The sequence below is a fragment of the Papilio xuthus genome, unplaced genomic scaffold, assembly GCF_000836235.2.
Source record: "Papilio xuthus unplaced genomic scaffold, Pxut_1.1 DF826115.1, whole genome shotgun sequence".
Classification (NCBI taxonomy): Eukaryota; Metazoa; Arthropoda; class Insecta; order Lepidoptera; family Papilionidae; genus Papilio; species Papilio xuthus.
The window spans coordinates 3532350-3588496 of record NW_013532534.1 but is presented as its reverse complement, the minus strand read 5'-3'; the positions used below and the strand labels follow the sequence as shown (position 1 = coordinate 3588496).

General features: G+C 33.5%; 9 protein-coding genes across 15 annotated transcripts in view; 5 read left to right on the top strand and 4 right to left on the bottom strand.

Moving 5' to 3' along the window:
* Nucleotides 1-3188: 3188 nt before the first annotated feature.
* Nucleotides 3189-4555, bottom strand: LOC106123548 (uncharacterized). The gene is made up of 2 exons (XM_013319945.1): nucleotides 4463-4555; nucleotides 3189-4362 (listed from the first exon to the last, which is right to left on the bottom strand). Exon 2 carries the CDS (start codon nucleotides 4251-4253, stop codon nucleotides 3315-3317), a length of 939 nt encoding a protein of 312 aa, XP_013175399.1. The 5' UTR covers nucleotides 4254-4362; nucleotides 4463-4555; the 3' UTR covers nucleotides 3189-3314.
* An 885-nt stretch (nucleotides 4556-5440) lies between these two features.
* On the top strand, nucleotides 5441-18169 carry LOC106123550 (uncharacterized). Of its 2 annotated transcripts, none has more exons than XM_013319947.1 (5): nucleotides 5441-5681; nucleotides 16636-16828; nucleotides 17192-17308; nucleotides 17514-17650; nucleotides 17895-18007. In XM_013319947.1, exons 1-5 carry the CDS (start codon nucleotides 5679-5681, stop codon nucleotides 17919-17921), a joined length of 477 nt encoding a protein of 158 aa, XP_013175401.1. In that variant the 5' UTR covers nucleotides 5441-5678; the 3' UTR covers nucleotides 17922-18007. The 2 variants fall into 2 exon arrangements, with proteins under 2 accessions (XP_013175401.1, XP_013175400.1); XM_013319946.1 differs by having other exon boundaries at nucleotides 5442-5681; nucleotides 17514-17645; nucleotides 17895-18169.
* On the bottom strand, nucleotides 16768-23084 carry LOC106123547 (uncharacterized). 2 transcript variants are annotated; one of them, XM_013319944.1, is made up of 8 exons: nucleotides 22878-23084; nucleotides 22619-22782; nucleotides 22075-22256; nucleotides 21806-21914; nucleotides 21572-21728; nucleotides 21248-21423; nucleotides 21003-21178; nucleotides 16768-16800 (listed from the first exon to the last, which is right to left on the bottom strand). In XM_013319944.1, exons 1-7 carry the CDS (start codon nucleotides 23069-23071, stop codon nucleotides 21045-21047), a joined length of 1116 nt encoding a protein of 371 aa, XP_013175398.1. In that variant the 5' UTR covers nucleotides 23072-23084; the 3' UTR covers nucleotides 16768-16800; nucleotides 21003-21044. The 2 variants fall into 2 exon arrangements, with proteins under 2 accessions (XP_013175398.1, XP_013175397.1); XM_013319943.1 differs by lacking the exon at nucleotides 16768-16800 and adding an exon at nucleotides 19994-20080.
* A 583-nt stretch (nucleotides 23085-23667) lies between these two features.
* Nucleotides 23668-26085, top strand: Aly (aly protein). Its single transcript, XM_013319735.1, has 2 exons — nucleotides 23668-23738; nucleotides 24083-26085. The coding sequence occupies exons 1-2, from the start codon at nucleotides 23720-23722 to the stop codon at nucleotides 25789-25791; spliced, it is 1728 nt and encodes a 575-aa protein (XP_013175189.1). The 5' UTR covers nucleotides 23668-23719; the 3' UTR covers nucleotides 25792-26085.
* Nucleotides 26086-26624: 539 nt separating this feature from the next.
* Nup50 (nuclear pore complex protein Nup50) lies at nucleotides 26625-29564 on the bottom strand. Of its 2 annotated transcripts, XM_013319733.1 has the most exons (3): nucleotides 29470-29564; nucleotides 29138-29391; nucleotides 26625-28973 (listed from the first exon to the last, which is right to left on the bottom strand). In XM_013319733.1, the coding sequence occupies exons 2-3, from the start codon at nucleotides 29300-29302 to the stop codon at nucleotides 26829-26831; spliced, it is 2310 nt and encodes a 769-aa protein (XP_013175187.1). In that variant the 5' UTR covers nucleotides 29303-29391; nucleotides 29470-29564; the 3' UTR covers nucleotides 26625-26828. The 2 variants fall into 2 exon arrangements, with proteins under 2 accessions (XP_013175187.1, XP_013175186.1); XM_013319732.1 differs by having other exon boundaries at nucleotides 29138-29536.
* A 630-nt stretch (nucleotides 29565-30194) lies between these two features.
* On the top strand, nucleotides 30195-36704 carry LOC106123279 (PHD finger protein 21A). 3 transcript variants are annotated; one of them, XM_013319516.1, is made up of 12 exons: nucleotides 30195-30484; nucleotides 30601-30633; nucleotides 30705-30770; nucleotides 30936-31324; nucleotides 31538-31675; nucleotides 31938-32064; nucleotides 32341-32427; nucleotides 32649-32706; nucleotides 33099-33197; nucleotides 33601-33774; nucleotides 34235-34510; nucleotides 36669-36704. In XM_013319516.1, exons 1-11 carry the CDS (start codon nucleotides 30407-30409, stop codon nucleotides 34504-34506), a joined length of 1521 nt encoding a protein of 506 aa, XP_013174970.1. In that variant the 5' UTR covers nucleotides 30195-30406; the 3' UTR covers nucleotides 34507-34510; nucleotides 36669-36704. The 3 variants fall into 3 exon arrangements, with proteins under 3 accessions (XP_013174970.1, XP_013174971.1, XP_013174969.1); XM_013319517.1 differs by lacking the exon at nucleotides 36669-36704 and adding an exon at nucleotides 34773-34800; XM_013319515.1 differs by lacking the exon at nucleotides 36669-36704 and adding an exon at nucleotides 35046-35791 and having other exon boundaries at nucleotides 30196-30484.
* Nucleotides 36705-37849: 1145 nt separating this feature from the next.
* LOC106123351 (malate dehydrogenase) lies at nucleotides 37850-38919 on the bottom strand. Its single transcript, XM_013319611.1, has one exon. It carries the CDS (start codon nucleotides 38852-38854, stop codon nucleotides 37856-37858), a length of 999 nt encoding a protein of 332 aa, XP_013175065.1. The 5' UTR covers nucleotides 38855-38919; the 3' UTR covers nucleotides 37850-37855.
* A 414-nt stretch (nucleotides 38920-39333) lies between these two features.
* On the top strand, nucleotides 39334-40497 carry LOC106123353 (malate dehydrogenase). Its single transcript, XM_013319614.1, has one exon. The coding sequence runs from the start codon at nucleotides 39415-39417 to the stop codon at nucleotides 40462-40464; it is 1050 nt and encodes a 349-aa protein (XP_013175068.1). The 5' UTR covers nucleotides 39334-39414; the 3' UTR covers nucleotides 40465-40497.
* An 8618-nt stretch (nucleotides 40498-49115) lies between these two features.
* The window catches only part of Bx (LIM domain-containing protein Beadex), a 58968-nt gene continuing 51936 nt past the window's right edge, over nucleotides 49116-56147 (top strand). The window contains exon 1 of one of the 2 annotated variants that reach the window (XM_013320014.1): nucleotides 49116-49184. Coding sequence is in view for 1 of the 2 variants with exons in the window: in XM_013320012.1 (XP_013175466.1) it covers nucleotides 56120-56125 (6 nt within the window). In the remaining variant the exon portion in view is untranslated. Of the gene's footprint in view, nucleotides 49185-55893; nucleotides 56126-56147 lie in introns of those variants that run through there. The other variant, XM_013320012.1, reaches the window with a different exon arrangement.

Here is a 56147-nt window from a genome sequence, read left to right as displayed (position 1 = left end):
AGTTTGTTTATTTGATAGCTCATATTTTCTGATAGAACTGGAGTAGTAGTGCCACTCTCGTCGGGAGAAATAGAATAGCACTGGAAAGAGATTAGCTCCTATCTGTTGGTAAAATATTTGTAAAATTGTTAACAACCAAACTAAAAATAAAACTAAATAATATAAAAAATCGACCCCAAATCGCTGCGGTCGCACGGTAGGGTTCCCAAGAGGCTGGCGGCATTTCCCCGTTGGATGGCCAGGCTCAACCTTTGGCCGAAATGCGCGCCAGCCCTTGGATCCCCTGAGGCGTCGATGAGGCGTGCGGAAATCTCCTTAAACAGGCGACGGGCTTCCGCACCCCAAGGCCCCAAGGTCTCCACGGCAAAAAGCGCAAATATATACGGATCTGCCAACGCCGCATATTTACGCCTTTTATTGATTTCGGCTGTCGCCGCAGCTGCGCCGGCTTTACGAGCGGTCGCTCTCACGTGGGATGGAGCAACAGTGTCCACGCATGTGGCCTCTTGCCATCGTCTCGGGCAATGCCATTGGGTTCAAGCACTGCCGGCACGCCGGAAGAGGCAAGGGCTCGACGGATGACGTCATTTAAAGCAGCATGGCGCGGAATGCGTCCTGCACTGCGACGACATGCTAAACCGTGATGACCAAGAGGATCGACGTCTACCCCACAACGACAGCGATGGGGTTCGTTCGTCCGGGCCCCTAGACGTAAGCTCACCGCCAAACTAAAAGTAGTCCTCTCCAAAAGCGTACCTACGCTAAACAGGGCATTCAAGTTACGGTAAATAATTGATCAATAGGGTAGACACGACAAAATATTAAAATTGAGCCATTCTAAAATTTACACAAAAAGCTAACAAATACAACTTCTATTTGTTATTTTAAAGCGGAGAAGAAAACAATTGGAACGTACTCACCAAAGTTGACATTATAAAACTTGATCACACCGTCACATCGCGTCTTACTTACGTATATTATACGAAACACCGAAAACAAAGTGCTAATTTGTCCTTTTAAACAAGGGTAGTTACAATTTCCAAAAATATATTTCTGATCGTATGACTAGCCAATTAAAGAAATAACAATGGAAACACATCGTATCAGGATGTACAAACAAGGACGTGGGAGTTTCACTATCCCATTTCTGATCTTAAGGATCAGAAGCAGGGAAAATTAAAAAAACAATCTCTTATACACTACTACAGTACTTTTTGAATTAATAAGAAAACTAACAAAATTGATTGAATTAAATTAACACTTAAATGATTTCGTAACATAACATTAACTTGATCAACTATCAGAGTCAAAATGATTAATTATTTTGGCTAGTCAAACGGGCAGAGCATCCGCTGGCTTCAGTGTTCGGTGGCGAGTGTGTCCCGAAAATGAGGTGCGGTCTCTTATATTGGCATCACCCCACCATTATTTTTAAGTTCCACCCTCAGCTAACAATACATTTAAAGTAGGAAGTTATTAAGTAGCCATTGTCAACTGAATTACTGTTTAACGCATAGTGTGCAATTTTTAATGTTTATTGATATTGTAAAAGCTTCTTATAACTTTTAATTTGATCTTACTTTAAAAGTTACGTTTTTCCTAGACTAAATAACATTATTATCGTAATATAAGTAACGACCAATCAGAGCAGAGCACCTGGCTTAAGAGGGGTCGAGGCACCATCTTTATATAAGGCGTTTTGACAGTTGTTACAAATATAGTCGTGAAGTGGAGACGGATCGAGTTGGGTCATCGTGTTTTGTGCTTGCACTTTACCCTAAATGACGCCCACGAAGTCCTCAACCACTATAGATGGCGTTGAGAAAAGTGTTTCTCCGACCACGACGACGACGACAACGGGCTAACGGGCTACGGGCTAACGGGCTAACGGGCTAACGGGCTAACGGGCGAACGGGCTAACGGGCTAACGGGCTAACTGGCTAACGGTCGAACGGTCGAACGGGCGAACGGTCGAACGGGCGAACGGTCGAACGGGCGAACGGGCGAACGGGCTAACGGGCGAACGGGCGAACGGGCGAACGGGCTAACGGGCGAACGGTCGAACGGTCGAACGGGCGAACGCTCGAACGGTCGAACGGGCGAACGGGCGAACGGGCTAACGGTCGAACGGGCGAACGGTCGAACGGGCGAACGGTCGAACGGGCGAACGGGCTAACGGGCGAACGGGCGAACGGGCGAACGGTCGAACGGGCGAACGGTCGAACGGTCGAACGGGCGAACGGTCGAACGGGCGAACGGGAAGAAGAAGAAGAAGCTCCTCAGTGGAATATAGTGTGTCCGTATAGTGAGCTTGATGATGACGATTTGTTTTGCTTCAATGCATATTGTCTTGTTAGCAATTTTACAAATATTTTACCAACAGATAGGAGCTAATCTCTTTCCAGTGCTATTTCTCCCGACGAGAGTGGCACTACTACTCCAGTTCTATCAAAAAATATGAGCTATCAAATAAACAAACTGGAACAAATAAGCATTTATATTATAGTTGGGGTATTTTGTTGGTGAACTAAACAATAATGGTATTATTACGAAAGCAATGAGCATTATGTTGCGTTCTTAAAATATGTTCGCTTTAGTCAGAAGATTAAATTAAAGTTGCAATTAACGAAATTGTTTTATTTTTCCTAAATTGTTTTCCCTCGAATAATACTTTCAAACGTCAAAAAGGAAACTGTCAGATAGATTTTTTTAGGTTGGTAGCAACGTAGACTTGTTCATAATATTGCTAGCATTGAAAATGTCAATTTTTATTCTCCGTTTGTGTATCCAATTAGTCGAGAGTCCCGTCTCTTATTTTATATACTCTTTGGTCACCGGGACGCCACGACGCCACGTCGGAAGCTACTCCAGAACAGCTCAACAGATCTTCATGAAATTTAGCACACAGGAAAAACACATGGGCTACTACTTAAGTTTTTTTAATTCCACGTGGGAAGAAGTTGTCGCCCACAGCTAGTATTATTATATTTTACACTGCGTAAAAATTTACCAAAAGTCTCAAGTGTCGCTGTTATCGTTATAACTGAAATATATTTACAGTTTTGCGATAAGCGGTAAGAAATATGCCTGCTGCATCTGCATACAGTAGGCAATATTTACAAATCAAAACTGCATAAAGCTATTAAAGACATGTAATTAAGATCTTATAACGGCAAATGCAAACATTATTGAAAAAGATGGACTATTTATTATAACCACAACATAAAAGTAACAATCAAGCACGTAAAGAAAACTTGCAACTATTTTACAAACATTTTAAATGATATATATATACATTGGCAATTTATAAGTAATTAAAATTCTTCTTCCTCCTTAGGCGGATTTTCGTCGGGGAACACTGCTGCCCTCAACATTGCAATATCATCTTTATTCAAATCAATACCTAATGTCCCAACCACATCTTCAATGCCAATAGTACCATCATTGCTAAGATCGACCTCTTTTATAAGGTTTTCCAACATTTTCGGCGGTAATTTGTGACCTTGTTTCGAAAGTAACTCCTTGAAAAATTCTCTATCAATCAAACCTGTTTTATTCGGATCGAGAGATTGTAAAGCTAATCTTAATTCTTCCTCAATGGGAATAGCTCTTTGCCTTATTGTAACTATTTTGACAAATTGTTCGAACGTGATATGACCATCTGGATGTGGGGGTCTAACACAAAAATCTATTAATTCTTGCAACTGTTCAGGTGTATAAGTCATGAGAAGCAAAGCTTTTAGCATGTAAATCAATTCTTTTTCAGTAATATAATTGTCTATGTCGGTATAGGCTGGGTTATAATCTTGATAAACATCCCAAAGCTGTTCCACTTCAGCTAACTGATCATGTCGAAGTGCAAAGGGCGGTTTGAGAGCTTCTGTAGAATCTGTAAGATTGTACGGCGCCGCGGGATCCGGTGGTGGTTCTTCAACGAATTGCTCCTCTTCTTCTACAACATCCTCAATTACTTCAGGTTTTTCTTCCTTTTTCTCTTCTTTATTTTCTTCCCCTTCTATTGCTTGAGTCTCATCGGTTGGTTCATCCTGTACATTTTCAGGCTGGTCAACATTTTCTTGCTGGTCTAAATTTTCTGGCACATCAACGTTTTCTGGCTGCTCTGCGTTTTCTGTCTGTTCTACATTTTCCGTTTGTCCTACATTTTCTGGTTGTTCTACATTATCAGTTTCTGCAGGTGCTATTTCAGATTTCACTTTGTCAACAGTGTCATTCTCAATTGCATCGTTTTCCATTATGACATCACTTGTAATTTAAAATCATTAGTCAGGTATCATAAAATAACTTCAGTTCATACTAAAAATTTGTCTCCACATCTTGGTTTTCTTAAGTGTGACCTTAAAACTAAAGTTAAATTTTCAGTTATTAGATCATAAAGATGGTGACTTCTTAAAGAAATACTATCAAGAATATTGATAAATTCTTTTAAAAGCTCCTCACGTACATCGTCTATAAAATTAAACATTGATATTATTCAAAATAAATAAATATATCGTACACAAAGACCAGTTAAAATTTGACATGTTGTCACTTATTTCTTTTTTAAAGACAAAGGCTTAAAAGTAATGTGATTTTTTTTCAGTCAATATAATAAAATCAAAATAAAAACTATTAACAAAGAAATATAAAAAAAACGATACGCGTATGTATACGATCGATATTAACTATATATAATCTAAAGTATGGACGGAGTATATACATTCCCGACATTAAGGAAATTAAGGCAGGGGAAGAGAACAATTTTGGCATAAGTCGTGTACAAAAGGCGTACCAATGAGTTGTTAGCGATTCTATTGAAGTTTATAGTATATCAACAAAGTTGTTGAGAATAATTTATGTAAATTCTATTTTCACATTAGTACAGTGTATCTACATTTTTAGGAATTCGGGTATATTTAAAATGCAAATTTCATATTATTACATTCGATAAATAAACGCAAAATTTGTGTCAAGAAGAAATCTGCGTAATGTAAAATATGTAAAACAATGGGTAATAATAATAATGTCGAAGAATCTCCTTTTAAGTAATTGCGTTAGACGATAGTTTCGCAAAAACTAGTAATTTTTACATACTAAACCGTAAATTACGTCAAAACTAATAACACTAAAATATATAACTTTCTAAGATCGCTAGACTATACTCATTTGTTTACTCCAATCCTTTTACCTATTTATAAAACAATCCATGTATTTCCGAGCGGTACATAAAATGTTTCCGTATTTATTTGCAGTCAAGTGCACGGCACATAGCTGACTGCAATCCAACACTAATGTATACACAAACAAGCAATCTAACAAGCTTCCGTACGATGCATAATATTGTATCTACATTAGTGGACGAAGAATTAAATCAACTCTAGATAATGCAAAAGTTCTAGTATCCCACGGCCAATGCTTTCATAAGGCGCATCACGTGCTTTTCGTTTGTGAAGAAAGAACGCGTCTATGTTGTGGTGAGTGGTGAAGTAGTGAGTGAGGATAGGTTAGGCAAAGCGCGGCAAACGGGGCAGAAGACAAGCCGCGCGGTTCCGTCGCGCATGCGCACTGGCTACCTTCGATCGAAGTTGGCGCGAAATAATACGAATACGATTTTTTTTATGGAAATAGGAGTTATGACAACTTTTTCAGTTTAATACGGATAATATTAAGAAGAAATTAAAATGGTAAGTAATGTTAGTTACAAATTTACTATTAAAAATAATTATAAAAAACACACAACACGAGTAAACTAAAATAAAACTTAAAAAAGTACATTCGCATTACTGGTTTTAATTTATGTACTTTACAATAAATGTATATTACTTTACAATATTTTCATAGTAACAAACGTTTAAAATCGATGCAAGTTTAATTCATAAAATAAGTGTTTTTGTGTGATTTTTTTTTCAATCAAATTGTATTTAAATTTTCATCAAGGATTTTTAGTTTATATCGTATTCAACAATTTTTAAATAATAATAGCTATTTTCATGCAATCCAATTATTTATTCTTAGGAGATCTATACAGTATAACTACCTACGTTCATGCTTAAAACAACTTTCCTCGCTATCAGTTTAACACGACCCAATTGCCATTGTTACTAATATATTAAATATCCCTTTATTTACCAAAGCAAACTGTAGTAAGTGGTAAGTAATAATTAAATATGACGAAAGAGTATTTATGCAGATGTTCTCGTTGCAAAAGATGCGTGCGAATAGATTTGTACGTTATTAGCGATAATTCCTTGTAGCAGAAAACGCTCACTTAGTAAACGCGGCTAGACAACATAATATATGAGATAAAGCTAAAAAAGTAGTTAATTTAGTAATGCCTTTAAACCTTGATTAGCATTTGATCTTTATATGTAATTATGTCTTCCATGTAGTTATATGTTATTGAAAATTTTTATCAAATAAGCGGGGAAATACTCCAAGCTTTTCTTTCGTATAATCAAAAATATCATCATCATTAACCTGCCTTTATCCTTACAGAGGGTCGGCACACTATAGAAAAACAATCATAAACATAAATTCGTTATATTCATTTATTACGATTCCGATATTTATACAACTTTACACAACTCATTCATCACAATATTTGAACAAATATTATATTTGTTTTAATCAAATAAAATTTTGCTTTCTATGTAAAGAACACAGCTGTCCATTTTGTTGTCGGAAACGAATAAAACAAGACAAACAGATCAAAGAATAATGCAATTTTCTAAAATTATCACACAAACGTTGTCATAGTTGAGAATCGTCTGCACTTTAATGTCTGCAGCATAACATGGCATCTAAAGTCAATGTTTAAAAACAAAACATCGCGATTGCCAAATGTGCAACACCTACGATAAGTACTTCAACCAATATTCAAAATACCTGACGCAATAAAAGTACTCTAATTGAAAGACAAATAAAGTACTAGGAATCATCGAAGGTATCGTTAGCAAACTGGATACCAGCAAGAGACGTGACAAGGTTGTATGCATCTAGAGTCGCAGTCACGTCACGCGTGATAAAATATTTGAGTTTGAAACGTGCAAACAAAATTGAGATTAGTCCCGTGTTTGTTCTTTAATTTCCTTATTATAATTCAATTATCAATCCGCGCAATTAACCTTGAATACGCATGATATACCAGGAAGAGTTACAGCAAAAAATGAATAAATTTCAATCAATTTATTTATAAGGATACTAGCTGCCGCCCGCAACTACGTCCGCGTGTTTGACTAAAAAAATTAGGGGTGGACTACCCTTAACATTTAGGGGGATGAAAAATATATGTTGGCCGATTCTCAGACCTAATCAATATGCTCACAAAATTTCATAAGAATCGATGAAGCCGTTTCGGAGGAGTATAGAAACGAAAATTGTGACACGAGAATTTTATATATAAGATTGTTATTTGATAAAAAAAGTTGATATAAACTTAAACAAATGAATACTATTCTTTAATAAATAATGACCATTTAACCTCCCTTAATTTTTGGTTTGACATCTAGCGACTACATCTTACATAAATATTTTGATCATGAGTGTCCGCTCACTCGAAAGACTTAATAGGTATAATCTTCTACGCTAAGCTACCGCTTCTGTAACGTCTGAAAAAAAAATTGTGTCGAATTATAATATTTAGAGAGGATAAAATGGATAACATATAATTTAGTACTATAAGAGTTTCGGTTTTAAAAACCCACCAAAAATATTCACACTTAAGTACATAAAAATATATCAATAATATGTTTGCGTAGTAGAAAATTAATTGAATTTACTGAATAAGAAATAATTGACCCAATAATCGTAAATCAATTTAGTTAAACGTGATTTTCGTGATAAAGATCGATCGAATTCCGAAAGGTATTGTTAATCTACAAATCTTTGACCTCAAAGCTCCGCCCGTGAACTGCGGATCGTAATAAAGCATTTGTAATTAGTGTTTTGCCAAACAGACAATATCTGTAGCACGCACTACGTGATGATCCTTGAGAGCTTATTTTAATTGACTTCAACGATCACTATTAAACAACCTTGTCATTGCTTTTATATTTATTTTGACGTCTATAATCATGCCAGAATTGATGCCGATTGTCTAAATTACTACCTTAAAATTGATATCATTTGAATGTAATATCCGTAAAATATAGTTTATAGTAATTGATGCATTTTAATCGACTTAAAAAAATAGGATGTTCTCAAATCGTACGTACGTTTATAAACAAGCTTTTGCTCAGTGAACCTTTACAGTTCGTTTGATTTACGAAAAGACTGTGACATACGAATATGAAACTTATTAACAATATTTTGAAGAAAGTCGAAAACTTTACATAATAGGTAATTAATAACATGACTTTCATACTTTGTTAAACAACAGCATACAAAAAACAATATAATTAAGCTTATTCAACTGTAATAATGAAAATTATCTCGAGCTTTTCTTCAGCCAAGTCAATGTCACCAGCGATACTAGAACATTACTTACATGACTATAACAGTATCGATGGGTTTCCATGGTCAAAACACTAGTACAAAAGATACTGCTATCTCTGTTTTATTAAAGAAAATGAAAGGGATGTCAATATGTTTTATATGAATGTTCCGGCCATGGAAACCTACTGTTACAGTAATTTGCAATAAAACATGTCGAGAGAAGGTCACGATTGCACAATAAATCAAAGCGATGCGACTCAATGAAATATTTTTATAGCTTGTGATTTAATTCTGACATGATGCTGTCAGCTTGATCTTAAAATTTCTATAAGTAGGTAGTAAAAATACAGACCATAGTTTATTTAAATACAAGTGTTATATGTAGGTAGTAAAACTTTAAGTAAGATATGAATGAATATGAGGAAATATAATCAAAGAACTAGAGTAGTAGGTAGTGTTAGGAAGAAAATCTGAAAATGTGGCAGTGTATTGACTTAACACTAGCCTTACTAAAATATTGACGTTTATGTTCCTCACTATTCTTTCTGACACTTGACTTTGTAACGAAAGCACACAAATTATTCAAAGTAATACTATCTAAAAGTAGAGATTTTAATTAACATTTATATTGTCTTATTGTAAATAATACGTAATATGTAGTTCACTACTTTTTTAATTTGCGCCAGCGAAGCAATGCTTTGGTCACGAGTTTTTTTTTTTTAATTAGAATTGGCGCCAACTTAAGAGCCTCCAAGATATTAGAAAACTATTTTACTACAACAACTATAATATTATTCTGCAGTTGCGGAATTAACACTGCGCATAAACTTTTGTTGTCGAGCCAAACCGCTGACCCAATTTTTGTATGATTGAATTTTCCGATAAATACTTTATTGATCAACCAAAAAGAACACAAAACCTAGTAAAAAGTTTTTTAAAAAATGGATGAATCATATATGATGCATACTATAAATATAAATGTATCCATGAATTATTTATATCCGTCCTAAGGTGTGTTGCAAGGTCTATTACAAGGTCTGGTATGTAATAAAAATGCATTTCTGGCTTTTAAACGGAAACGCACCATTTATGATATCAATGTCCTACAATTATTTTTATTTAACAACTGCCTCGCCACGTCTCCTCCGTAAGGTTATACGTAATATATACATTGTTAGCCCTTTAAGATTCTAGACTGATTTTCAAGTAGACTAGCTTCATAACATTTAAAGTTAAGAATATCAGAAAGTGAAATATTATTAACTTTTGCCTTCTTCCTGACGATATAAAAAAAAACTTAATTAATACCCTATGTACCATGTGTTCTTCCAGACTTCGTTGTATAACTATACCTTTAGCAAGATCCGTTCAGGTATTGCTGAGTATTCCGGATATATTAGTAAGATATATCAAAATTTGTATTTTCGATCTCATGTTTCCAAAAGCTATATCTTACAGAAAACATAATGCCATCTCTTTCATTTTGTACACGTACTTCCCGTTCCGCCCGTTCAAATTTCTCCGTTTTATTAGCTGACTTCATAATATATAAGCTGAAGATGGTAAGGAGCTAAAATAATCGTTAGGAAGCTCGGAATCGACCTTTGTAATTTTTCCGGGTGAAAGTATGGGAGTGGCGAGTGGCGTCGTGGACCACGGATTATTGAGGCTCCATCGCATCACGTGAGATGTTACGTATCATATACATTGACAAACTGCGTATAACAGGTCAGTTCTGCTCGTTTTTATACGCCACTATAATATTAACAAAAGAATTTATGTACCTACAACTACGTAATCTTACCATATTAAGTTCGTCATATTCTATTGTTGAAAACACAACAGAACCTGATTTTCATTTTATATAACACAGTGGTAGACCCCAGCAACAACAGCATCTGTGCACAAATGGGCCAGCTTGACCGATGAAATATTATGTCCACAAAGAAAACAAGCGTTTCGTCTAATATGATTTGGGTACCGGAGGCTTAATTTTAGTCCCTTCTGAGCGTCCCCTTCTTCGACGATTAAAAGTTGGAGCAACACATCTGCAATTTGAAAGTCTGTGGGCAGCGGTCTTTACGAATTCAAGTGGAAGTTTGGTCCTTTGTCACCTTATGATAAAAACACACTTACGAAATACTAAAGGCAAAAAGAAACGACAAATCGATAACTGAAACGGAAAAACAATTTTTTTGCCTATTTAAAGTATGCATACATTAAAATTGTCAAATGAGCAATGAATGGAAACTCGTTTTCGATTCAGTCATGAGGCTACATTACAAGATAGCTTAAACTAAATTAAAATCGAGGTGAACCATCTTATCAAATTACAGACTCCGCTCCAATTGGCATGTGAAGGGCCGCATTCTGTTATTTATGTCCCATATTGTAATTCACTACGAATGTCCATAGTACCTTCAAATCAGTAAACACAGTAACTTAGGAAAGTTAACTTTAATACCAGTAGTTAAGAATCAAATTCGCTACTTCAAACATTAGATTACATGAGATCATCGCCAATTTCACAGGACTAGAAAATATTGAAATTGGCTCAGTTTTAAATAGTCTATTGTTATCATCGATACTACAAAAGAAGGTTCACACTTACTCTCTCTCTCTCTCACACACACACACACACACTTACTAATATTATAAATGCGTATGTTTACATTGATGTATATGTTCGAAGGTATTTTCAAAAGGACTCGGACGACAACGGATCTCGATGAAGTTTAGCACAGATGTAGAGCATATTCTGGAAGAACACATAAGCTACTAAGTTTTTTTAATTCCGCGCGGGTGGCAGCTTATATATAGCATCGTGGCTATCAAAACTGTTTTGTCACCGCTACATATTTGTCAAAGGTTATCTCGATTTAAACCAGTTGAGATACAAAAACTCCATACACAAAACCATAAAGGGTTCAATGCCTTGCAATTGTCATAAAACGGTCCATTTTTGACAGCATTATATTGTTATGACCAAAAAAGGAACTTTAAAACATAACATACAATGGCTAACCTGTTTTACTCGGTAATACACTTGTTATTGCATCTTCTCCTCTATTTAAAAATTATTGCAGAAAAACAATGTATTTTATTTTTTATAACATAAGGTGGTAAAGGAGCGAGCGGCCATCTGAAATCGACGAAACAGCGAAGAAACCGGTGCCCATAGACATACGCAATTGCGTATGCGTTGCCTATTGCATATTATTACTATTAGTGTGACTAATTATTTAATATTGATTTTTTTAATAAATTTCTTTCAGAACATTAATTTCTATTCAAATTTTTACACTGGTCATCTGACCAATCTTGAGCATTTGCCATGTATTTAAACCGTAATTAGTAACAATAGGACATTTGATATTACATTAATCTTGTCTTTTATTCGATATGCCTTTCCAAAAGTGAATTTTGAGAAACATCGTACAATAAAATAGCCTACATATACTTCGCAGAAGCCTTTCTCTCGCCATATTGATTGGGCGTAGGTTTAAAGAAGGGAGAACTGGTGAGCCTGTATCTCGTTATTTTGGTATTTACATAATTATATTATGAAATATATTATAACATCCTGCACTGATAAAATTGTGCCTTTTTTTCTTTTGTTCTTTTTATTTCATATCATAAGACCATCTTAGTTTATATAATGGTGCCCTAAAGCGACGCGAACAGGCTTTTAAATGTTTCAATTACAAGTAAATAAACTTTACAACATACTGATTTAGTTACATTTCCATCCCACACAGTGTGCAGAAATATACATGCACAAATTCTAACATTTAATCTTAATCTGCCACCTCAATGCGCCAATAAAGCGCAGCGACCGCTTCCCTTAGTTCTCCACATTCGCAATTGCATTGCCTACTTTTAATTGACGGAGGAGGAGAACACAGAACTTAATCCAGTCTATGTTCTTCTTACTCCTTCCAGACTATGTTCTCCATTTATGCCAGATTTCAGCGAGATCCGTGCGGCCGTTCTGAAGATACCTTCGAACAAACATCTACCTATTATCTTCATTTATAAAATTAGTAAGATCAATCTTAGTTCGAACATAACGAGTAGTTTCAAGATAGTACTCATTTGAATCTCGTAGGCTCTTGTCCTTGGTACGTCTCATTCGGCTTCGTGACCATTCATATGCCCACGCAATAAATACTCGTGATATACTTTTCGCCAAGTCGATCTCTTTGTAATTTACGAATCACTTGTTGCATAAGGAACTTTGGTCTAGACACCGAATATTTAAATGGTAGTATACCAAAAACTAGTCTGATCTAATCACCCAAGATAGAGGTGACTAGACTAGAAGCTTCAGTGGGGACGTAAAGTGAGCTGATGATAATACCAAAAACAGTCGGTACGTGTATTACCAATAACTTATTGCGACAAAATATTTCGATAAAATAATTTATTTGCATGTTTTATTTTTGAAAAACAAACTTATATTATTAAAATTAAATAACGAAAAAGGTTTGTTATAAGGTCCAAGTTATAAATTAATAATAGCAATCGTTACTTAAGTACAAACTGTTTTGCAACACAAAAACCAATCAAGCGGAATCGTGTCTCATCACTAAAATGCAGAGAAGGTGCACCACTTCAATTACTCTCAGAATCGAGAACATATATTTTGCAATACACATACAAATGATCGGCGTCGGTCTTGATAATTAGCTGCCGTGGTGTTTGTAGTCACGATGTGGTGAGCCGCTTGTTGTGGTGGGCCTCTTGTTGTGGTGGGATGTGGTCATGTGACTTACACGATATTGATTAATTTTACAGATAATGTAAATCCAATGTGAACATTACAATAACATAATAATAATAACATTTACACGGTTTACAATAAAGCAACAAGGTCAGAAGGTTGAGTAGGAATTTCTTCACGCATAAATTGCGAAAATGATTGATGAAATAATTTAAAGTTATTATTAATTAATCGTTAATAGTTGTTTATTAGTAAGAATGTAAGAATCTAATCGATTAAGTGAAAAGAATACATTCATTAGTAATCGACTATCAAATTCTTAAACAATTATCATGATCTGTACAGCAAATAATATTGGGGTGTCTATATGTTATATTTTTGAGAGAACTTTCACTGAAAGATAGCTAATGTATGCGGACATGTTAATGGTTGTTTTTTTTATTTTGCGCCGACGAAGACACGGGCGATCGTTAGTCTTACATAAATTATCTGTATAATGCAGAAACGAACAATCGATTCATTGCATATATAGTAACCATCATTTGGTGAATTTCCGAAAAATGTTTAAAAAACATTTTGCTATCTCTGCCTTATCTAAGAGAAAAAAAGAGATGACAACATTCAACCGTTGTTGTCCATCAAGTCAGTTTGATTCTACCGCGATTATAACATGTGAATTACGATGGTTAATTTTCCGCATAACGGATAAACATCAAGACCTGTCCAGTTAATGATAAATTAATCTTTGCTCTTACATAAATGACATTACCTCGATGTATGACGAATCAAATGTTTCTGAGGATCCATGATGATAGATAGGTCTCGATTTTAATAACATTTTTCATTAAAGATTGCTTTGTTTACAAATCAAGCAGTAACATAAATAAAATACTTTTAAACAATCAATATCTAAATGTTTAATTATTTAAGTAACAATCGTAAAGAGAGTAATCTGTGTGGTCTCTATAATTTTTTTTTATTAAACAATTACAAGTTTACGACAATAGTCGAATGGATTCGAACCCCCGACCTCGTGATCGGAAATCCGTACCCTTAACCATTAGGCTATTGACGCTTTTAAATTACTGTACTTACCGCGGGTTTCTGAAACCAAAATACCTTTCATCTTTGACAGGGATTTTGTCTCAGAAACCCACGGTTAATAAATAATAGTCTATTGCTGCTGATAAATAATAATCTGTTGGCCAGTTACAACTCACATAATTGCAATCTCAAACTTTGACTCTTCGCCTTTATGGAAAACATAAATCAAATAATAGATTGTTAACCAAATATTTAAATTGGAATGTTTTAATTTTGGTTAAAATGTAATATTTCAAGTCACTTTTTTAACTGATATAGAAATTCATGTGGGTCACTAATCATCACACCTATTGTATTCAAAAGAAGTATCAAGAACCTACTACCTTCAGACAGACAGTAGCATAATATAATCACGTTTTTTATTTTTATTTTTAAGTATTAACGAATACTACTTCAATGTGTTATAGCTACTCGCTTTTAAAAAAATTAAACTTCGTATATATCTTACTATTATTACTAATGTTGGGATGGATGGATGTTTATTATAAGGTTTAACCAGAAAGGCTGTATGGATCTTGCTGAAATTTGGCATAGAAGACATAGTCTGGAAGAACACATGGGCTACTAATTATTATTTATTTAATTTTGCGCGGTGCGGGTGACACTAGTATATATACATATGCGTAAATTCCTCATATCATTTACTTTAATTTATATTATGAACACAATTTAACACCTGTTGATACTCCGTGATCAAAATAATAACATAATATTATTTCTTATAATGTATCAAGATAGGGTTGCCTCTCGAAAGATTTTCAAGTAAGATTAATACAATAATTGTTTTACAGTTGAAAGAAAAGTTTAAAAGCTTTCAATACATTTTTAACATGGGAAAATATCTAACAGGTAAATACTCTTTCAGCTTTGGGTGAGATATAAGTTAATTTAGGGTTCTGCAATGTTTGCTGTTCAAAACCTACTCCATCTTATGTATACCGAATATCGAGTACCCACGCGAATCGTCTGTCTTTATCCTTTTATTGTCCACTTTAGGGCCACTCTAATGGCAATTCAAGCTTTTAAAGTACAAAAATATAAAAAGAAAAATTGTTAATTAAATATTGTCTACGAGGCAACCCTGAACGGAGCATCCGTATGTTAGTAACAAAGAATTACATGTGATAATGACAGTCTCACCTTGTAGCAATGCTGATCTCGTATTAGTTGGGTCCATTAAGCTTTCGAGCGTCAAGATCTATTTGTTAGGCGGAAGGTCATGGTTCAATGGGCTGTTTCGTCATATCACGAGCACTTGCTACCTTAAAACTTCATTTGATACATGTTTATTCCAGTCCTGTCATTAAAAACGAAGAAAAGACAACTCGTAACTTTTATTAGCAACATTTGAAAGAATCTTTATATGCGGCCAGTACTATTTTCGCAACATAATCATTGCTTATGATGGATATTGCAAACGGCCAGCTCTAAAGCTAAAACATCGTGTTGGGGGATATTTTACGGAGATTGTCGTATTAAAATAATATTATTGGCTAGTGACCTATTGCTCCTCACATTCAATCATAAATAGGGATTGGAAGAACTTTAAAGGAAAAGTAATATTTGTGTCTAAAGTATGTGTACAATAATAGACGCCACGCGCTGTCTGTCGTACTGTTAGAATCATTGTTTTCTAGACAAAGGAATTTGAATGTAATTTACTTTCATCTTCTACGGTTGTAGTTTTAATAATGACCCCAAATAATGTCTATTTATAAACTTTTTCTTTTGAGTATTTGTTTCATAAAATTAAAAATAGTATCTTTTAACTCTGTCTAAACTATAGTAATTACCTAATAATCTTTCCATTAAACCTACATATACGTAATTTATTTTACTGTTATACTCAATATCGTTCAGATACAACCATAATTGCGGTTAGATTTAATTTTAGAATTTCCATGCTTAAAGATAATTCCGACTTAAAATATTACGACGAAAACATACAATTTCTGCGCATAAGTGTCTTTGTGTTGTCTCTCTTTTTACATTATAGTTGTTTACTTTATTTTTTGGTGATATAATTTTGGACAGTTTCAGTAAATTCAAAATATAGAGAAGCGAAACTCGCGTGACTTATCTTTTATTGTGCTGTAACATCCACGTGAGAATATGCTGTAACAGACGACAGATATCGCATAGATCTAGCTCCATGTATTTCGCGTAACAAATGTGAATTTTAAAACATGTTATCAATGAACTAAATCAACTAGAAATACTCGTATTTATAGGAGGATTCGACGTGCGAAAAATTCCATAGACGAAAGGAAAATGACAGATTAATTAAAAAAAAAACCTACTATTATAAAACTACTAAGGTGTTTTAAGCTGTCGGTTTTAATGTACTTACATTCATGAAACTATTTTTCCTTTTACAGAGTCCGTTGAACAAATTCCCTAGCATTTGCAGTCTGTTTGTGTGTTTGGTACAAATGACAGCAAGCGGTATGGCGGGAACGCAATTCTCTTCGCACGTGAGCGTCAGCACGCCGTCTAGAAGCTTCTCGCATGGTGTTGGCGATCCATTGCACGTGCCGGCACAACTGAAGTCAACGTATAGAAACTTTAGAAGTAAGGGAAAGTTTTCTTTATAAATATTAAATGGTGATCGATGTTTTCTCTGGTCAAGAATGCACTCTACATTAGATAAAGCCGGCTGTAGATAATCGACCAATGGAAGAGGTTCTTATTCAGCAGCAGAAAACCATAGACTTCCTTCCATAAGAAATACAAGAACAAGAATTTGTTTTGATGAACGATGGTAATTGAGGAACATGATGTTAAATGATTACCAAATTTCATTAGTTCAGTAGTTTCAGCGTGAGGGAAAGACAGGCAGATTGAGTTACTTTCGCATTATTTTATAATACAAAATAAAGATTATATTTCTTCAGTGTCATTTTTATACATAGGATAATAATTTTTTTGTTTTAGGACCGGCATTTTCTGAAGATATTGGATATCCGAGAGTTAAACCGGCGATACCATTTGTGCATGAAGATATAGTTCATCACAACGGCTATAGAGGACCATCACGACATAACTTCTTTGGTAAGGTTTACAATAGGTGCTTTTTTTTCAATTATACCGTTTGTAAAAACCATTAAAAAATTGTGTTAGACCGCACCAAACGGAAGTCTGTGGTCTGATTGTAGTTATCACAGAACACCCCGTATATTTGTAAAAAAAACCAACGCCGTATCTAGTAAGGCTCTAGTGACGAAACATAACAAGCACCTCCTTTGTTTAAATTCAGATGCAAAAATACCCGTATTGCCGCCGTCGCCGTACAAAGTCGATTCTCCGGACCCGGAGTCCCTCTGGCCGGAAGGTCTATTCGTGCCGCCATTGACCCCACCCCGCTTTGGATTACGAAGGGTTGACGCCCGTAAGGTTTTATCGAAACTTTAAATAACATAATTTAAGAATGGTATTTTAGTTGTAGATGGTACGTTTTTATTCCTTCTTGAGATTTGTCGAAGACTGCAATAATTTTAATACACCATTGCAGCTTAACAGCCATTAACTTCACTTTTATGGCTCAAAACAATATTTCATAAAAAAACCACTGCTACAATAAATTTTTCGTTTATACCTTCGTTTGCTATGACTTTAGTGTGTTCTTTTTATTTTTCAGATAATTTCCTCGACCCATACTTATTAGAGGGCTCGGAAGCTATCGCCGCAGTGAGAAGGGCGGACAACCACGGGCATTACTTCTTCCACGACATACCTCATATAGAATCGCTACTCGCGAATCAAAACCTAAGAGTGAAGAACAATTTGAAGCCGCATCGAATCGGAAGCATACGCCATACATGGCCTTATAATAGACCATAGACAATTAGAACTCAGTATTAAAAAAAAAATATTTATGAAATGTAAAAAATTGTAAAAATACTCATAAACTCATTACGCATTTGAATAAATAAAAGATTACCTCTATTGCCTTTTTTATTTTAAACATAATTAAAAAATATAGTCGAAATAAATATAAGACAAAAGTTTTGTGTGCTACATTATTGTCTTTATTAAAGTGAATGTTTTCTACTATAACTAGAATTAAGTACATTTAATTGAGTATATTGTAAGTAAATTCGAAAATTGTACAAAATTATGATAGTACTATATCGGTAGGCGTCTATTGACTCGCGCCGGACGCATCGTACGCACGGCTTGCAACCGATTTCATTTTGCTTCGTATGATTTTACATAGCACTGACCATATCGAAAGGCAGTTATCAACAAGCAATCCATTGCGGGCCGTGTGTCCGTTGCGTCCGGCGCGGGACAATGTACTCGTACGTTATATAAATCTTATTCTACATACATATAGGTACATTTTCCCTTGGTAGTACATACAATGGCAGTGCTTGTTTTTATTTACAAAAGAGTACTCCAAAAATGGTTTGTCTGTTTCAAATGTATCACATAAAGTAAACTTTTTTTAAAAGTGATTTTTTTTTAACTATGTAACGGACGAATATTTTTCTTTTTACGTTTGGTCAAAATTGCCAAATATTTAATTTCTAACAACATATTAAAGTTCGTCATCTTTATTCCAAGGTTTTTAATTGCAATAAAAAAAATGTGAAAATATATGTTTGTATATAAAATCATGACAATCAAACATGAATAACTTGGACGGATCTTAAAATTAAAAAAAAAACAATTTCATTTTACCAATAAAAATAAAAATTATAAATACACATAAAAATGGTGTTTCGCAAAAAAAATAACAACCTTTCAGTCACATTAAATAAAAACATAATAATTTTAAAGAACAAAAAATAAAATAGCTCTTCAAAAAAGCTGCAGCATATTACGCAGTCTATATTAAAATCCAGGAATGCTGATATTAGAGATTCAAATACATTACAAATATCACAATTAAAATACTATCTTCAAAACATACATCACCTAAGAGTAACAAATATTATAAAGAAGTACGGAAATAGTTACTAAAATTACCGAAGGAACAGCTGCAATCTTATAAGATGAATTACAGAGGTCTCCATTACAGAAACACATGTATACTTTCCTGTGACTCCACATTGTATATGCACATCTCTCTTCATAGTCGCTTGGTGGACGTTGGAGACACATTCTTTCTGTTGCCGCACCATAATCTGAAATAATATAATATTTCAAATTTAACATATTCCAAGTCACTTCGATCTTTTCACACTAAACTCAATCATCAATGGCATTGAATATGTTATTAAATTGGAAAACCAAATTCGTTAATTAAAAGTTTTAATATACTGATGGTGAATATAACACTCCGAAATAATGTAAATAATTTTCTAATTAATTAATTTGGTAAAATCAACATTAAACTCTAATGAATTGCAATTAGACTTATGGTGTAAATCAACTCCGAACCAGTTCAAAATTTTAGGTCACATAGACTTGAACCATCATACAACTCATTATGATGGGTACTATGGGTTTAGCACCTGAGCTGAGTCGCAAGCTGCTTGTGACTTACAGTATGCAACTTCAATTCCAAATTTTAACTCTATAAAGGTACAAATAGAGCTGAGCTGTGAACCTGTACTTTGATCTACTTTACACATGTAAATCATAAATTGTTCTGCAGATCATCAATTTTAATTGTTACTCAACAATAATTACAATACATACCATCATTTTTTAATGCACCAATATTGCCCTCATAAGACTTCCCACACCAGCCAGAAGGACATGCTACAACATGAATGCCCACCTCAGCTTCCGGTTCTGTTACATTAAACGGGAATGGGTCCCCACATGAGCCAAGTTCACCTCTTGATCTGCATTTTATACATCTCTTGTTCAAACCTGCAAAATGTTAAATCTGAATAATATAATATGTGATTTGGAAATTCATACAATTCATAATGAAAGGAAGTTTACTCTTATACCATTTTGCTCTTTTGTTTATTCTTTCTTTTTGTCTCTTTAAGTTTCTTTACTAGTAAACTAGGCAGGATTGTTGCTCGATAAATCATTTTATAATTTGCTGCAGATTGATTTAAGGTACGTTTTATGTATAAAACTTTCAATAATAATAACTTGTCACATTACTGAGTACCTGGTACATTTTTTAATATTATTGAAGTAATTAGTTATAACTCCAACCCTACCTTAATTAATACTTTAATTTTATATGGAAAATAACGTTTAAATTACAAATAATCTTTTATCATGAATAGCAAGTCCAATCGAGAAGTATTTTACAGCGCAACTCTCACTTTACCTTGACAATTGTATCCGCGTTAACAAAAATATTAAAAGTGAAAACTTACAGTTTGCTTCCTTAAATAAGGCAAATCCCACCAAGGAACATAGAAATAAAGTTTTGTAATTCATCTTTGTATTTTTAATATCGAAAATTTTATTTACAACACACTTTTAAAACTTTTCATTTTGTATTTGAAGGCACGTAACAAGTTTCAAAACTTTAATTTGGCACTTTGACAGATTATTGAATCACACAAGTGCACACATTCACAATCACTACGATAGACCATAGACTACGGGCCGTGGCATACTGACAACCAAGTCGTCGATTTTGATAAAGATTGTAACAAATTCTTCATCTAGGACCGTTACATCATTACCAAATATTTAATTATATTACGTTGCAAATGATAATTAGCAGTAACCGCAAAAATCAGTTACTCATAATTTGTCGATAAACATTGCTTGAAGCTATATTTGAACATGGATATTTATTGCATGAATGTAAGAACATACATACCTTTTTACGTTTCCTTGTTCATATACACAAGTACTGTAATTTTTAACAAATCAAACTTAAGTACAATGGATCAGCAAAGTAGTTTCTTTGATGCCAAGCAACACAAATTCCGGCACAATAGCATGTTATAGTTAGAGATAATACAAATCCAAGATAAATGGAATATCTAAAAAATTCTGAAATAATTTTGTGAAAATTAAAATTTAGATATTTCTTAATTTTCTACCAATTAAACATAAACTCACCTTGATTGAGTAATTTAGATTTTGATACAACTTTTACACAGTAGGATTGGTATGGTTTGCCGTCAACATAACATGTGTAAACACCTTCTTCTTCCTTAGTAGCTTGTAATATATAGAGGGAATTATATGCATCAATAGTTAAATGCGGTTCTTTTTCAGTCTCTGCCATGTTATTTCTATAATTGACAATACCATTAGGACAACTTCGATGATACAAAACTAATCGTCGTTCCCACATTAGCTATAATTTCCATTAAGTCTTGCATAAGCATAAATCGAGTTACATACACATAAGTATAAGTAATTTAGATTCTCTAAACATACCTAAATGAAGAATTTAGCTTTTCATTATTTTTATACCATTCAACCTTGGATTCCAATGTTGCTTCGGGGCAGTTAAGAGTGAGATGACCGTTTTCACCTATAATTTTTTTAATTTTGCTCTTCATGAATTCTCCTCGATGTTTATTTTCTTTTTCATCTTAAAATAATTATGTAATGAATAGTCTTTAAATTTTACGATGATTTATAACTAGTAAGATTTAAAAACCAATTTACCATTCCCGATCATTGTCTCATTCAAATTAGAAATATATTTTTCATTTAATCCTTCAACCAAATTAATCAAATTGAATTTTGCTTCAAACTCACTATTCAAAACGTTTCTCTAAAAAAAGGCAAAATGGTACGTTAATTTATCAATGGTGCAAAGTACCTGTTAAATGAAAATCTAAAAAAAACGCAATTCAAATGTGTTAACGTACAACGCGGAATTAAGTGGCCTCTACTATCATCACATTTGTATGAATAAAATTTGTTAAATTTACCTTTCTTATTTTGTGAAGTCCATATGATTTTTGATAACTCGTAATTTTTTTCATATGAATAGTAGGGGAATAGATAAAATTATGGAACATTATTATTCTTTTTGACTTTGGTACGCATATAAATTTACGCAAATGTTTATTTTTAACTTTAAAATTTCTTGCAACTTCAAAGTTTCCTTGACCTGAAATTTGTATTCGTTTTACCAAAGAAGTACAAATTATTTATAAATTTTAGTACGGAATTGCAGTTTTATCTATATCTTGACTAATAATAAAGATATGATTTAATTGTTTATTTGTTTGCATAAGCTCCGTAACTTCTGAACCCATTCGATAAATTCTTTCACTCTTGGGAAGCTACACTATCTCCAGATGACATAGGCTAGAAATAAACAAGGTTTTTTTATAATTCTGCACGAATGCCATCGCTGGCAAATTCTAGCACAATATAAATAATTTTTTTATGATACTTTTAACCTATCACTTCTACAAAGCAGGAACGATGAAGACAATAAAGTAATATAATATTTAAAATGTAACTTACTTTTCAAAGTAAAGGTTTGGATAGAAGTAGCAGGACTGTTTTTATTTTGTCGAATAAGTCCAGATGTGTTTCTCGAAGTGAAAAACGCTTCTAGAATACTATTAGCCTTGTGTATTTTACTTTGTGCTCTTCTACACAATAAGGCATTATCTTTGTGAATAACGCTAAGATCATAAATATTGGAAGTACTTAATGTGCTTTTGTGGGTACTAAGTTCAGGTTTTTATATTTTGTTAATGCAAATATCCTAAGTGCTTACCAAATTAGACGAAGTAAAAAATTATTTGGACCAGATCCTATTCTAATAACTACATCATATCGATCAAAACTTTTATTTGGATTGGAGTCGACATTCTTGGATAAGACTAAGGCTTTAAGAGCAAATAATAAATTTATTAAAATAAAATATCTCAACATTTCTTTCAAGTTTACGATTCTTTTTATATGTGACATAGTAGTCACGCGACATAAATGAACATTTCAACAGAAATTTTCCGTGTTTGTAGTTTGTAATAAAAAATAAAAAAAACCGAACGTACTGTAATAAAAATCATCATGTAAAAACATATCAATGCAAATTTATAAAAAGAAAATGCAATATAAATTTTCTCGCATACAATCTTTCGGTTATTAATCTATATTAAACTGGCTGTTGCCCGCGTCTCCGACCGCAAAACATTTTAAGTCGGCTAAAAACGTAAAATATAGCCTATATGCTCTTTTAAGCTATGTTCCTATGTTCTGCATCTTTTCGAAATTTCATCAAGATCCGTAAAGCCGTTCTGCAGGTATCTTCTAACAAAAATCCAACTATACATTCAAACTTTCGCAATTATAATAATTTCAGATCAGTAGCGATGTGTTAAATTTTTAAATTTTTTGTTTTTAATTTAATTATTACTGTGTTCCAATTTTTCCAGTTAAACTTAGAATTAAAAAGCACGATTTTTTAATTTTTCCCTTATCTTAAGACCATAAACTAAAAAAGACATTTTTTAATATCCTTTTTATAATCTCGAAAACTTACCAAAGACACTTTTATTGTCTTTTGCCCGACTTGGCGCTCTCTTCTTTAAATTGAAACAAATTTACGACGTCAATATGGCGGATAAATGGAAAAGTAAGTTTGTTTATATTTTTATCAAACAAATCTTTATCTTTAGTTGCTTTATATAACACAAAACTTAAATAAAATTTGTAAAAATTTGAATTAAGATCTCTTTTTAAATTGAGTATCAATTTAAGTACTTCATCTGTTAAGTATAGAATATATTTTGATTCTAAAGGTTCAAAATTTGAAAAAATTCAAATTTTTAGCCTTATTGACAAAGATCATTTTGTTGACAATTTTCGAAATCTTATTCCATTTCATAATATACCTGTTATGACAGTGCACATCTTAGCGACATATATTAAAACTTAAATAAGAGTTATCCAATAATATTGAAATTTTTTATCTTCAAGGTAGTCCAAAAGATGGAAGAAATTCAACGGGTTTGCAATATAAGATTAAGAGTGAGCCAATGGATTCCGATTTACCCGAGGAAGACGAGACACCTCTTGCTTTTGGACCTGCCGCGCTTGGACTTCACAGAGTTGGAACTAAGTTACCGCCAAAACCTGCACCTAGTGAACCTGTTCAGAAGCTAAACGCAAGAGGTATGCCAGCTCGCATAAGGACGAAAAACAGATTTATTTTCGTTGACGATTTTATAAATACGTCTCCTCCGCCTCGGCAATCTCCGAAACGATTACCTAGACTGTTGAGTAAGTCTCCAACCAAATCATCAAGTGCTAAAAAACAAAAGTCGCCAACAAAGGGACACAAACCTGTTGATCGATATGAGGAAAAAGTTGCGACACAAGGAAGTCAATCTCCAGATCGTAAAAGTGGGCAAAGGATAGGTATGCGATTAAGGAACTTGTTAAAATTACCTAAAGCTCATAAATGGGTGTGTTTTGAATACTTCTATAGTAATATAGACAAGGCTCTATTTGAAGGTGAAAACGATTTTATGATTTGTCTTAAAGAATCCTTTCCCCAGCTGACAGTTAATCGGAAATTGACCCAAATACAATGGGCAAAAATTAGACGAATGATGGGTAAACCGCGAAGATGCTCCCAAGCTTTTTTTGCTGAGGAGCGCAAAGAACTTGAAAGAAAAAGGAAATTAATACGATACATACAACAAAGGAAAACGGCAGATATATGTGTTAAAGATTTACCGAATGAGATACCAATGCAGTTAGTTGTTGGTACCAAAGTCACTGCAAGACTGCGCAAGCCGCAAGATGGACTGTTTACTGGGTGCATAGATGCTGTGGACACATCCAACAATACATATCGGATAACATTTGAGAGACCTAAGCTTGGAACACACTCGGTACCTGATTATGAAGTATTGTCAAATGAACCACCAGACACCATCAATCTCTCTTCAATAACACAGAAATTTAGACCTAGATATGTTATGCAGGAAATTTTTAATTTATACCAACCATCTTCTGGGTCTAATAACACTAGTAAAAGTGACCCCTTAATTGGATGCAATGATATTTCAAAGCAAATGGAAGCAAATATTGGTGGTTTTCCTTTCGACTTGCTTGAATTAATAGTAAAGTTAGCAAAAATATTGCGTGCTAAAAGAAACAAAATAAACAGATTAAAGGAATATAATAGTGAAGCAGAGAAAAGGAAACCATTTGGCCAAAAACTGCCTGAAGATTTTGAAAGGAAATATGCCGCAGTTGTTATAGAATTAGAAAGAATGAATATGGACTTGCAGGATTATATCAATCAGGTTCAGCAGTATTGCCAACAAATAGCACCAGGCCCTAGTCTCGCTGCCATGTTGGCACCTTCTCACCTTAGAGAAAAATGCCGCGAGGAGGCATCATTGCTTGTTGAGAAGAATAATAATGGCACTCTAAAGGATCCTAACATCATAGACCTCATAACAGATTTAACTGCCCTTATGCTACAAGTAAAAAGCTTATCTGATTCCGATCAAAATGCATATGAACTAAGTGTCTTACAGGGTACTATGGATCAAATAAAAATGAAACTTGAACCACAGCATCAAAGGTTGTTTCAAAGTAATGTTGAGATTCACATGCAAAGAATTCAGATGGGCTTAGGGCAGATGTCAAATAGTTATGTTGCTGGCACATAATTCTGTACTCTTATAAATTGTTTTATTTGTTGTAACAAAACTCGTCTGAAAATGAATTGTTAGATATAAAATCTTTCAATTAACACTTCTGCATGCACAGGGTGTGAAAGATAGATTCAATGAATTAATATAATAAGAGTCCTGCTATATATCTTAATATGTAAATAAACCTTATTTTTAATGTTAATGGGGAGGATGTAGTATAAATTTTACTAATTGATCAATTTCTTGAATTTTCACCACCTTTCCTTTAATTTGATTATAGTTTTAAAAAACAATGCATGTGTGAATATAAAGGACAGATTTATTTAGAATTATAATATAATTATTGTTGAGTGCTACAATTTATGTACTATATATACTCGATTTTGTTATTTGTTACAACTAAGTCTATTCAAATTGCAATAAATGGTGACAAAATATTTTTTATATAGTATATTTCATTTTGGTTACTGTATCCTTGGTAAATATATGACAACCAATTTTATAAAACTGTTTACAGGAATTGGCCGTTCATTTGAAATTTAGTATATAGGTACTTAACAAATACAAATGTGTAGAACTAATCTTGTTTTTACAATTCTACTTTTCCTTATACCAAGTCTGTATATGTTTAACATATTTCACTTTCAAACAAAAATTAATTCAACATCTCTGTTGCAAATATGCATTGAGGTAGTCACTTGTATTGGGCACTCAACAGCAGCTTAATTTAGCTATTGCTCTCTTTTTACAAAAAGATTATTTTCTTGTGTTAATTGGAAAGATATCCAAACTTTACGGTTTACATTTGAGGTGAGTAAATTGATACATTAGGAATAATTGGATACAAATACATATGCAATTTATTTATTGATTACTAGGAATGAGATAGTTATAGATGTCAAGTAACATCTAAGCACTAAACATATACTTGTGAAAACAAAAAATATGCGAACTAATTATGTTAACATTAGGCTTTGATACCAGATGACTCAATCTACTAATGAATTACATAGAAACAAGTGTGACATTTCCATATTCTTTATTACAATGTCTTAAGCCTTATATTTATCTAATGTATTTAATAAATCATCAGCTTCCTCGGATGTTTTCACTCTAATCAATATGGGAACAGGTGGTGGTTTAGCCTCTGGAGTGGGAATACAAACCAACATTACATTATTTTTACCCATCCGTTGTGTTGGTATGGAGGAAGTGAGAACTAAATTAAGTAATATATTTCCCAAATTTGTGTTTGCCCGCACTAAAAGCTGATGCTTCTCACTATCATTTATCTTCTTTATGTATAGTGTGCCAACACCTTTGTCTACAAAATTATTATCTTTCTTAATGAATATTTTGCAGCGTTTATCAAAAATGCTGTTCTCTTCAACAACTGGGGTAAACTCTACTTTTGGTGGCTCATCATTTTCTTCAGCATTTTCATTTGTATTTTCTGTATTTGACTGAGTTTGTATGTTTGAATTGAAGCTGAAAGGTTTCCCTGTTCCAAATGAAAAGGGTTGTTGACCATTTGGTATAGAGTTAGCAGTGCTCACAGCAAATGGAGATGAGGTGGTTGATGTACTTTGAGTTGAACTTAAACCAAATGTAAAACCGGAACTTGTAGTATTAGTGCTTGGTGTTGATGTAAATCCAAAGGAAAAACTTGGTGATTGAGTTGTGCTTTTGATAGCTGAAGAAAATATAGATTTTGGTGTATTTACAGATGCAGCAAAGATTGAGGCAACAGAATTGTTGACGCTCACAGGTGGATTTTTAATGGTTTCAGAAATTTTGGTGGAGTCATTTTCATTAGTGGTTTCTTTCTCTTCCTTTTTACAACTTTCATACTCATTTTGAATTTCAATGAGGTATTTATCATAATCCTTAAATATTGGTGTGAGTATGCACAGAGGTGTTTCATCCACATGTTTTTTGATCCACTCCAAAACGGATACATTTAAGGCCTTTAACTTACTGTAGTAAGTTAATTTACTTTCTTGCACATTCTGCGAGTTTGTATTATTCTCAGAAGCTTTTACTTCTATTTTGTTTCTAGTAACATTTTCACTTGTAGGTAGAGTAGTTTGGGTCCATAATTGTGATCCCTGTGATTGTGTGGTCTGTGGTTTCGGTGCCTGAAACAATGAGGTCTGGGACTGGGGACTCTTAAATTGTGAGGCTTGGGATTGGAATAGTGAAGATTGAGCTGGTGGTGTTTGAAATTGTGAGGTCTGAGTCTGGGGTATCTGAAAAAGTGAGGTTTGGGACTGGGGACTTTGGAATTGTGAGGTTTGGGTCTGAGGTGCTTGAAACAATGATGTTTTGGACTGTGGGCTTCCTAATTGTGTGGTTTGTGTCTGTGGTGCCTGAAATAGAGATGTTTGGGACTGGGGGCTCTGAAATTGTGAGCTTTGTGTCTGTGGTGCCTGAAACAGTGATGTTTGGGGCTGTGGACTCTGGAATTGTGAGGTCTGTGGTTGTGGAGTCTGGAATACAGAGCTTTGTGATTGTGATGTTTGATTTTGTGTGGTTGGTGTTGCCTGAAACAGAGAGGACTGCGACTGAGGGCTCTGGAATTGTGAAGTCTGTGTTTGAGGTGCTTTAAATTGTGGGCTCTGGGTTTGTGGAGCCTTAAATTGTAAGGGCTGTGCCGGTGGAGACTTAAACTGAAAAGCCGGTGTCTGTGAAACCTGTAATTGTGGCATCTGATTCTGAGTTTGGGAATCTAACTTTATCTGAGAAGCATTTGAAGTTGTTTGTATTGGAAATGGTGTTGTAGCATTTGAGGCAAAAAGAGATTTATTATTGGAATTTGATGAAGCTACTCCAAATATTGAAGATGGTAATGGTGAGCTTTCAGGAGCTTTCCAATTGAAACCACTGGTAGTAGACCCCGATGTCACTGGTGCCTTGAATATGTTTTCATTTACAGTGGAATCTGCATCAGGTGGTTTTCCAGCAGAGGTAGATTCTGAAGCCAATTTTCCAAAACTCAGTCCTGTAGCACTTGCAGATGTAGGTGTGGTAAAAATGTTGCTACCAAATGGTTTCATATCACTGGCATTCACATTAAGAGTTGCACTGTTGGCTGTACTTGGTGTACTAGCACCTTTGGTCAAATTCGCTAAGAAATCAAATGATGATGGTTGAGCTTTATTAAAACCACCAAATCCACTGAAGACTGGTTTTTTAGACTGTAAAAATTCAAGAAGATTATAAATAGATATATTCAAGTATATAATTTTAGAATGTATAAGAAGCAATTCTAGATATTCAAATGCAGACAACTGTTTTATTAACATTACCAATAAACGTTATGCGTAGAGCCGATAAGCAAAAACGAGAATGGACTATTTACCTCATGGCCAGGAACATTTTGGCTACGCCGTTTGGCCAGTCTGAAAACACGCTTCTCGAGAACCTCTCCGGGTGCTGTTTTAAAACTGCCTATTTCTTCATTTTTCTCTTCTTTATCCCAATTCTCATGATTTAAATCGGCAGCTGCCCGCCTTTTTACTGACATTATGTTGTTTCTAGCAGTCAAGTAAGATTACTACCTTGTAGATGCGTTTGTTCCATTGAGCGAAAAAACTTGACATCCAAAGCTTGAATCTGTAAAATGTATTTTCTGTGATGATATCAAATTTGAACGTGTTTCTTAAATTCTTATCTTCTGATCCTGGATTTTACTTTTAACATGGCATGCCATCCGACAGCAGATACAGAGGACAATTAATAAAAAATGTCATTCATATCTTTGTCATATTATGTCATCAGTCGAAATCACAGACAGGCAAAAGGCAAAGGCATAACATATGAACGCTTTGTTAGCTGTTTCAATTTCAACAAGAAAACTGTCTATATTAAAAAAAAACGTAATTTCATATTTGAATTGTTTAATTCAACAACACTTATAATTCTATATATAAATATTGTAATTTAGAAAGCACTTTATTTATTTAAATGTATAAAAATAGAAAGTGAATCTTTTTTTAGTGTTTTTTTGTCCTATTTATGATATATGTTTTTTGTAGATTTGTACAATATTACTATATTATTTAAAAGTTTACAGAAAAACAATACAACACAGGAATAGTTTCTATATACTTTCGCTTTCTGTTTGTTCTACGGTACAAAAGTTATTTTAAATTTTATTCCCTTGGAATTAGATTAATATTCGAATGTTAGAGGCGAAAAACTTTGCAATCCAAAAATATTGTAACTTCCGACTTCCGAGTTGTCACACTTTGTATAGTTATATAGTTAGTATAGTTTGAATGTAAATTTTAGACTATTTTTACTTTGAATTTAACTAAAAGAAATATTTATATCATCAAGAATTTTTTTCTTAAATGAGTACTCCTTTAGTTTGCATAAACAAAGTACTACATCTAACATTAATAAAAAAGTATTTAAATAGTGTTTCCGAATAGTTAACATTCAGATTTCAGTGTTTCCTTTGAAGAGTTTTTTTTGTTAAACTGTGACTGCGAAACAAAAGTTGACTATTTAATAATAAAAAAATACTATTTTTCTTAAAAATCGTAGTAATATAAGAAAAGTATTCATAGAGTTAAAATTATGTGATGTGTTTTATAACTATAAGTTTATTGTTTTATGTGTGATCATGGAAGTATCTAATGAAATAAAGGAAGATATTCGCAAAACACAGACTGACTTGAAAAATGCAATTAGAGTTCATCAGGCGAGTGTTGTTTCTCAGTTTAATTTCTGGATTTTGTTCCATAATTTTGTTAAACTTTTGAATTTGTAATTATAGTCACTATGTAAGAAGTAAAAAACATTTTTCTTAACTTCCAGATTTGGGTTGCGCGACTTCAAGAAGACGAAAATGTAAGTTTTGTTTACCTTTACTGTTTTTTTACCTTAATAACACTTTTTGCTAAATTAAATTTGTTTTTCAGAATGTACATCTAAAAATAAAAGTAAAGGAAGCAGAAAAAGAAATTATCGCTATTGGGAGAAATCAAGTGAGTTCTTTCTTTCGTAAATTTTTTGCTAGTACAAAGTACAGCACAGTTTATTTAACTGATGCAAATCTATTAATATTTAATGTTATTAAATTTGTTCTTACTTTTTATAACTTTTACTGCTTATATATGATTTTATTATACACATAAAATTTCTAATTTCAGAAAACTGTAGTTGATAGATTACGTAGAGAACTGATTCTTTATCAGCAGCGGCTTAAAGCAAGGAATAAGCAAGTCAGTATTGAAAATGAGACACGTTATGTTGCTCAGCAGTTACGGGACCATCAGTTACAGTATCGCAGTAGAAACAGATCCATATCATTATTAAAACCATCTGTCTTAAATGAAATATTGATAAAATCGGAATGTAACGAGGGAACTAACGCTTCTGATTCAGAACATGAATTAAAGTCTTTCAATGATAAAGAAAACTCCAATGCAAGTGAAAATGATGCTCATGAAAAATACCATAATTCTCAGTTGTCAAATACAGTCCATGACAGTAGAAATAATTTTACAAATGCTCTTAAGAAAGTCAAAGAAGCTTTAATGTAAGTGTTTTGACTATTTTTTATATTCTAGAAAATTAGTGACAATTATGCAAAATATAACAGTCATAAGTTACTTTCTACATATTTAAAGTATTTGTTTACAGTTTAAAACATAGCAAGGTTTATTGTAGTTAATTTTTTGTGTTTAATTAGAATCAGTATTTTAAATAATGAAAGAAATTAAATATATATCAAATATAACATGTTAAATAGAGGCACTAAAGTTGAACAACAATGGTGCGAACAGCGATCGGACTCAGACTCATCACAGGATCATGAGCCATCACCCACTCCATCACCTCCACCTCTGCCGGAATCTGGTGAACTGGTGCCACAAGAGATCTTCATGAGGTAGGATCTATTAGTTATTACATTCAAAGCAAAATAAATTATGGCGAATCTTTTTATTTTTCATAGGTCTTTTTAGCAAATTTCATAACACTCTACCAAAGTTTCAACATATTTTATTACCAAAAGTTACAATTACTGTTTTCTTTTAACTATATTTTTAGAAATATTTGTACATTTTTTTACTCGAAAATATAAAGATTATAGTCAATATAACAATACCTATTTGTTATACTTAAATTAAACTTGTACATATTATTTTCAGATTAATAGGCCTGATCACACATCAACAGAGAGAATTAGTGGAAAAGAAAAGGAATGAACGTAGAAAAAGAAGAAAAACTACAACTGCAAATAGTGACTTCATTTATGGAAACTATGATATGCTGCCAGTAAGTTTACATAAATTAAAATGTTGACTATTCTGAGACTAAGAAATTTTAATAAACAAAGTTGTGATACATTTAATATTATAAATGCGAATGATTGAATGGATGTTAGAAGGTATCTCTTGAACGGCTCAATGTGTCTTAAATTCAAAATTAAGCAAGGATAACTAGGCTACTAATTAAGTTTTTTTTTAAAACCGCGCGTACGGAATCGCGGGCGATAGTTATGTTTAAAATAACTAAACCTATATGTCTATTAATTCCACTTGATATTTTCAGAAAAGAAAGAAATTAAACCAATTCCCGTATCTGCAGTCACATAGTGATCCGCCGCAGACACGATCGGCGAAGTTAAAAAAACAACAGGTAATATGATTCATATATAAATATAATATACAAATTTTTACAATTCAAAAACCTGTAAGAAAATTACCAAGAAAAAATAGATTGCCCTATATTGTATAGTTCTTTAGACAATGTAAGATATCTCATATTTGAATACATTGCATTTTTGTTTTAATCTTGTAAAAAAACAGTACTTTGGTGTATTATTATTTTTTGGTTTTTTCATATAATGAATATTTCAGGGTCAAGCCAAGTCATCACGTGAAGGATCACCATCAGGATCGTCAACAGAAAATAAAGGTATTACTTTCATTCATATTATATCATATGTTAAAAGATTTAAAATTAGACAACCTCAATACTATAATAATTGTTATTATTTATTTTATATGATATTGTTCTCGTCAGGAAAAATTGTGGCACTAAATCTGTATTACAGAAGAATCTGAATAAGTAAAGTCTAATGTTTCTCTAACCCAAGTTTCTGGCTAGTGGAGTTTGTCCGTCAGGACTGGACAATAACTCACATATAGAGGTTTCAAGCTTCTGTATTGCCATTAGCCACTAATAAAGTATGAAATAAAAGAGTGAATCAATGTGTAAACAAATCAGAAATAAAATCATGAATAACATTTAGACTATGTATTTGGCAGTGAAAAGTGGCTGTTACTAAAATATTATATTTGAATTAGGTTGGGTTCAGAGCGCGCCGGCCTGGCTCTCGCAGCTACCGGCGGGGCTAACGGTGGAGCCGGCGGTCAAGAAAGTCTGTCATAGTTGTGGCAGAAATGGTAAGATTCTATATGAATAAAAAAAAAGTATTAAAAATATATGAAATTAAGTGATTAGTATCTTTGAAGATCTTTTTCCAAGAAGTTTAATTTTGCTTGTAGTAAAGTTAAGAAATATTCAAGTGATAGCAGTTTCAGACACACTACTAAGCAATACAGCGTACAGTGCGATTATTGTTTTGTAGCCTTAATTTTTGTCTTCTTTCCCTTATCATCCTTAACGAATAAAGGAATGAAGGGAAGGGAAAGTTAATTAGACGGAGGATTGGACGAATAGGTAGGAGAAAAATTATCTTTTTGTACTTGTTCTTCGTCGATTAAAGGTAGGCAGTGCATCTACAAGTGCGGATGTCTAATATATTAATATGTTACTAATCTAGTGTTATTTATAATTTGTGTGCAGATGTGCCATCGCTGCTGGTGTGCTGCGCTATGTGCGGAACGTGGCAGCACACGGGGTGTGCGGCGCGCGGCCGCTGCCCCAGCTGTCGCTCGCCGCTGCCCGACCCCGCCGCCTGCCCGCCCGTCTGCCCGCCCGCCTGCCCGCCTGCATGCCCTCCTGCACAGATATTTAGAGGTAAAATAGACGCTCACATGTATTCCTGACACATGTGCAAGAAATCTTAGACTAAGCTTAAAAAATCATCCTGTAGGTCATGTGCAAGGAATATCTAAGACAAAGATTAAAAAATCATCCTGTTAAGGATTTTGTGTACTGATTCGTCGGACACTAACACCATGTAGTATTGATATGGGTATATGAATGTGCGATTTCGTAAATTCAATCTGTTTTCACACTAAAAAACATTTAGTAACTGTGTATAATTTTTTAAACTAAAACAAATTTAAATTTTTTTATTATACTTTACGGGGCTGGTTCATGGACAATTTTAAGAAACGCATTGTAACGCAATATACGAATGTTAGGAGTCTATAATATTGCGACTTAGTTATGCAACAGTCGTGATCCAGCTTTAATACATACGCCAATATGTTCGTAAAAATATTGTTTAGAACATTTTTTTTTATATTTATAGATAAAGTAGCGGAACACAAACGCTTACAGCAACGAAACATAGAGTTATGCGAAGAACTAAGCAAGCTGGAAGCGCGTGCCGCGACACTCAAGGAGAACCTGGACGAGCATAATGAGGAGAAGCGGCAACTCCTCGCTGATCAGATCAACACGCAGAGAAACCTGCAGAAGCTGCTCGATTTTATCAGTCAGTTTAAAGAGACCTCCATCAGCATACGATCAACTTCTGTCAGCGAAACTGGTAGCGATCTCAGTAAGAGTAATGAAGAATGAACTGGTAAGTTATATACAATTCACTGTCGCCCGCGACTAAGTCCGTGGGTTTTAAAAAAAACTTGATTAGTAGCCTATTTGTTCTTCCAAGCTATGTTCTACAACTATGACAAATTTCAGAGAGATCCATGCAGCCATTCTGAAGATAACTTCTAACAAACATCCATCCATCCATACATACAAACTTTAGCATTTATTATATCAGTAAGATTCTATACCACAAGATTTTGTAGACTTATAGAATTACTTCTTCTTCTTCTTGTCAGCCATGAGTCGCACACTGCTGGGCATAGGCCTCCCCCAAAGATCGCCACGATGACCGGTCTTATGCAACCTGCATCCAGGACGCTCCCGCAACCTTGAACAGGTCATCGGTCCATCTTGCGGGAGGCCTGCCCACGCTGCGTCGACCTGTCCATAGAATTACTATCTTACTAATATTTTGATGTATGGATGAAATTGGCTGTAAGGTTTAGTACAATCTCGTAAAGTTTGTTACTAATCTTATTTGTTCTAATAATTAATACATTTTGTTACAGTTGACAAGATTTGGAGACTTTGTGGCGGTTTGTGTGAATTGTTAATTTGTCTAATTAAAAAAAAAATCACAGTTGATTTTGACTAGGATAAAATTGTTATTTTATATGAATGTTTTTTTTTAATAATGAAATGAATTTAATTTATAACAATTTGTATATCAAATTGTATATTTTATTTTTGTACATGCTTAGGAAACATATCTCGGAGAATTATCAGCTTTGGACGTAATTTGTCCTGATTAGTTGTATTAAATAGCCTATTGCCACTTACAGTCATTTAATTATCACTAAGGGTGAACATCAATGTTCTTAATAGTTGATTAAGGTGGTAAACTAGTAAGCGGCCACCTAAATTCGCCAAAATGGCGAAGTTGCCTGCCTTTTAATGACTAGTATATATTTAATGAGAAAAATCTTCGCTAAGTGATTAACTTAGACGACTCGTAAGTGTGGAAATGGGTATTTAAATCATTATTAATTATAATTCAGTTTTATACCAAGTGTTCAGATAGTTTAGAAAAATATCGTACTTAATAATAATTATTATGTAAAAATCGTTGAAGGTAAGAACTTGTATTTTTTACACAATAAAATGTATTGATACTAATTAAAAAAAAACATTTCCATCCAAACATTTCCATTTTGACTCTTCTTGCTGAGAATAGTCTACCATTTGGTGAAATCAAAACATTTTTGTATTGCGGAAGAAGACGTGTTATTTTTATGAACATTGTATAGATAAAATATTTTTTTTTTTATAAACACAGTATAAATATTTTGTGTTATAATCTTTTTTTATTCCATTTCTTTATTTAAACCATCACTATAATGCCGAAAAAAAATATTGTGAGTTGCAAAATCTTTTTTTTAATTATCTTTGGAACTAATTATCTTATTTACGCTTTATACCAGTATATAGTCGAACCAGGAATAAGAGAAACTCTTCAAGCTAAAGGAGACAAATATTGCAGTCCCTTGGATTTTCTTTTCAAGTTTCGACTTTATTGATAACTAGCTGTCGCCCGCGACCCCGTCCGCGCGGAAATAAAAAAAAAACTATTGATCGCAGCGTAATGTTATATAGCCTACTGTCTTCCTCTATAAATGAATGATCCACAAAAATTTTTTTTTCAACAAAGGATTTTTCAAATCGGACCAGTAGTTCCTGAGATTAGCGCGTTTAAACAAACAAACTCTTCCGCTTTATATTTGTATAGATTTATAGCATCAATTTTTTAAATCAAATATTTTTAACTGTCTACAACAAAAATCTGATAAACTTAAATTGACGATATTTAAATCTGACTTTATAGTTAAATGTGTGTTATTGGTATTATTTGACCGCTTTTGTTGTTTAGGGAATTAATCATATAAATTTTTTTATTACATGTGTAAAATGAATTTTAAGTTTGTAGATTTACCCATTTAATTTAAGTTTTTGAAGACATTCAATCAAAATTGAATCATAAAATCAAAATAAAAATGTAGTGTCCAAAGTCAGCATTTCAAAATTTGATTAAAACAAAATTAAACCATAAAAATTTATGGATACGTACATTTGGGAAATTAATCTTCGTAAATATATCAAATTAATCAGATTTCATCATCTATCTATCTACTCAGCCATGAGACGCCCACTGCTGGGCATAGGCCTCCCCCAAAGATCGCCACGATGACCGATCTTGTGCCACCCGCATCCAGGACGCTCCCGCAACCTTGACCAGGTCATCGGTCCATCTTGCGGGAGGCCTACCCACGCTGCGTTGATTTCATCATAAATTGTTTAAATTAATTCAGAAAAAATCGTAGCTTTCAATTTTAGTGTTTTAAGTTTTGTCATTCTTGATTTCGAGTATATTTATTGTATTATTGTTATAAATATAATGATTATGTGCATTAGGTTTAATTTTTTTTTATTTTAATAAAGAAAATATGTGTGTCAATTAGTATTTAGGTAATGAAAATCTCTTTAATCGATTTATCCGTTGGTTACATTTATATTTGAATATTGTTCACTTCAAATGTAAAAATGCCTTGTTTAAATTGTTACTTTTAAAAAGACATGTAACGATAATTAACTTTGTTCAAATTGAACACCCAAACTTTGTGAACTGTGCACTTGAATAAAAAAAAACATATCACGCTATAATTTAAAATTTGAAAGTTATCTTTTATGTTAAGTAAATACCAAAATATTTGCGTAAATATTATTTTTCGCTTAACTAAAATTAAAAAAAGGGTCTCGACAGACAGACGGACGAACAAAGTGATCCTATAAGGGTTCCGTTTTTTTCCTATGAGGTACGGAACCCTAAAAATACAGTATTTCCAAAAGCAATGAGTGCAGTTTTGTTTACAAAGTTTTGGTGTTGAATTGGAATAAAGTAAAAGTACTCTGTGATACAATTTTGATTTCTCGACATTTGGTCGATATCGCTATAGTACGATCTTGAGACAATTTTTTGTAAATCGGCCATTTTGTTGAGTGCCTTGAAGTTTTCCTTGGTTGACTAATGTTTTGTACGAAACCAGGGTTGTGTAAATAAAATTCATTGATTATAAAATATATTTTATTTAACTTCATCTATCCATTCAATTAAGAGAAAATAAAACGGATTCCTTTTTTTGGTACCAAATATATTTTATTAATAAAAACATATTTTGCAATATTGATAGGACAATAGAACAAAGAACCTTTGAATAAAGTAGTTTAGGCACAAAATAAAGTACTGGAAACATTATTAAAAGTGTAATACACATAAATATATTTTTAAGATACTTTCTAATCAAAGTTCAGATTTTTAATTTTCTTAGACAATTTCTAATATTTTCTTTCCAACTGTGACGTCTTCTCGTAATTGTCTAATACTCTGTTCGAGTATACCGCATTCGTAGGAGAACAAATCTGAATAGAGTCTCATTTCACCGATACCATTCTTATTAACTTCAACCAGTCCTGAGAAATATGAAGTACCGAAATCATTGTTCTCTACCAAAGCGTTCACTTGTGATATTTGTCCATCTATTGCTTCTAATATCCTTTGTGTGAATAAATATACGCTATAAGCAATGGATAAGGCAGGGGTCAGAGGTGAAGACGCCTTTTCATAAATCGTATAATCTCGTAGGCTAGTAGTTAAATCAAGACACGTCTCTTCAGGTAGAACGGTCTTAGGACTCGCTTGGGATAATAACGGCACCATAGTTGTTCTCGAATGGCCACAGATGACCGGCACATGGCATTCGCTGTGCACAAAACCGTTCGCTTTAGCGTACAACGTCTGCGCTTTTAATGCATCGATGATGGTAACGCCAAATAGTTTGTTCTGTTCGTAACATCCCTGATGTCTCATAACCTCAGCTGCCATAGGAACGAGAGTATTAATAGGTTCTGTTACTATGCCAAAGAATGGCACTGGTGCGATTCTAGTCACCGCTGAAGAAACAATTTTTATAAAATCCGCATTTTGAGAAAGTACCGATTGTGATGTTGGAAGAGATTTTTGCGGTAAACCACCGACAGCAAGAACTAAACTTGAACCTTGTAAGGCCTCTTCCAAAGTATTACTACCGCAGTAACCTTTAGCTTTTGATTTGGATGGGATATGAGATAGATCTAGAACAATACCGGGTGTGCTATCGGTTGTGTCGTGTAGGACTAATTTGCTCACGGAAGGACATGTTCGCAGCAAAAGCGCAGTTGTTTGTCCGACTTCATTGGTTGCTCCTACAATGGCTACTTGATGATTTCTCGTAACAGTAAAGAATGCACTGTATGTTATTTTATAAAATTGCCGCGACATAAACATTTTTTTAATGTATAAAAAAATGAAAACACAAAAATTTGAAAAGTCAGATTTTATGACACGAGATGTTTTTGACGATTTTCATTTGTATTTTTTTTAATAAAAGACATGACAGGGTTGTGGTTCTTGGATTGTTCCACCTGCTAAGTCTATTGAATCTTCTAAACAATGAAATAAAATTGTATATATTTTCATATCGTGGAATTAGTAACTAAAGGTTAGTGAAAAGAAAATGATTTAAAACGCTATTAAAAGGTCTCGTTTCGCCATGTACTTTTCCTTTATTCTAGAACTCGGTTAGAATACAGATTCTATTAACCGTTGGTCCTACGAGAAAAGTGTCTTTCAGAGACCCTCGTTTCCGTTGTTGGGATTCGTATTTTTGTATTTGATATTCACGTAAGAAGAATTTACAAAGATTTGATTTAGTTAGTGTTATTGTGACTATCTGTAAATTATATTTTGGCACAAGTGACATTTACTGCTGTTTTGTGTCAAGAATAATGCTTTAAAATTAAAGGTAACGAAATCATTATAAGTAAGATCAATCGAAAATCAGTAAAATGTTGTTAGCTAAATTTAAATCGCCAAAAATCTTCTTTCGAAATACACAGAAATCCCATTTAAATTTTATACCACTGAGAAATATTCAAGTATCTATCATTGGTTCCGTTGGTGAGGTTGGATCTAATTTGGCTTTACTATTAAAACAAAATCCAAAGATTTCAAGACTACAATTGTATGACGATAATGAATCTGTAAATAAACTAGCAATAGAATTGGACTGTTTGCCGGGTGGACCTACCGTGTCTGCTTTCGCTGGTCCTTCCATGTTGCGCCCGGCGATACGATTCACAGATCTCATCCTAATGGTCGACAGGAGTCACAGGAAGCCAGGTATCAAAAGGGAACAAATGATATTCGCTAACGCTCCACCGGTGCAGAAACTTTGTAGAGCTATGGCTGAACAGAATTCGACGGCATTTCTAGCGATAACTACAAGTCCTTTAAACTCAATAGTGCCATTTGCTAGTGTTCTTTTACTTAATTATGGTAGTTACAATCCATTTAAAGTGTTCGGTATAACGCACCTTGATTTAGCGAGGACACGATCTCTCGCCGGTAACGTTTTACAAGCGAACCCAACAGAAATACAAATCCCAGTCATCGGTGGCCACTCTGATGAAACTATAGTGCCTCTATTTTCGAATATCTCGCCTAACACATACGAAGTAACTGAACGCCAAGCTGATATGTTGACGAGATTGATAAGAAAAGCTGGAGTTGAGGTTGTTAACAAAAAATATGGAGTCGAATCCGCCACCTTGTCAATGGCTTGGTCGATAAATGAATTTGTGGATTGTATTTTAGACGCGTTACGTGGTGCTGAAGTAACCGTGAATTCGTATACGGCGAATCCTCACTTTGGAACAAAATTTTTCTCTGGCCCCACAGTAGTTGGCGCTCAAGGTTTAGTCCAACCATGCTACGAATTCAAGTTGAACGATTTTGAAGATAAACTTTTGGAAAAAGCTCTTCCGATGATAAGTCGAGACGTATCCCAGGGAGAGCAATACGTTGACGTCTTTGAAAGTTTTGTGAGGAAATTCTAAGTGATAGATGTGTGAATTTAAAAATAAATTTGACATAATAAAATTGATTTCCTCATCTTTTTATTCATTATATCAATTGTACTTAAATACTAGGTCTGAATAGTTTAAGAATCTTCTAAAATAGACACATTTTAAGATGAAATGCGTATTATCCTTAGCACGATATATGAAGCACATTTAAGTTAACGTTCAATGCAAATAAAGACATTGGAATGTTCTTGTGAACGTGTGACGACAAAGGTTCAATATCGGGGAAACGGCAATGTTGCGGCCCAGGGCGGCCATCACGGGGTAACGGAACTGTTAACTGCCGCACAGTGCTGCCAATATTGCCAACGCACGTATTCTCATCATTGCACCTATGCTACCGTTAACCTTTAATTTTCCAACATACTCGTGTTTCTAGAAATTGAAATATCTTTTTGTATATTTTTTTAAGTGTACAGCTCTGCATTGAACTACGGATCACCTTTTTAAGAGCTAAATGGGCTAAAGCAAGACCAATAAAACTGGGCTCTTAACCTAGAAAAACGCCCTCTGGGAGATATTTAGCTACTTTATCTATAACGGAGAGTTTTCACTGCTAAAACACATACAAATACGTATTGTTATCCCTATTTTCTCAAAGAAAATGAGAGGGATGACCTATGTTTTAGTAATGGTATTTTGGCAGTGGATCAGAAACTCATGATTAAGTTGTGCGAGATATATATTTTTGATTGTCATATTTAAAAATTTCTTATCAAGATGTATGTTCGCGATGAACTCCGAAACTACTAAACTTATACTTCTCAAATTTTGTACGCATCTGTAATTTTGTCTAACTTGGGAGATGGAGTAGTTTTTATCTCCATTATTGATATTTTTTTAATTCCGCGCGGACGGAGACGCAGGCGATAGCTAGTAAAATTATAAGGAAGATAGGTACTTCTACTATATTCTGTTCAACAAATTTATTAAAAGAATGACTGAGCATACTAAAACAATGCGAATCTAATTAGCGATGTATGCGTTTAAATAGTTGTAAATAAGGGAAGCTATTTAAAGAACTCGTGCAACTTTCTCAACGCGTCGTATTCGTTATCTCAAGTTGTTTGCTAACTCGTAGCGGTAAGAATTGCAAATGGCGATAATTCCAACTACGCCGATAAATCAGCTCCAGTTTTTCCTCAAGGGTGCAGCTCCGGTGCCATTGTAGGTGATCAATTGCCTTTTTCCGTACTTAAAACTTTCTTTCACGACGCCCGCGTACATGTGTTACGAAAGAGTTTTGACTCACCGACACTTCCACATGTTTGGAATCTGTAAGTATTAGATTTATCGGTTTATAATTTGCAAAGGGGTATTCCGATTTATTCTTTTGTTGAGCGTATAGGATATAAATCAATAAAAAGGTTGACATGATTTTAATTTCTTGTTTATAACAAAACTAAATTGTTACTATGTAACAAAAAACTAGCAAGTAAATATTTACATATTCCTAATTTGACGAAGTTTGTTAAAAGTTTTTTTATATTCATTTCATTTCGGGCTATTGAATGAATGTTTAAAAGAAGAAAAAAAAATTAAAAATATTATAATATCACTATTATATATCAATATTATAATACAATTTAACTTTGTGATAAATTATACGATTAAAATATCCACAAAACCACATTTTAAGACAATTATTTTATTGTCAATATCTCAAATTACCAGTATAAGTAAGAAAAGCAATAAATTATCAATCGATGACACCCGCGGGAGTCGCGGTCACCAACTAGGCTCAAACGATTTATAGCCACTGCTAATTGCCCTCAATTTATATCTCCAATACGTAATAATGGTTACAATGAAAGAACGCGGTGACAATGCACTCATAAAGTTGATACGGGCGAGTTATACAGAAATGTTACTATGTATATTAAGATTCAAACCTTAAGAACTATAGCTCCATGGAACCTATTAAGTAAAACAAATTCTTTAGGACGATTTTAGTCGTGTTGTTATTATAACATTGAACAATATATCACGAAGATTAACCTGAGAAGCGAAACTAGTAAAGCCAAGATAATGGGTTTAAGTGCGAAAATTATTACCAAAACCGAAAGTTTGTAAATGGTATATTTCTTCGACAGCTAAAAATTACTGTTTTTTACACAAATTTATTCCAGTTGTTTCAAGATTGTTTGGTCGTAGTACCTAATTTTACACTATTTGCATTTGGCAGAGGAAAATGACATCTCTTTGCGGCTGGTAATTGTATTAATGCGATAATTAGCGTCAGTGAGACGTACCTTCCTGCCGCGTCCTTGTTGCAGTTGCCAGAACGCTTCCGCTACGACGTTTGACGCGGTGCATCGTTTTAAAGTCAATTTTCTTGTTAAATGCTTTTAATAAGATTGGTTTCACGAAGTTAGTTATTAACTTACTATCCGTGGCCCAGGAGTCTGTCCGGAATTAAAAGAACTATATTAGTAGCATATGTGTTCCAGACTATTTCTACATCTATATCAAATTTCATCGAAATTCATGCTCCGGTTCTGAAGATACGTTCTAACAAACATCCATCTTTCTATCCGTCTAAACTTTCGCATTTATGTTAGTAAGATTTAATTTTGAGAACAACTATATTAATTATTCCATTCTTAATACGATGGAATCGCAGTTGTATACTAATATCGTGTAATCATTTTACACAACGCTGTATTTACATTTTGGAATGTAATAATTACATCTCATAATGTGGCGAATTCATTTGGCAGACGACAGCGGCAGTGATACGCGTCGACTGTTGTGAAATAATACGGGCAACATTTCTGCTCCGCTCCGCTTTTATTAATCGATTTAATTGAGCCAATGAACAATTTAATTAAAATTCTAAAGACACGCCGGAGCGACTGTACTCGGATGCGCGGACTGTGATGCGGTGAAACTGTGAAATGAGTCAATCCATTATTTGCTTTTATGAACATAATGTAACATGCATTTAGTTGAACGCGAAAACAATAGATATAAATAAATTTATTAGCTATTTGCTTAGATAGTTGCCTCTAGCTAATATGTATCTTTTTTTTTACCAGCGTTATTTAGGACAGATACAAAAAAAAATCATAGAGGTTTTAATAGTAATTCTTTTGAATAAAATACATAAGCTGGGTCAATATTGAGGTTGTTTTATAAGTTGTAGCTTCGAAAAAAAAAACTTATTGTGACAATTTGTGAAATAAATCTAATTTGATTTATATTGCAAGTTGGTTTTACTCGGAAAGTCTTATTTCGCATAGTGCCAGTGACAAGAATAAAAATATGCGATTATTAAAATGTCGGAGTACAAATGAGCGATGAGGCGCGGTGGTATGCAGGTATTTACGGCACGGGTTATTGGGCCCCGGGAGTTGTCGCTGAGATCCGACTTACTCCTCTTTATCTTTTGTCTTCTTGTTCTTATATTAATATTTATCTTTTCCTTTACGTGAATATTTTAATAAGCATTTAGAAAAACATTATTGTCTTGATCAGTACTTCCCTGATGATATAGGAAAAGTTGTTGCAGCGTAAAATTTTATCTGCATCTTCATAAAATAAGATTCAAAGTATAGCTCGTAGTTTGCTGCGAATGTATAATGGCGCAAGGTGCCCATTGCAGGAAAGGGTTTTACCGACACTTCAAATTGAGTTCTGTCTCTAGTGCAATATTACGAGCCGCCATAAAGTTTGGATAGTACTGTACTTTGAAATTTCATCAGCCGTGTTTCAATAAAGCTAGTTTGTATCACTGCTTTAAAAGTTCATATATTCAGCCAAGTGGACTATTTAACTTTGTGCGTGATGGTACATAACAATCGCACCATTAACTTTAGCGGGGTGTTGGTACAATGGGATTTGCGGTATAAATCGCGCAATCGGTGGTGGCCACGCACGCGCAGATCTTCAAGTTCGATAGTGTGTGACAGACCATGGTGCGCGTGCAAGTCGCGTGCCGGACATTATATGAAATCGAACGTTTTTGCCACCGGATCAAAATTTTTGCAAGTCATCCTGTAATAGACGTCTGCGTACTTACGAATTACAACTTACTATCATGTTTTAAAAAGTTACCTAAATGGTACGAATTGTGCGTTAATTTATATCTTAATCTCACTAATATAATAAAAACCAAAAATTTGGATGGATGGATGGATGGATGTTTGGTAGAAATATCTCCATAACGCCTGTATGAATTTCTCTTAAAATTTGGCATAGTAGAACATATAGTGGAAAACACATACCGCAGACGGAGTCGTGGACCGTAGCAAGTTCTTTAACAATTGTAATACAATAGGGTTTTTTAAATTTTTCTTTTTTTTGTTATTACTTTTTTTAATAAGTTTTTAATGTTTAGAATATCATAGTAAAAATAAGCTTAATATAAAAATAAGCTTAATATAAAAATCCTTTATCCCTAAATATAAGTTGGCTATTGTACTCCGGACATGAGTTGACGATAATGTCCCCTAATCTTTATTTGGGCGTTAATATGAAATCAGGATTACACTCCATTAAGTTCGGCTTCAACTATTCAATAGTTAAATAAATAAAGATTATTTAGAACTGTTTGTTTAAATGCCGTGAGAATGACTTAGAAAAATAAATCTTGTGTCATTATGGTTATTATTTAAGTATGTGTTTTGCGGGTGTCTGCTGCTGGATCGACGTGAGAATGGTACAGTGCAATCGAAAATATTACAAAGTTTTTTTTTTACGTAGAACTACTAAAGTGATAGAAGGATACAAATTATTTAATTATTTAACATTCAGTAATAGTAAAATATACCATACAAGTCAAAATTACAACTTCGGAGGTAACGAAACAAAAAACTCTCGAATTTAACATACTTTAAAATGCGATAGTGGTATTTTATATTGTCTTTTTAAGTCTTTACTTATTTTTAACTTCATTTATTTTATACCTGTTATAATTTGTGAATACTAAACTCAAAGAATTCTTACGCTTTTTTTTAATTAATTCTCGTACAAAGGTTATATAAAGCGGACCTAAAGTGAATGCAAATTATTAAGGATCCAGATCTGTTTAGCGAAGCACATTAATCTAAGATCTCAGTTATCATTTAATTAGATCCATGTCGAGCGCCCTTGCGGCTTCAATTTTATTTTATAATGTCATACACACGTCTCTCCCTTAATAACTACGAAACATAATTAAACTTACTATTGCTGAATTTATTAACAGCAAAATAGACCTTAAATCGCTTGTTTTAGAGTTGAAAATTACTCTTATATCGTTGATTGTAACTGCGTATTTTGTTGGAGATGCAGTAGCGGTGCGTCCCCATTGTTACAATGGTCGAAACCTATTCGTTACTAGTCGGTGAGCGTAATGAACATATAGGGTTGTGTAATAAATATAAACTTTCGCTAAATTCATCGCTTAAGATATAGGCTAACGAATAAGTTTTAGATTTGTTTAGAAAAATATCAAAGAATAAAAATCTATTCTGCAAAATGTAATATTTAGTATTGAGTAAATTATTTTCGCAATAAATTTAAATTTAAAAATACACAACGAAATTTCTTTGCACAAATTATCCATATGATTATTTATTTAGACCTTTAAAATATTATTCTAAAGAAAATTAAAGGTTAAGGAAAATTATATGAATTAAAAACAATACTGCTAAATAATACTTGTACTTTACTGGGCTGTACTTTAATATAGTTTTAGGCACAAAATCAAAACTTGACAACCCTAAGCATACGAAACTGCATTTAATGTCTTGCTCGTTTTCGCCGGATATTAAGCCCCCAAACTTAATCATGTCCCTCTTACAATATCGAACAGCGAACAGAAAAGACTTTGATGCACCTCATTATCCTGCCGTCGTATTCCCACGACTTGAACAATTTTTTCAAAGCGGCCATTTCATTTTAACAATTAGATTCGTGAGGTAATGCGTTCACGCCGCATAATTTTCCATGCGGTTCCGACTCGCAAATTTTTATAATTGAATGAATACAAGCCATTATGAATCGGTAGTTGCGAGTCGCGTCACAAAAGCCTTAACGCGTATTTAATTTATCTGTTGAGAATAATTTCGTTAGTCCCTTCGCGTGCTGTGAATATTTAAAGCTCGTGGGGACTCGCGTGAAATTGTAATTAACTCTCGCCGATTGTTCTTGATTCCGTTCGTAATTAATTAAAAATAATAATAAAATTATGTATAAATATAGTGAAAGCAGCTTATATTATGGTAAGAGATCTTCATTGGTGCTTAGGATAATCTATGGTATCAACATTTTTGGGATAAGTTCAATTAAATCCAATACGTAAATTGGTCATCATCATCACCAAGGAATTACAGCCGTAGGTGATGTTGCCCTTGTAGTTACAATACATTTCTCCGTTATGTTATAATTTAGATTTTAACACAGACTTAAGAATTTTTTCCATAACAAAGCAATTTTTAAATCGTTTTATTATCGTTTAATGGTATGTACGAGTAAAAAATCCCAGCGGACCATCTGACGCACGGAATGGGAAAAATACGCGTTACAAAAAAAAATGTGAAGCTTAAACTGTATTTAAATTTGCATCAGCGGTAGCTGTGATGCAGATGAGTGACGTCACGTGGCGCAACCCACCACCCTGTCTAATTGACACCCCCCCATACCATACACGTAGCGTAACATTTTTTGATAAATGATTCAAATACGAACAGTATGATGAAAATTGAAAATATGGATATAGAAACTTTATAGAGATTTAGAGAGATAAACTTTATATCTCCCAAAGTCTATTAAAATAAAATAAAGGCTTTTGTGTTAAGGAAAAGGTGAGAGAAGATATCTTTTGCAGTCTTTACTATCAATGATGATGCAATAACGTAAAGTTTTGTGATATTAAGGTAGAATGTGAAACACTAAACTGTATGTCCCTTAGACATCAGGATTGGAATAAAATAATAGTTCTTTTTGTTATAAAAGTAGTGACACTATTATGAAGAATAAACTAAGTCCGGGAGTAGTTAATACTATGCCGAGGCCGTGTAGCAAAGCTGCGTTATTTGTCAACGCGCCGCGGCTCGGGGCGGCACAATCTTAAAATCAATTTTCATTTATTCGCAGATTATCCTCGCCGGTACGCGCTCTAAACCACAGAGCTTAGAAAGTATGCGAACTGAACTGAGGAATAAAATATGCTTTACACTTTTATTTCTTATATGTGCCCATATATTAATGTGGTTTGGAGTAATTGATAGTTGACATAAAATTACCAGATACTCAACCAAATAGTTTTATACAGTGGTAATTTCTTAGTTGCATGTGCCGTATTTTAATAAAATTTTAATGCTAATATAGAAATTATAGGTCTTGAAAATAGAGTAGTACAGTTAATATTAAAATCTAATTAATAATAGTAGTGTATAGTAATTTTATTTTGCAAGAATTTCAGGATCGAATGTGTGGCTATTTTGCGAAAATAAAACTTCTTTAAATGATAATATTTATTTAATGTCACTTCTAAAACTTTCGTCTCTCTACATAAACGTATGGCCACGAAACAGTGGAATAGTCTTGAGCGGGTGGTCGCTAGGGCCGGTAAAATCTTTACAAATGTGGTCCGTTATCGTGTGATGCCGGTATTGCCGATTGACCGTCGGCCGCGCGTTGCTCAGCCTGAAAAATAACGGATTTATTTAATTTTATGGCGCAGCGGCGTGCTGAATCCACGATTGGGCCGACATCGTGAATGGAGGTCGGACGACTTCATTTATTTTGTGCTTTGCCAAACTACAGCGATTTAGGTTTTTTTAGACGTTGTTTCGTTTTCTCTTTATCAATTTACTGCTAAGTTGTATTTTATTTTCTGAAACAAATGTTTTTTAGTTTTATTAATAGGCTGTCACGATCGATATTTTTTACATTTAATTAACTTACCGTGGGTTTCTGAGTCCATAACCTCTGTATAAACATATCTTCAAGACAACAATATGTCTTAATTTAAGATTTTCGATTTAGAAACCTACGGTCAGTACGCCGTAATATGTATTAAAAGTAATCCATCTTTTAGAATATATAACTACCTTTTTTTCTGTGTAAAATTAATTACTAAGGCCTGTATTGCGTTGCTAAAATCAATAGTCTGTTTGGTAAATAAAGTAAGGGCCGTACCCATTCCTTGTTTTGACGTTTTATGACATGCAGCATGTTTGCAACGCTTCAAATATAAATGGGTTGTTTTTTTATGGCTGCAGACTATTTGTCAACTAATTTGTGGATTAGTACAAGTATAATGGGCCCGTTTCCCCTGTGTTTACTTTTCCCATGGCTGCATGGTTCATTGTTAGGGTAAGACTGATCTCGTTAAATTAATCTCCGTTGATAATTTTACAATTTGTCACGTTTTGTCGACTTTGGTTTGCACGAATTTTGAATTTAGAATTTAAAATTCTTCGTGTCATAACGACAGCATATTGCGTGATTTGGAATACCTTTTCTATAACTTTTTTTTTTATTTATTTTAATTCACATAATTAGTTGCCAGTGAATAATTCCAGATTGCAACACTGTTGTTGTTAAAAAAGCAAGGTCAATGAAAAGTTATTGTAGCGTAAAATTGTTACTTGAACTGTTCGTTTCGTAAAGAGAGGGTAGAACTAAGACGTAAGAATAAAGTAAATCAGGCGCGTAGTTCTGTTCGAAAATTAAATATTTTAATTGTTTTCAACATATAAAAGGTAAGTAAGCATATAATTTTTTCTATTGTTTTCCTATAATTTCTTTTGTTTATTATTAAACTAAAAAATATTATCTAAAAAATTTTATTTTAAGTCTAATTAGGCAATTGTTGATCTACAATTTCTAATTGTCGTCTATATTGTATTAGGCTTAGGATTTAATTAAAATTTGATAAAAGGCATATATATCAAATATTAATTATGTTATGGAGTTAAGAAAACATGGAATAACCCAATATTACAAGTACAGTGAGGTTTCATTCAATCTTTGTTCTTATTGAAATGTTTTTTGTATTATTTTGCAACGTCTAGCTGAACTAAAAATCAACTTATCCAATATTCTAACCTTATCGGTTTAAGGTTACTGTTGTAATTCTTTTGTTATTTTTTCTTTTATTTAATTAGGTACATTTTTTATTCATTACTATTGTTAGACTATAAGTAAATATTTTATGTTCTACTCACATATTTACAGTTTAGACTTTATCCAATGAGTAACAGTCGTCCATGACTCCATCCGCATGGAATTAAAAAAAACTTATTAAGTAGGTAATGTGTTCTTCCAGACTATGTTCTACATCTGTGTTTTCAAGATGCGTTGACCCGTTGTGGAGATACCTTCTAACAAACATCCATCCATCTAAACTTTGGCATTTACAATATTAGTAAGATAAAAATAATAAGCATTCACGTCTAATTAGGCAGACAAATACTTATAGAAAATATGAATAGCGTTGCTAAAGAAATAGGTTTTGAAAACATAATTATGAACTCAAATTAAGAAACAGTTTAATCTGAATATAATTGGTACCGAAGACCGTGCAACCTGACAACGGGTGCGATGTTATTAAAACAACTTAAGTAAACAAAATAAATCAGAAACTCGACTCAAACTGTTTTACATACCATCATTTGCTACTTACCGGCCTCCCTAAGATCTTAACGATAGCACCTGACGGTATTTAAATTATTTTACTTTTGTAGAATATAAAATAGCTTAGAATGAACTTGGTCAGAGAAATGCCTTACAGGTATCTAGCGTGAAGTAAGTTTTTGTCTATCACTGAACATTATTGTGTCTATTACAAACTTTAGTCTTATATTTTTACTGTATTTTAATTTAATCTATTAATTAAATACGTATTCGGAAATGCAATTTAAAATATATATTGTCATAGATTTAAACCATGTTTAAAAATGTACACATCGTTTACAAAGCTAGGGGTTAACATTTCTTCGTAAGGGATCGCGTGTTAGGCCTTAAGCTCTCGTTAGCGCACTTTATTCAGTGAAGAAAGGTGCCTCGCTTTAATGTATGCAAATTCCTGTTTCGTTGTTTCCTTGCCGGGACTTAGCGACGTTACTAAGTGGGGGTGGGATAATGCCCGCTATTTGTGGAGTTAAGGGTGACATTTTCTTGCAAATTATAAGGTTTATATTTTAGAATTTTAAGTATGTTATTCGAGTTTTATTTAAATCAGGTTTAAATTGTTTATGTGTTTAAAATTATCTTTCAAAATTTCAGTGTTGACATCGTTGGCAGTTTGCCGTTGTTACTATGAAACTATTTATATAAAAAATTGTCAAGTAACTTACTAATATTATAAATGCGAATGTTTAGATGGATGGTTGGATGTTTGTTTAAAGGTATCTCTAGAACGGCTTAATGGATCTCTGTGAAATTTGACTACATAAAGTCTGGAAGAATACATAGGCTACCAATTATGTTTTTTTAACACCGCGCGGACAGAGTACGGGCGGCTTACAAGTGCTAAAAGTATTCTTAGTGCCAGTAATTTAAACGAGGTTATAAAAATTACCAATAAGTACAGTTTAACGGTTACCAAGCCGTTTGCCAATTTTGACTTTAACGTTAACTACGCTTTGAGTGGGCTTATGTCATTGCTGGTGCTTAACTAGGGAATTAAGGTTATTACACTGTCAACCGATCTCAGTCGTTTTGAATCGAATCTGAGTTTGGGATTTGTACTTTAACTTTCATGATTGGAAAAAATACTTCGGTTCGAGAAATTTTATATGTATTTGTTTACAGTGGGTTTCTGAAAATCTCCGTTTAAAACATATTGTTATCTCTGTTTACTCAAAGATAAAAAAAACAAGGATGACGATAGTCTGTTAGTCATGCTTTCTTTTAATATGTTAGCATTTTGTAGTTTCATTTGGGCCTAACACATAAGTCCGTGGTTATCGTAGGGTCAATAACAAATTAATGTAAGTAAGAATCGCATTGTCTTACTGTAGATATTCAGTTATATAAATCGGCAATGGACATTTTAATCAATTCAAGGAAGCCTAAATACTATACAATGTCTATCGTCTGAGAAGACTAATCGTCAGTTCACTTCGGTCGGCTCCATCAGTTTATATCACAATTGTTACGAACAATGGTCCGAATGGGGCACAATGCCGGCCGTTTCTCCATAACAACTCAATGGCCAGCCGCCTTAAAGTCCCTAAGCGGAAAAAGTCAGCGAAATAACCCGATAAGAATGATTAATTGATTTAAGGCGAAATCAATGAAACTTGGGACGGAAACGTTTAAGCCATTTTTCTTTACATTCAATGGATCAGTTCCGATTGAATTAAACCGCTCCTATACCTTTAATAGTTTAAGAATAACTCTCTGCTTAATCTGTATTACATTTGAAATTATACATACTAAAGAATATACCAAACTTTTTGTACATTATGGCAATACTGGCTGTTGCAGCTACGGCGTCCGCGCAGAATAAAAAAAAATAGTAGCTATATTATATTTCATTTAGATCTATGCAGTCGATCTGGAGATACGTTCTAACACGCATACATTCTTACTTCATTAACGATATTGAAATAAAATGTTTGTTGGGTCATAGCTTTGTAATGTTATACTGTAATGTAAGCATCAGATTTTATTTGTTAATTAGTCTGTGACAGTCGGTGACGTCACGTCTAATCGAAGAATCGAATATGAACATCGTATCGTGGTCATCAATTAGCTATTCGATATCACAGTAATTGCTACGTCGGTCAAACAATACCACATATGGCATTTTAATTATAATGTATTCATATTACAAGCTATAATATTTCATTTATATTTTATGGTATTTTGATTAGTGGATAGGATGTTAAATAATAATTAATAGTGAAATGAAAGTTATGGTTTTTATATTTTATACTATGATTATGCATTTGTAGTTAAAATTTATAATATAAATGCGAAAGTTTTGATGGATGGATGATTGTAAGAAGGTATATCCAAAACGGCTGTAGGCATCTCGCTGAAATTTGGAATATAAATGTAGTCTGGAAGAAAATGTCGGTAAATAATTAAGTTTTTTAATTACGTCCAAATACGTTTCACAAGTTTGTAGGTTTCATACGAGTATTGTAGAAATTAATATTGTAAAAAAAGTCTTCTAAACTTTGTAACAATGATGAAAAACTTCTAAGGTGTCTTTACAATCGTATATTTCTTGTCATAATGCGAACAAGCCCTCGCATGAAGAAGCAAATTAAGAAATCATTTGTAACTTCCCTTCAAAACCGTAAAGCTCGTGTTTCTTTCAAACAAGCAAGTGACAAAACGTCGCTGAAAGCTCATAAGGCGACCTATGATTTGTGAGTGCGCATGTTTCCAGTTACACGCAATAAATTAAGCTGGAATAGAAAATAAATGCGCCAATGTGGCCCGCCGTGCCGTAGTGATGTTCATTTGATTTATCGATATGTCGGATGCGATGTTAATTTATTTATGCATCTATCCGCACGACAAGGATATGTCATCTATTCACGCGCACAATGTTTACACGCTATAATTCATACAAAGCAAGATATAATTAATACAATGATTTGTTAACTTTAAGATCTATTTACAGATAACGAAAGACAATTATCATCAAATATCTTCAATGTATCTGTATGTCACTTTAGGCTTTAACTATGTACTTTCTGTTTGTTTCGAGACTGAAATAATATAGTAAACAGTGATTTAAAATATATTTACATATTATTATTTATTAAATAGTGAATTATTTTATTACTTTTAAACGTACAAGCATCAGCCCGCGACTTCATGCTCTCGGAATTAAAAAAGTAGCCAATCCCATCCTACAACAGTGTAGGTTTCCAACATTGAATCAATTTTTCAAATCAGTTCAGTACTTTCGGAGCCTATTCCATACAAACAAAGAGTAATAATTTTCCTCTGTATAATATTAGCAAAGATTTTTAACGTTCGGGAAAGGCGGGAAATTTCTTATAATTTAAATAACTTTCCCAAAAATGTTATCGTGTTTAAATTTGAAAAGTATATTATTATTAAAATATAATATTTTATTGAATTTAAGCGATTTTTTTTATCGATAATAACGGTAGCAACGCACTACCGGTAAGGCCTGTGTTGAATGGATCGCAAATTGATATAGAAACGCAAGGCGTTCCCTTCGATTTATTTAGGAATTTTAGCGTATTCATGTCATGCGCCCTTAAATTGAACCATTCTATTCTGCCTAATGACGAATCAAATGCGGCAAGACCCGCTTGTTTGTCTGACCCCTTTTAAATATTCCCATTTATTGAAAATGTAAAATTTAAAATCTCAGTCCTTTCATACAAACGTTTTGAATCCCACTCTTTAACATAATAATAAAGTTTATGTTTCAAGAAACTAAATAAGATATAGTATATGTGAATTGTAGAAAATCTTGTATGTATGAAATTCGGGATGTACGGGGCAGCGCGACAGGCGGAGCGGTCCAATGTAAACAAAAGTGCGACTCCGCTAACGCTCGTATCCTGCGTATCGATGTGTTGTGCTATACTTTTGATTCCATCGCGCTCGTCTCTAATTTGCCGGCGGCCTTCTTCTAATCTTTTTATACATTTTGACAATACAAGCTGTTTTCCGCGAATCCGTCGGCGCGTAATTAGTAGCCTATGCGTTCTTCTATACTGCTCTACATATATGTCATATTTCATCTAGATCTGTTGAGCCTTTCTGGAGATTGAACAAACATCCATACATTTGAACTTTGGTTTGGTTGGATTAGTAGTAAGATAATATCTTGAGTATCATTTTCTTGCTTATTACTATACAATACTAAAGTAAAAAGCTAATATATTCCATTCTTATGTGTAGTGAAGACTAATAATTATTTTAATTGAATGCATTATATTCGACGGCGATAAATCAAATTTTACGGCACCCCTTTTACGTCGCCTTAATTGAGTGAATGCAGGAGAGAGCCTGTTTACAAAAAATTATAACAGGACGCAAGTATCAACCCTTTTACTTTCTATAGTATTTGACAAGATCCTTTTCAAGTACAGTTTTGAAATGAACAGATAATAAATTGGTTCTTAAGAGTAGTTTAAAAAAATATGTACAAAATAATCTTAGTTTTTTAAAGTACTAATACGTCGGTGAACCTACATGTACTTTTCATATCTTGGAACTAACGTTTACTAATTAATTGTTTCACTATATCATAATTATTCATCATAATAAGTAAAGAATTAGTTAAATATAATAAAACTCTCTCAGAGCTAACATATTGCACAATGCCGTTTATATTAACTGGTCCATTTGAAATTTATTTAGCTGCATTATTTACCTAAACAATATTTTATTAAAATATCCCTATACATTTGTTGTCTTTTTTATCAGACGGAGGCTATAGACTTTCTTATTTAAATCGCATAATTTGTGCGATTAATATGTTTCTTTTGATGGCATTATTGTATTACCAGGTGACGCCAGCGACTCCGTCTGCGCGTAATTAAAAAACTTAATTAGTAGCCTATCTGTTCTTCCAGTCTATGTTTAGAACTATGCCAAATATCAGTGAGATTCGTTCAGGAGATATCTTAGAATAAACTTCCATCCATCTATACGCATTATATCGCATTTATAATATTAGTAAGAAATACAATTTTGAATAAAGAAACTTAGTGTATAAAAAATAAAAAGCGATGTACACGCTTTAATAAAAATCAAGGTTTAATGGATATAAGCTGTAACAATGGGGTATAAGTGCAACAGGGATGCCCCTCCGGCGTCAGTGTTCCCCGCCTGCCGCCGCCGCAATGAACGAGGTGTCACCAACTAGTTTTATCAATGATGAATGGTACGCAAGCTCATGCGATAGCGAATGCACTCCGGAATTACATGGGAATATTTTGCGGTCGAATTTTTGATTTAGAAACATACAATGTACATCACACGCATAGTTATTAATAGTTATTTTAGTGGTAATTAATATTTATCCTTCCAGATATGATAAATATACAATAGTAAATTGTATATCTATTACATAACACAATAGTTTAATTCAATCCGTATTTTTTTAGTTACAAAATGTATAAAATAATCCACAATGTCGAGAACTTACATGGTTACACACAGCAAAACACACAAGTCGATTCAACTTTAAGTAATTTAATTATCATTTAAATCACGGAAAGTATTCGAAATGCATTCAACCGATCGAAATTTGATTCAGTATCGTTTTTATTTAGGCCTAAATGCAATACCGCACAATCTGCCCACTTACGGCGTTAAGCGTTTCTCTAGTGACAAAAGGTAACATGGGGTTCGTCCTCTGCGAGGGAAAAGCTCCGCAATGGCTAAACTTTGCTACGAGAAAAGGAAGGACAACACTCCCCGCCTAGTATCGCGGCCTCCTACTCATTCGCTTCCCAGCCGTTGTAGCGAGTGCACGTCTCCTCTGCTCCCAAACGTCCGCGTACGATCGCGCAAAAAACTTTTCAGTGCCGTTACGAACTATCTTTTGAATATTGAAAATTAAAAAAAAATGAACAAGACCTTTTTGTGGTGTTACTTTATCTGAGTGCGAAGAGACTTCTCGAGTGAAGGAGTGCTTCGGAGGCTAATTACAGGCTGCTAGGCTAATTGGTGGGGCCGGCGTTTCATGAAGGTGAGCCGACTTTTATTTCCGT

Coding starts and splice junctions, on each gene's coding strand:
- LOC106123353 (XM_013319614.1), top strand. CDS start 39,415: ATGTTGTTAGCTAAATTTAAATCGCCAAAAATCTTCTTTCGAAATACA.
- LOC106123550 (XM_013319946.1), top strand. Junction 17,309..17,513: donor ATCACGACATAACTTCTTTG/GTAAGGTTTACA, acceptor GTTTAAATTCAG/ATGCAAAAATACCCGTATTG. Junction 17,646..17,894: donor ATTACGAAGGGTTGACGCCC/GTAAGGTTTTAT, acceptor TTTATTTTTCAG/ATAATTTCCTCGACCCATAC.
- Nup50 (XM_013319733.1), bottom strand. CDS start 29,302: ATGTCAGTAAAAAGGCGGGCAGCTGCCGATTTAAATCATGAGAATTGG. Junction 28,974..29,137: donor AAAATGTTCCTGGCCATGAG/GTAAATAGTCCA, acceptor GAATTTTTACAG/TCTAAAAAACCAGTCTTCAG.
- LOC106123547 (XM_013319944.1), bottom strand. CDS start 23,071: ATGTCACATATAAAAAGAATCGTAAACTTGAAAGAAATGTTGAGATAT. Junction 22,783..22,877: donor TTTTTACTTCGTCTAATTTG/GTAAGCACTTAG, acceptor TTATGATCTTAG/CGTTATTCACAAAGATAATG. Junction 22,257..22,618: donor CCAAACCTTTACTTTGAAAA/GTAAGTTACATT, acceptor TACAAATTTCAG/GTCAAGGAAACTTTGAAGTT.
- LOC106123351 (XM_013319611.1), bottom strand. CDS start 38,854: ATGTTTATGTCGCGGCAATTTTATAAAATAACATACAGTGCATTCTTT.
- LOC106123548 (XM_013319945.1), bottom strand. CDS start 4,253: ATGGAAAACGATGCAATTGAGAATGACACTGTTGACAAAGTGAAATCT.
- LOC106123279 (XM_013319516.1), top strand. CDS start 30,407: ATGGAAGTATCTAATGAAATAAAGGAAGATATTCGCAAAACACAGACT. Junction 30,634..30,704: donor GACTTCAAGAAGACGAAAAT/GTAAGTTTTGTT, acceptor TTTGTTTTTCAG/AATGTACATCTAAAAATAAA. Junction 30,771..30,935: donor TCGCTATTGGGAGAAATCAA/GTGAGTTCTTTC, acceptor TTCTAATTTCAG/AAAACTGTAGTTGATAGATT.